We start from the raw sequence: 71046 nt of genomic DNA on the forward strand, positions 1-71046 counted from the left end.
CTTCTGACCTGAGACTTGGATCTCCAAATGACCACATGCAAAGGCTCCTTAACAGCTATGCATATATGGAGTGGCTTTACGCATAGAACGTATAACAGTTCATTTATTGGCCGCTTGAAGTTACAATGAAAAAATAGATTTGCGACTTTTTCACTTGAGCGTGGCAGCGTCGCTACAGACACATGATCAAAAGTTCAGACATTTGGCAACTATGACTCCATATTGATGAAGGCTGCAGTGTCCCGGGGTCATAGGATCACCTTTTGTGATCTAACAAAGTCAGTGGGGGAAGACAGATTCACGTAATGGGGTTCACTAAGTTAACTGCAGGGTTTCACTTAATTCGCAAGAAAAGTCGTACAATGGGATGAAACTTTCTTAAACGTCTCACTTAGCAACGGAAATTTGGGGCTCAATTGTAAGTCAAGGACTAACTAGAAGCTCCTTACAAAACGATGGAAATTTGTAAGCCTAGAGATCTTGGACGAGAGAGTAATAAGCCATTGGCTACACATTGAATGTAAGCTGCTGAATTGTCACTAGAGAAGTATAGAATTTCTGGTTGCTCAAAGTGAAGAGAGAACAGGCAACATAAAACCTTTGGAAAAGGTTGCAAAGGGTAGTACCGACGTTTGCAATGTCATCATCTTTACTCCTGCTTTCCCATTGCCAAATGTACTTTTTCCGTCTTAAGAAATCAAGAATGTGCCCTTTAAAATCAAAGACTGCAGTAATGAAGGCAAATATACGTTTCCCAGGATAATGTTGCAAGAATTGATCTTGGTTAGTCACTGAGACCAGAGGTTTAATCTTCCGAGCTTGTGAACTCATGCTTGAGCCCATCCTTGGGGAATTTCTCTCGCCAGAGAGGCTTCAGCACAAGTCCAAAAGCTCGGAAGACAAAACTTTTGGTCCCAGTGTCTTGACCCAGATTGGCTCTTGCAAAAACTGCAGTTTTCAAGATCAGATGTCCATCATTTTTCATTTGCCACGGTGGCGCCGTGGTTCCAATGCAGTACTGCAGGCTACTTCTGCTGCCTGCCGGCTGCCTGCAATTTGGCAGTTTAAATCTCACCAGGCTCAAGGCTGTCTCAGCCTTCCATCCTTCCGAGGTGGGTAAAATGAGGACTCAAAACTGTTGGGTAAAATAGGCTGACTGTAAAACTACTTGGAGAGCGCTGTGAAGCACAGTATTAAATACTATTGCTGTTTCTCTGCGCTCGCTGTGTGAAACATTTGGGTTACACAAAACGGTGCGCCTATTGCTTCTCCTGAAATCCAAGCTAATTTAAAAGTGTTGACTATTGCTTCTCCTGAAATCCAAGCTAATTTAAAAGTGTTGACGTGAGTGAGTGAAAAGGAAACCAAGGAGTGAAAGTGGCAGCTTGGTGCAAGAGTTTCCTCTTACGATGGGTGTGCTGGCCTGGAGAAACCAGAAAAGTTGGTTCAAGGATGAACACTGGTTGCAAAATCCGAAGCAATGTTGGTTTTGCGAACAGCCCTTGGCAACGTTATTAACCAGAGATCTTGGCAACAGAGCTTAAAATAGACCATTAATTTCACCTTGCTGCAAAACTTTCTCCCGTCCTTAAAAGGGCTTTATATTCCTTAAAATGTGTAATATGATCCCTTGTCATTCAGACATCTTAGTTTTTCATTGTTACCCGACAACTGGCAAAGAGATTTTGGAAACATCATCACCAAGTGATTATGTGCATCACTTAATCATCCAGCCAAACCTGATGACTTTCTCACAGGTGGTAGTTTAAAATAGCATCACCCACTCCTACGTGAAGACGAAACAGCGGCAGCAAGAACTGAGTATTTAGAAATACGAAATTCGTGTGTCTGTTTTGAAACACCTGGTGAGTTCAAGAATTTGCTTGGAGTCGGTTGTTTACGTTGTCTAATAAGATGGGGAGATGAAGAGATGCTATGGCTAGTTGGCAGTTCAGGTGTTCGAATCCCTAGTGCTGCCGCGTAATGGGGTGAGCTCCTGTGACTTGTCCCAGCTTCTGCCAACCTAACAGTTCGAAAGCACGTGAAAAATGTGAGTAGAAAAATAGGGACCACCTTTGGTGGGAAGGGAACAGCGTTCCGTGCGCCTTTGGCGTTTAGTCATGCCAGCCACATGACTACAGAGACTTCTTCAGACAGTGCTGGCTCTTCAGCTTTGAAACAGAGAAGAGCACCGCCCCCTAGAGTTGGGAACGACTAGCACATATGTGCAAGGGGAATCTTTACCTTTTTAAGATGGGGAGAGTGTAAAATGAGATAAAGGATGGATCTTTTATTTAATCCAGTAACCATTATTATATTTTTAGAATGTCAGTATGTTGGATAATTTGTTAATCATCTTCCTTATTAAACTTCCTTATTAAAATGTGTTTGCCAACGTTTTGTGAGCGCAGAGAAGAAGATAATTCAGCAATCAGGTCAAATAATCCTTCACAATTAAGTCTTAAGTGGAACATTGACAAACTGGAATTTATAAAACAAAAAAAAATTATAGAAGGCAACTGTTATGCAATCAAGGCCAATAAAGGCCTTCTTACCAAGTCAATATTGTAATGCCTTCTTAAGCAAGAAATCTACTCAGATAAGGCCTTTGCAAGCTCAAGGGCGCTTGAAAAAATTGCCATTTTGCAACCATTGCAAGCTCAAGTTCTCACGCCTAAACTATTTCAATCATTACAAGATCACTAGACCTCATGACATTTTTAGTGACTTTAGTCTAAGAGATCAGCATTCTTGCATCTTTTTAACCCTATTTTGGGGAGCGGGAATATTAAATGGCTGCTTTTTGAAAAAAAAGTTGGGTGTCTTGGCCAATCGTGCTTATGAGTAACAGGACAGATAAACACCCACAATGACCATCTTGTAAAAAAAATAATAATAATTACCAGACAAACCTAAGAAGGGGCCAAATCGGAAGGAGGATTAAAAAAAATTTCTTAGGTTTATAACTTTGCTTTATAAATGAAAATTCAAGAGCCAAACCAAGAAAGTGAATAATTAAATAGATATAAAGGACAGTTTTCCAATAATCTTTTAAAAGAGGCCATTAATATGGTCAATGTATGTATACCACTCTGGCTTTTTGACCACAGAGGCAGTTTGGATGAGGAATTTGATGCTTTTCCAAATTTATCACTTAAGGTTGCTCCCACATTTTGTCTTTTAACTGGACTGGCCCCAAAGAAAGTCACTTGCAAAATGGCTGAAGCCAGCAACGAAAGTTGTGTCCAGCTCTGAGGAAAGAATTTCTGCTACCGGTTTGCCTGAACCGGCGCGAACCGGCGCGAAGCAGCTGAATACCAGCTGCTGGTAACACGGTTGTTCAGTGAATCTGGCTTCCCCATTGACTTTGCTTGTCAGAAGGTCACAAATGCGGATCCCATGACCTTGGGGCTTTGCAACTGCCCTAACTTTGAGCCGGTTGCCAAGCTTCCGAATTTTGATCACATGATGACCACAGCGATGTCGCGACGGCCGTTAAGTGTGAAAAATGGTCATCATAAGTCACTTTTTTCAGTGCTGTTATCACTTCGAATGGTCACTAAATGAACGGTTGTAAGTCGAGAACTACCTGTAAGGAGCCAAAGATTTAAAGGCAGCCTCTGGAAGGCACATGCATGCTCTGAATTAGCGCGTGGCTCCTGAGCTTACCTCCAGCAAGGAAATTAAAAACTCCCTTGAAGGCAGCTGTTCTACCAATAGAAAGTTGGCATCGAAAGCTCTATTCAAGAGGGCTTAAAGTAGGGATTAGCCTCCGATACCATAGTTCACACTTCCCTGGTTAATCCTGCCTGCAGGAATGACATGGGACATTCCCTTCCCACATAACATTCCCTCAAATATTTCCCACAGGGGTGTGAGATGCAACCAGCCAATCAGCAACCCTACACCAAAATATCTCATCCGAATGGTGTTCTTTTAATCATCTCTTGCAGGTAATTTCTTAATAAAATAATAGCCCTGGCGTCTAGGGATCACTGTATGTAATATCTCTTTGTAATAAGTGTTGTTGTTGATCGTTTGCTGAGAATTTAATGGCCTTTACTTGGATAGTGTTCTCTCTTTTTTAATAGTTTTTTTATTATTATTATTAAAAGCATTTCCTAGAAGCATAGACCTACTGGAGTCAATTTAAACCAGGGATCTCCAACCTTGGTCCCTTTAAGACTTGTGGACTTCAACTCCCAGAGTCCCTCAGCCAGCAAAGCTTTGAAGTCCACAAGTCTTAAAGGGACCATGGTTGGAGACCCCTGGTTTAAAGGATCCCGCATCACCATCATGCGTTTGTTTTCCTTCTGGGAAGTTGTGAGGTTGCTGAAATCTGGCAGAAGGGGAAACCCCCAAAAGTGAAGGGCCAGTAGATAAAGCAACATGTCTGTGCATTTTTAAAGGTAAAGGTTCCCTTTGCACGTATGCTGGGACAGCCCTTCAAGCATTGGAAGGCAGTTTTCATGTCCCCTCCCTTTGGGACAATGGAATAGCTTGTCTCCCAGAGTTGTGGGGGCTCCATCACTGGAAGTTTTGAAAAACAGACCAAATATACTGGGATGGTATAAGGCAGGGGGTTGGACTAGAACAGCGGACACCAACTGGTAGCCTGCGAGAAAATTTTGGTGGTCCGCAGAAAAATTATTTACATTTTTTTATATTGCCCTAAATTGAGGGGTCCTCAAACTATGGCCCCTGGGCTGGATACGTGCAGTGAACGGTTGTGTTGCTGCAGAAAGTCTCCCCCTTTGGGGTCTTTTTGTGTGGGTCAGAGGGGGGCAGAAATTCCAATTTGGGGTCTGCTTCAGCCTCCTGGTGTGGGGCTTTGGGCGAAGGCTGGAGGGAAGTGCTGCTGGTGGCGAAGAGCCAGAGGGCCTTGTTCCAGTGGGACTGCATCATGGCCTGGAACTGGCTGACCATCTCAGCCCGCTGAGCCTCCAGGCACCTGTACCTGGCCTTGCACTCCCGCAGGTCTTCCCTCTGCTTGGAAATCCTATGCTCATAGTCCTCAGTGAGGTGTTTCTGCTGAGCCTCCTCCTCGATCAGTTCCAATTTGAACCGAGCTGTTTTGCCAACTTTTTCTCGTGGTAGCTGCTTAGCTCCAACAACTGCTTCCTGTTGGGGCACAAGAGTCCGGGCGGGCAGGTGAGGAGTGGTGGGGTACCCCTCGATGTTAGTGACATCGAGTTGACCACGCCCACCCAGTCACATGACCACATAGCCACACCCACCCAGCCAGTCATTAGGCAGATCGTATTAGTGGTCCGTGGGATTTAAATATATGAATTTAGCGGTCCCTGAGGTCCAAAAGGTTGGTGAACTTTGAACTAGAAGATCTTGCTGTTTACGACCAGAAGGCTTTGAATCTGACCATCTGCATTTCTTCCCATCATTGTGCTGAGCACATTATATTTGGCAGAAGGTGGTTACGGATTTAGGAAGTCAACTTGAATTAATAATGTGTGAGGCTAATAAAAATAAATAAACGTCTGATCCATTTCCTGGCAACCTCCCCAACTGTGAATTACATTGCCACTTCTTAATAGACCTTCTCCATGAACTTTTTATCCTGCATTGACGTGTCTCGTTCCTGGAGCCGTAAGAGACAATATAAGAGCCCAGGTGGCTCTTAGTGTTGCTCTACAGCAGTGGTTCTCAAACTTTATAGTGCTGCGACCCCTTTAATACAATTCCCCAAGATGTGGTGACCCCAACCGTAAAATTATTTTTTTTTAGGCAGCGATCTCAGCGCGCCCCAGCAGCCGCAAAAGGGGGGGGAAAGCGGCAAACTGGTTTTTTTGAATTTATCGCACCTGAAGCTGTATTGGCTAGCGATCTGAACTGCTTGCGATTGCCTTGAGGACGGAGGTATTAAAGCGGAGACTCCTCCCCTATTAAGTTTATCGCGCCTGGAGCCAGATTAGGCTAGCGATTGGGAGTGATTGCAGCTGGCTTGAGAGGGAGACATCAGAGCAAAGATTGCTCTCTTTCTTAATTCATCGCGCCTGAAGCCGAGAATTCGGCTAGCGATTTGAAGAGCCTGCAGCTGGCTTGTGGAGTCAACCATTGGAGCGCGATTCTTTGACTCGCAAGTATACTTCCCATATTTCCAATGGTCTTAGGCGACCCCCCTGGCAAATCGTCATTCGACCCCCAACGGGGTCGCAACCCACAGGTTGAGAACCGCTGTTCTACAGGATTGACTCCATCAGTCCTGATGTCCACTTTGGACAAAGGCCAACAGTGATGGAAGCCCATCATTGGCTCTCAAAGAACCAAAGAACAAGCTGCCCTTTGGAGCAGAGCTGGGTGCGTTGACTTTAGGTCAATGAGAGTTCATGGTCTAGCAAGGAATGGAGTATCCTTCCCCTGCCACGGCCACCAAGCCACACCCACACAACCGGTAGTAAAAAATTGAAACCGACCACTGATGGGGCTGTATGCAAATCTGAGCTACTCTAGCTTTAAACACCAGGTCTGATTTAAGCTGATATCAAACTCTATTTCTGCAGCTGACTCACACATCTGCCCTTCTGGAACCCTATCTAGCGAGACAGGCAGTGTTTTTATCTGTCCATCACCTGAACAGAGGCATCAATTAAAGAAGTGGAAACTGAATCATCGTTAAAGCCACCAGAGATTTCCTGCTGCCTCCTAAGTTAGGGATGTCCCCTGCTCGCAGAAGCAATTGCACAAACAAAACCTTTAGAGTAGTGTCTTTTTAGTAAACGCACAACAGGGTGTGCAGCACTGTCGAGCTAAAGGCAAAAAGTGTTTTGCTGTGCCCAGGGGTGCTCATGTCCCGCTTATCTGCAGCTCCTTAAAGCAGTTACATCTTTTTCTGGAATTGCCGGACCGGGTTGTGCTACAAGAACATCCCTGGAAACGGCTGTGTTTGGTTTCGAGAGTTTTGTCGTGTCCCACTCCTCCGCTGACGGCCGGGTCAGGGAAATCCAAATCAGGCGTGTCTCTGCAGCTCTGCCAAAGTCCTAGCAAAGTTCTCAAGGCAGGCAGGAGACCAGAAAGTGATTTCAGCAAGATAAGGTAGACTTTGCCTGACTCAGAGAATGCCAGAAAGCAGATCCTTTATATAGGCCATGGGGTGTGGCTCCATGACTCCGCACTTATCCAGGCCTGCCCCTCCCTTCCTTCTGTTGACGCCGCTTATCAATTCTCCTGAAGCGAGGGTCACTCCAATCTGCAGCTGTTGGTAATTGACCTTCCTCAGGCTCACATGCTGTGGGGGAGGGGGAGGGGTCTAGTTGCTCCGTTTGCCTGGGCATGGAGCCAGGGCGGGGGGCTGGAGGCGCTTCTTCTTCCTCAGCCTGTCTGGGCATGGAGCCAGGGCTGGGGCCGGGAGGCATGCTAGGACATTCCTCAACGTTCGGAAGCAGATAAGAAGGCCCCGGCTGTGGGGAAAGCGGACAAGGCACAACAAGTTTATTCAGTTCAGGGACTCTCGGCTGCTCCAGTGGAACTGACTCTAAACATCTTACAAAGGGTAGACAGAGCTGAATTTGGTCCCTCCATGTCTTTCAACATGCTTTTCTTAAAACTTTTGAATTCACTGTGCTAATACAGCCAGAACTAGGGTGAATATAAGAGCTAGATTGCTGGGATGCTGTCCAGTATTCCCTATTTCAAAATCTTTGAGATGAAAGAGTATTGCATTGCACGTTACAACATTGGTATCCTTTTTCGGGGTTTGCTCAACATGTTGAACCAGAAACTAACCCCGTGTTTACATAAGATACCAGGTCAACCCAAACCCCAGATTAAAACTAAGCAAGCTTTGCCTGTGATATGAATAAGAGGTTGCTAGTTTGCAATGGGGATGCGGTGGCTAAGACGCTGAGCTTGTCGATCGAACGGTCGGCAGTTCAGCGGTTCAAATCCCTAGTTCCATGTAACGGGGTGAGCTCCCGTTACTTATCCCAGCTTCTGCCAACCGAGCAGTTCAAAAGCACGTAAAAAATGCAAGGAGAAAAATAGGGACCACTTTTGGTGGGAAGGGAACAGCGTTTTGTGCGCCTTTGGCATTGAGTCATGCCGGCCACATGACCATGGAGACGTCTTTGGACAGCGCTGGCTCTTTGGCTTTGAAACGGAGATGAGCACCGCCCCCTAGAGTCGGGAATGACTAGCACATATGTGCGAGGGGAACCTTTACCTTTAGCTTGCAATGGATCCATCTAAGCATTCAGATAGTAGTCCTTAATTTACAACCATTCGTTTAGTCACTATTCGATGTTACAATTGTCAGCCCTGAAGCTGACCTGACCAAAGCCATTTTACCACTTCAGTCTTACCACACTGGAGCTGAGGGATAGGGAGGGGGGAATAGAGAGAGCTGGGGTTTTGTAGCCAAAACAAAATACTTTCTCTTGGGAACCAAGGACATTTTCACACCCGGTCTGAGGAAGGAGGAGTGATGTTACCTGGCAACCAGACCTCACCTGGATTGGACCATGTGACTAATTGTTTGGGGAAAGGGGAAAACTTTTAATTTGGTGAAAACTGCAGGAACCTTCAGAGTCGGCTTTTGCTATCTGTCAATATGATACAGGAGTGGCCAAAATTGTGGAAACCTTTTGGGAAAAGTGTATTTTCTAAAACTAGCTAATAAAACCACTTTTTTTTTTGAAGTAGTAGTACCATAAAATTATATATCAATGGAAAGATCATTTAATCAAGAATGTAATGCAATCACTTTGATGAAGGATTTGCTATTAGCATAGCAGTTACACTATAAAGAAGAAAAAGGAAACATGTCAAAAAACCCCGAGAGATACAGAAATTATCACCATAGTATTTGAGGGGCTGCCACAAAAAAGAGGGGGAGGTCAAGCTATTCTCCAAAGCATGAGAGGGCAGGACAAGAAGCAACAGATGGAAACTAACCAAGAAGAGAAGCAGTTAAGGAGAAAACTTCCTAACAGTGAGGACAATCAACCAGTGGAACAGTTTGCCTTCAGAAGTTGTGGGGTCTTTTAAGAAGAGCTTGGACAGCCGCTTGTCTGGAATGGCAGGGTCTCCTGCTTGAGCAGGGGGTTGGACTAGAAGACCTCCAAGGTCCCTTCCAGTTGATTGAAAATGGCAAACCAACGCTTCAACTGACTGGCCTCTTTCATTTGCTCCCATGAAGAGACTCGGTGCTGGAATGCATTTTTCCTTTCCTCTCCTTTCCTTTAGCAGTCTAATGTCTAATAAGTCTCACTTCGCAATGGAACGCCTGATCTCAACGGTGTTCATAACTCAAGGACTATCTGTGAAGCGTTCTTTCCAGCCTTACTCCTCATTCCTTTCTCTTCTTTCTTGTTCTCCCATTCCCTGCTTGGTTGTTCTCTCCCTCCTTCCCTCTCTTTCTCCTCCTCCCTCTCATCCCAACCAGCTGGGTTGGATTCCTGGTGCGCTTACCTTCCCCTTGTGTCCCTTGGGATGCTCTCAGGAGCTCCTGACGAATTCCAGCTGTTGACTCATCCTGATACTGGGTGGGTCTCTCTTCCAGAGCATCCACTGGGATGGCTGCTCACGTGTCAGAGGTGAAACTGCCCGTTCCCACTCGTGGAGACACAGAGGAGGATCTTAGCCCAAGACCAATGAAAACCCAAACAGGTATTTGGTTTTGGGCAGGTCCACATAGAAGGGAATGTTCAGCCAGGGATAATTTAGAAGCTCATGAGAAGCAGTGACAAGCAGCTGGCTACGTCCAGGGAGCAGGGTACAAAGCGGGGAAGTTAGAGGCATCTCAAGATGGCTAAGAACCTGCTAATGGTACTGCTACTCACCATCCTCAGCCAAGGTAAAACAAGACTGGGTACCTGGATGGACTCCTTTTTGCTGGCATTCAAGGACCAATCTGAACTCTGCTTCTGTTGAAATTATGAGAATAATTCTACTTTCCTTGGAAGTCCTGTAGCTCTTTTCCTGATGGAAGAATCTTTCATTTTGTTGTTTTTTATTTGTGCCTTAGGGGGAGAAAAGAAATGAGACGCCGCTTTCTTCTGGAGAACTTTCTCTTCATCACAACTCTCGTGGTCTTTCTTAGATTATGTTTTAACTGTTCTATGCTGTTTGTAGGAGCCTTAGAATCCATGTTGCGTTTTCACTGAAGTGAAATGTATTGATTTATTTATTTTATTTCTTCATTTGTCAAACATGTACAAGATAGCAGATATAGGTATAAACATAAACAAGGGAAGTAAGTACAGATAAATGGGAACAGTAGAACAGGGTCGGTAGGCACACTCAGTGGTGGGATTCAGCCGGTTCACACCACTTCGGGAGAACCGGTTGTTAACTTTCTGAGCAGTTTGGCAAACTGGCTGTTGGAAGAAATCATTAGGAAAGAGAACCGATTGTTAAATTACTTGAATCCCACCACTGAATGGGGTGAGGTCCACGGTAAACAGTTTAAGATTGAAGCTATGGGGGGAGGGATATAACAACAGAGTCGGGTAGAGCATTCCAAGTATTGACCACTCTGTTGCATATTTTCTGCAATCGAGTTTGGAGCAGTTTACTTTGAGTTTGTATCGATTGTTTGCCTATGTATTATTGTGGTTGAAGCTGAAGAAGTCGTTGATGGGGAAGATGTTGTAGCAGATAATTTTGTGTACTACGCTTAGATCGGACCGCAGGCAGCACAATTCCAGATTGTCCAAGCCCAGAATTTCAAGATTGGGAGCATAAGGGATTCTGTTGTAAGTAGAGGAGTGGAGGACTCTTCTCGTGAAATACCTCTGGACCCGCTCAATTGTGTTAATGTCCGATATACAGTGTGGATTCCAGGCAGATGAGCTGTATTCAAGAACTGATCTGGCAAACGTTTTGTATGACCTAGTTAGCAATACAATTTTATTAGCCATCTCTAATTTTCCCATCCATTCTGCTTTCTAATGCAGCATTTCTCAGTCTCAGCACCTTTAAGATGCATGGACTTCAACTCCCAGAATTCCCCAGCCAGCATGCTAGCTTGGGAATCCCTGGAACTTGAAATCCACACACGTTAAAGATGTCAGGGTTGAGAAACACCATTCTAACACATTCATAGTATTCAAAGTAAAGGTCTTGCTTCAGAAGGGACTTTACCTTCAAGCAACATAAGATTGTTTATATAGGTCCCCAAGGTGCTTTTTCAAAAGGCAACTGTGTTTTTCCTTGACGTTTCGCTTTTCATCCAAGAGGCATCTTCAGTTCTGTCTGAATGGTGGAGGATGGAAGGATTGATATTCCTTGCAGTCCTCTGGTCGTTAGCGCTCTTTCTGAGAGTCCTTGAGGCCACTTGGAGGTTTATCTGTGCCCACAGAGACACCTGAATAGTGCAAACGGGTGTGGAGCTTTCTTGGAACTGCTGAGGCGAAATGTCTTCCAGGAAAAAAACGAAGTCCAATTGCATGATGGAAAAGCACCTTTGGGGTCTCCAATCCTGGCAACTTTAAGCCTGGAGGACTTCAACTCCCAGAATTCCCCAGCCAGCTTTGCTTTGCTGGCTGGGGTATTCTGGGAGTCGAAGTCCTCCAGGCTTAAAGTCACCAAGGTTGGAGACCCCTGATCTGGATGACTGAGAATCTCTATAGACATTGATATAGGTCAGTGATGGCTAACCTTTATGCCATCGCGTGCCAAAAGTGTGGGGAGCAGAGGGGTGTGTCATGCACGCGCATGCCCACACCCATAATTCAATGTGCTGCACCCCGTCCTGCCCCCGCACATGCGCATGTGACTCCCCCCTGCACTGCCCCCGCTTTTGGCACGCGATGGCATGGTGGGCCGGGTAGGCCCGTTTTTCACGCTCCCCAGCTCCAGAGGCTTTTTTGGAGCCTGGGGAGGGCGAAAATAGCCTTTCCCACCCCCTTGGAGGCCCTCCAGAGATCGGAAACGGTCCATTTGCCAACTTCTGGTGAGACCTGAAGGCCTGTTTTTCGCTCTTCCCAAGCTCCAGAGGCTTTCTAGGAGCCTGGGGAGGGCAAAAATGGCCTTCCCCACTCCCTCAGAGGCCTCTGGAGGCCGGAAACAGCCTGTTTCCTGACTTCCAGTGGGCCCAGAAGGCCCAAAAATCAGCTGGCTGGCATGCACATGCGCACCAGAGCTGAACAAGGGCAATGCTCACATGCCCACCGATATAGCCAGTGGTGGGATTCAAGTAATTTAACAACCGGTTCTCTGCTCTAATGATTTATTCCAACAACCAGTTTGCCAAACTGCCCAGAAAGTTAACAACCAGTTCTCCCGAAGTGGTGCGAACTGGCTAAATCCCACTACTGGATATAGCTCCACGTGCCACCTGTGGCACGCATGCCATAGATTCGGCATCACGGATATAGGTCATTCTTAATAACCTCTATACGTAGATTTTAATTCACAGTGACAGCTGAGTTGGCTCTGGAATATTGAAGGCTGAAGTCTACTGTTGGAGAATATTTCAGTTGAAATACCTAATGTAGATCCCAAAGGTGCTTTTTCAAGAGGCAACTGGACTTCCTGGTTTTCCTTTCAAGACATTTCACTTCTCATCCAAGCTTCTTCAGCTCTGACTGGATGGTGGGGAATGGAAGGATTTACACTCTTTGCAGACAGCTGGTCATTTGGAGTCTTTTAGTGAGTTGTTAAGGCCACCTGGAGGTTTATCTGTGTCCTCAGGGTCACCTGAGTGGTGCAAATGGGTGTGGAGCCTTCTTAGGTCTGTTGAAAGGACTGTCTTGTAGACTGGACCATGATCTGGATGGCTGAGAATCTCCACAGACATCTAATGTAGATTGCAAAAACCTGAGAAGAGTTTATTGTGCAAAGAAAAATCAACCGGTTTGACGGATCGTTGCATCTTAATAATGATTCATAGCACTTAGGACTGTTCCATCACCCGTTGATGGTGGCCAACCCAAGACCTGTGGCCACTTGGAAGAAGCATGATAAACCTCAATGCATTGCTTGAATCCAGTTACAATAACAGGGCAATTATTGAGAACGTACAAACTGTAATAATCAGGCAAGAATATCTGCAACACGTTTGACAGGTTTGAAAGAAAACATATTATTATATAATAATGTTATCAATAGGGGCACGGTGGCCCAGTGGCTAAGATGCTGAACTTGTCGATCGAAAGGTCGGCAGTTCAGTGGTTCGAATCCCTAGTGCCGCGCAACGGGGTGAGCTCCCGTGACTTGTCCCAGCTTCTGCCAACTGAGCAGTTCGAAAGCAAGTAAAAAATGCAAGTAGAAAAATAGGGCCCACCTTTGGTGGGAAGGAAACAATGCTCGGTGCACCTTTGGCGTTTAGTCACGCTGGCCACATAACCACAGAGATGTCTTTGGACAGCGCTGGCTCTTCAGCTTTGAAATGGAGATGAGCACCACCCCTAGAGCTGGAAACGACTAGCATGTATGTGCGAGGGGACCCTTTACCTTTACCTTTAATATTATTAATATTAACAAGAATATTAAGCTTTGTCCTATCTAACAGTGGTCACACACTGTGTCCAGTCTGCAGTTAAAGAAAGCCTATCTTTATCTTTTAACAGGTGAAAAATAAATTTAGCTGCTTCCTCCCATCTATGTTGCAAAATGAACAAGTCATCTGGAAAGTGATTGAGAGAAGAGACAGTTATATTCCTTTATAAACAGTTTCCACGTGTTTTAGTTCAGGGTAGTTGTAATGTATACTGTAAGTAACTCGACATGTAAAATATTTAATTTTTTCAAAAGCCAGTGATCATTTTTTTTAAAAAAAATTAAATAGCTTCTAGAGTCAGTGGAGTTTCAGAATACTTAGTGCAGCTGGAATAAAAACAGGAAAACATTCTGATGCTACTCAAAATAATAGAATATACTGCTGGCTGTTCAGCCATCAAGGCGCAACGGGGATTATTTGTGTATATCAGATTTCAACCTCTGTTCACTAGCTTGTGACAATTGCCCACTGAATTCATACTGGGACATACTTGTGAGAAAACACACCTTACTTATAATGGAAATTTTTTAATTTAATTTAATTTGAATTTATATCCCGCCCTTCTCCGAAGACTCAGGACGGCTTACACTATGTCACTATGTCAAGCAATATGGGCTTTACTTATAAAGGTGTTTTCTTGCATTTACGTGCTAGCTGTCAATACTGGCAGCTGGATAGAATAGAATAGAATAGAATAGAATAGAATAGAATAGAATAGAATAGAATAGAATAGAATAGAATAGAATAGAATAGAATAGAATTATTTATTGGCCAAGTGTGATTGGACACAAAAGGAATTTGTCTTTGGTGCATATGTTCTCAGTGTACATAAAAAGACAAGATACATTTGTCAAGAATCATAAGGTACCAAACTTAATGATAGTCATAGGCTACAAATAAACAATCAAATCATATTAGGAAAGTCAATATAAATTGTAAGGATAAAAGCAACCAAGTTACAGTCATACAGTCATAAGTGGAAGGAGATGGATGATGGGAACGATGAGAAGATTAATAGTAGTGCAGACTTAGTAAGTAGTTTGACAGTGTTGAGGGAATTATTTATTTAGCAGAGTGATGGCGTTCGGGAAAAAACTGTCCTTGTGTCTAGTTGTTCTGGTGTGCAGTGCTCTATAGCGTCGTTTTCAGGGAAGGAGTTGAAACAGTTTATGTCCAGGATGTGAGGTATCTAAGTATTTTCACAGCCCTCTTTTTGACTCGTGCAGTATTCAGGTTCTCAATGGAAGGCAGGTTGGTAGTAATTGTTTTTTTAATAAAGTAATTGATAGGAAAATGGAATGCACATGGGAACTGTTACATCCAGGTCAGCCTCAGGAACTAACAAATATAGAAAGCAGCCAAGTCAAGATGAACTGAAAGTCAACAATGGGACTGGAAAAAAGAAAGTGACTTAACGACCGGTTTTTTTTTCATTCTTACAACTCTTGCCGCATCCCCAGGGTGGCATGATCGAAATTGGGATTCTTGGCAACTGATTCACATTTATGATGGTTACTGCATCCTGGGGTCACGTGATCCCCTTTTGCGATCTCCTGACGAGCAAAGTCAATGGGGAAAACTAGATCCACTTAACAACCGGGCTACTGACTTAAGAACTGCGGTGACTCACTTAACAACAGTGGCAAGAACGTAAGATGGGGCAAAACTCACTTAACAACTCTCATGCTTAGCAACGGAAATGTTGGGCTCAGTTGTGGTTGTAAGTCGAGGACTATCTGTATTGGCTGAGTTGCCCATTCAGCTGCGTTTTCCTGTGTTTTATTTGCTTGCGAACTGGGCAAATTCAGTGAGGTTTCCTCGTATTTTCTTCTCATCTCCTTCTCTTGCATTTAATAAAAAGATTAGAGTCACCTGTTGCAGTAATCTGGCTTTATTAGTTGGATTAATAGAATAGAATAGAATAGAATAGAATAGAATAGAATAGAATAGAATAGAATAGAATAGAATTTTTTATTGGCCAAGTGTGATCGGACACACAAGGAATTTGTCTTGGTGCATAGGCTCTCAGTGTACATAAAAGGAATAGAATAGAATAGAATAGAATAGAATAGAATAGAATAGAATAGAACAGAACAGAACAGAACAGAACAGAACAGAACAGAACAGAACAGAATAGAATTTTATTGGCCAAGTGTGATTGGACACACAAGGAATTTGTCTTGGTGCATATGCTCTCAGTGTACATAAAAGAAAAGATACGTTCATCAAGGTACAATATTTACAACACAATTGATGGTCAATATAGCAATCTAAATCATAAGGATTGCCAGCAACAAAGTTACATTCATACAGTCATAAGTGGAAAGAGATTGGTGATGGGAACTATGAGAAGATTAATAGTAGTGCAGATTTAGTAAATAGTTTGACAGTGTTGAGGGAATTATTTGTTTAGCAGAGTGATGGCCTTCGGGAAAAAACTGTTCTTGTGTCTATTTATATAAATTTATATTTATATTTATATTTATTTATATTTTATATTTATATTTTTATAAATTTTTATTTTTTATAAATATTTTTATTTTTATATTTATATATTTATATTTATACATTTGTATGTTCTTGTGTCATTTATATAATGCATTATATAAATCCAGGATTGCAGAAACTGGTTGCTGGCTTAGCAAGTTACTTACATTATGAGTTATTCAATAAACAACTCAATAGTTTATTGCAAAATGCAATCCAGTCTCGGATGTTTCCTGATCTATCCGAACAGGGATAGGTTTACTGGCAATAATATAATAGCCTAATAGTGAAGCTGAGGAGGCATGTTTCTACTTGCCTAAAGTAGATAAATAGCACAACACAACTCCACCCTTCAAACAGCCACCTTAGATTTTCACGTAAAGATCACTTACTTTCTTCCGAGCTCATGGAATTGAGAATAATTAGGCACAAAACCAGACTTTCTTCTTGGTTCCACATACCCCGCCTCCCCACAATTCTCTCAAAATGTTGGCTTCAAATTTAAAAATCTCTCAACAGGAAGTCTCTAGTCCTCAGTGTTCTCTGCCACGTAATCGCAGAGGCAGGATGATTAGCTACGGCGATGAATACGAAAGAGATTTTGAAAAGGCGAAAGTAAAGATGAACCCAGCTTCCCATTTCTGGCTCCTGAAACTGGGTGTTAAAAATCCTTTTCATAGCAATTGGGTTTTCCAAAACTCCTTTTGTTGCATGGTATATCGTGCATGCGAAACTGATCCCTTTAGGCATAGAAATTGTATTTATATTTAATATCATTTATTAAATATATGTGCCACCCATCTCACTGTCGAGCGACTCACAAGTTCACAGGGCACTGATTTTAAAATATATGGAACATTTTAAATATACTCTGCATTTATTGTTTTCTTTCTTATCCAATCCATGTTATTTCTTTCTTTGTAGCGTTAAATAAATGCATAGCAGGGGCTTCTAACCCTCCCTTCCCTTCAATTGCCTCGATGCCTGTGTTTAGTTAAGGATTTCGATATTGTCTCAGTTGGATGGGCTATAAAAACCTTAAGGCAGCTTTGGCAATCTCAAGACACGTGGACTTTAACTCCAGAGGTGGGTTTTAGCAGGTTCTGACCAGTTCTGGAGAACCAGTAGCGGAAATTTTGAGTAGTTCGGAGAACCGGTAGTAAAAATTCTGACTGGCCCCACCCCCATCTATTCTCTGCCTCCCAAGTCCCAGCTGATTGGGAGGAAATGAGGATTTTGCAGTATCCTTCCCCTGGAGTAGGGAGGGAGTGGAGATTTTACAGTATCCTTCCCCTGGATTGGGGTGGGAATGGAGATTTTATAATATCCTTCCCCTGCCACGTCCACCAAGCCACGCCCACAGAACCGGTAGTAAAAATTTTTGAAACCCACCACTGTTTAACTCCCAGAATTCCTCAGTTGGCTGGGGAATTCTGGGAGCTGAAGTCCACAGGTCTTAAGGGAAGAAAGTACTACAGTCTTAAAGGTGCCGTAACTAATTTTTCTCCTTTTTTCCCCCAGTGTTTTGCCTGCAGTGTAACACATGCCATGGAGAATACAGTTGTGTTGGAGAGAAGGTGGCCTGCGAAGATTCCTCAGCCAGCTGCAGAACATCAGTCCGAAAAGCACATGTCTGTAAGTGCCATTAGTCACAAGCATTGCTTAAAGTGTGTGGTCCCAAAAATCAAGATGGCCATGATGCAGGGGTAAAATCCAGCAGGTTCTGACAGGTTCTGGAGAACTGGTAGTGGAAATTTTGAGCAATTCAGAGAACCGGTGGTGGAAATTTTGAGTAGTTTGGAGAACCGGCAAATATCACCTCTGGCTAGCCCCAGATTGGGGAGGGGATGGAGATTTTGCAATATCCTTCCCCTGGAGTTGGGTGGGAATGGAGATTTTGCAGTACCCTTCCCCTGCCACGCCCACCAAGCCACACCACGCCCACCAAGCCACGCCCACAGAACCGGTAGTAAAAGAAATTTGGATTTCGCCACTGCCATGATGGTACGATCGAAGCTCCGCTCACTTTTCAAAACAGGCAGAGCTTCGGTCATACTGTTACGGCTACCTTCTTGACCTGACCAGCAGGTGCCCCTCTTCGTACAACAATTGTCTTGTCTTCTGCAAGGAAGTCAGAGCATAGGTGATTTGAACAGAGAGAAACAACGGGCAGCAACGTTGGAAAAGTCACTTTAGTGGGATCCATTGTTTGCAAATGCTGCAGTCAGTGGTGCAGAATACAGAATAACAGAGTTGGAAGGGACCTTGGAGGTCTTCTAGTCCAATCCCCTGCTCAAGCAGGAAACCCTCCACCATTTCACACAAATGGTTGTCCAATTTCTTCTTAGAAACCTCCAGTGATGGAGCATCCACAATTTCGGAAGGCAAACTGTTCCGCTGTTAGATTGCCTTCACTGTTAGGAAGTTTCTCCTTAGTTTTAGGTTGCTTCTCTCCTGGATTAGTTTCCATCCATTGCTTCCTGTCTTGCCTTGGAGAACAGGTTGACTTCCTCTTCCTTGTGACAGCCCCTGAGATACTGCTATCTCAGTGTGGAACACTGCTATCAAGTCATGTCATGTCACTGCTAACCCTAACCCTAACCCTAATCCTTCATTTCATTAAACTAGACATACCCAATTCCCTCAACCTTTCTTCATATTTTTAGTCTCCAGGCCCCTGATCATCTTTGTTGCTCTTCTCTGCACTCTTTCCAAAGTCTCAGCATCTTTTTCATAATGGGGCGACCAAAACTGGATGCAGTATTCCAGTTGTAGTCTGCTGTTTGCGGTTTGGGAAGCTGTAGCAACGTATTTATGATCTGAGAAATCCCTGAGCACTAACGATAGTACAGCCATCCCTGCTCTTTGGATTTCCTGGAGCGTGGACAGAGGAAGCGTAGAAACAAGGGAAGTCTAATAGTATGTGGGAAAGACCTTGAGAGACTGGGCAAGGAAAAGGGAAGAGAACGGTTAGATAAAAGACAGCATAGCCTTGCAGCTGTATAGTGGCTCAGAAGAAACCCTCCCTAGTTTCTTGAGCAGTACATGGGGTAAATTATATTTTCAGACTGGCAAGATTGATATTGGCATTCCAGGGTATACCAGACAGGAATTGCAACCTGATGAGCTAGTTCTACTTTATTGTAAAGTTATCTTGGCAGAATCTGTCAAGTCTGAAAGTACAATCCTCCACCCACGGCTTCCTTTACAGCCCTAGAATTAGGGAGGGTCTTCTGTGAGCCTCTTGCCCCACCCACTGTCCAGTTGTGGGCTATGCTGTCTCTTATCTGACAGCATTTCTTTGCCTGTCTCCCAAGGTCTTTCTCACATTCTATTACAGTACGGAACTCCAAACCTGGCTGTCAACTCGCAAAGCATCCCGGGCCTGCTCTTGAGTTGCCGTAGGCCAGGGGGGATGGGAAACTGTCAAAACTGCACAGCAGCCAAAAAACAGATGCACATTCCACGCTTATCTCCCTCTAGGCTGTATCCCAGGGATACCTACAGTATTCGAAGGGGAGTTGACCTCTACAACCCTCAAAATTGCTCCGTTGTCGAATGTGATTGATGACACACCCAGAGGGAGGTGGGGGGGAAGGATCATAAGAGGTGTGTAAATTATGTAGGGTCAGAGCTGGCTTCACTTGGGAACGTGCCAACATGAAGCTCCTAATAAATGACTGGATTTCTTCGGAAGCTTGGCTCAAGGCTCATGATTTAATTAGGGAATCCGTTGGAACCCTGACATTGGCAACTTGAAGACTTGTAGACTTCAACTCCCAGCTGGCTGGGGAATTCTGGGAGTTGAAGTCCACAAGTCTTCAAGTTTGGAGACCTCTGCCTCACAGGAAAGGATATTCAGTTTTCCAAAGCCAAATACAGGAAGAGATTAAAAAAAAAAAAAGATTTCTATTTGTCAAAATAAAACAAGGAAAACCAACTAATCCCATTCACATTGTGGGGAAGCAGAAGGAAGTACTGAAAAAAAAAAACCCCAGTATATCTAGAGAATATCTCCTCCACTCTTCCAAATTTTGTCCACCCGGACCGTGTCGTGGATTGTCCGGCCTAAAATAATATTTCCGTCTCCTACTTTTTCCTCAGCTTTTCTGGAATTCCAGACCGTGAGGAAAGGCTGCGCTCGACAGAGCTATCCATTTGAATCTTTTTCCATGACTTCGCATCTTGTGACTCTCTCGTACCAAGAAAACTTTTGTGCGGAGGATGGCTGTAACAACAAGACCTACTTCGGTGAGTCCTGAAGTGGGGGAGCCCTTCGAACTGGGGGCAGGGAAGGGTCCTATCCCTGAAATAAGAAATACACATTGTAGAAAATGTGGCTCTTCTGAAAGAGGCAACATTCCCAGGTGGAGGGGGGATTATAGAAGCTAATGTGACTTCAGAAATGTTTCTTACTTATTTATTCACTCATTTTTATTTATGGCCCACTTTATTACTTTTATAAATAACTCGACAAAGAATATATCTAATACTCCTTCCTTCTCCTATTTTCCCCACAACAACAACAACCCTTGAGGTAGGTTGAGATAAGAGAGAGGGACTGGGTTAAAGCCACCCAGTTGGCTTTCCTACCTAAAGTGGTACTAGAACTCACCACCTCCTGGTAATTGGCCCAAAGTCACCCAGTCGGTTCTCATGCTTAAGGTGGAACTAGAATTCACCACCTCCTGGTAATTGGCTTAAAGTCACCCAGTCGCCTCTCATGCTTAAGGTGGAACTAGAACTCACCACCTCCTGGTAATTGGCTTAAAGTCACCCAGTCGCCTCTCATGCTTAAGGTGGAACTAGAACTCACCACCTCCTGGTAATTGGCCCAAAGTCACCCAGTCGCCTCTCATGCTTAAGGTGAAACTAGAACTCACCACCTCCTGGTAATTGGCCCAAAGTCACCCAGTCAGCTCTCATGCCAAAGGTGGGACTAGAACTCACTGCCTCCTGGTGATTGGCCCAAAGTCACCCAGTCGGCTTTCATGTCTAAGGTGGGACTAGAATTCACAGTCTCCTTGTGATTGGCTCAAAGTCACCCAACCAGCTTTCATGCCTAAGGCAGAACTAGAACTCATCATCCTGGCGATTGGCCCAAAAGTCACCCAGCCTGTTTTCTAAGGCAGGACTAGAGCTCCCAGTCTCTTGATTTCTAGCCTGGTGCTTTTACCACTAGATCAAACTGATGTTTTGGACTAAAATACAACTTCCCAAATTTTCAGTGAGCTGCCTGGGAGTTCTGGGGATTGACGTTCAGGCACAAAAGAGCATTGAGTTGGGAAAGGCTGCCCAGGGATCTGGTATAAACCCCACTGAGGAAAAAAAACAACAACCTGTGTGGTGATGTTACAATCCAAATCTCCAGCTTTTTCACTTGCGTCTCAAGTATGTAAGTCAGATAGTTTGCAGAGTGATGTTGCAAGGCACTTATTTGTCCCCTCCTCCCCTCTAAAAGATGCCTATGAAAGTATGGTATGTGGGATATTTGGTATCTGCTCGTCCAGCTTTCCTTTTGTACAGCATTTATTCTTATTAGTTCGTTGCACACAGTTGGCCAGATATTTAGACTGGATTTGTCATTTTTGGTAAGGGACGCAGTGGCTCATTGACTATGACGCTGAGCTTGTCGATCGAAAGGTCGGCAGTTCAGCGGTTCAAATCCCTGATGCCGCGTAACGGGGTGAGCTCTTGTTACTTGTCCCAGCTTCTGCCAACCTAGCAGTTTCGAAAGCACGTAAAAATGCAAGAAGAAAAATAGGGACCGCCTTTGGTAGGAAGGTAACAGCGTTCCGTGCGCCTTTGGCGTTGAGTCATGCCGGCCACATCATCAGGGAGATGTCTTCGGACAGCGCTGGCTCTTTGGCTTTGAAATAGAGATGAGCACCGCTGCCTAGAGTCGGGAACGACTACCACATATGTGCGAGGGGAACCTTTACCTTTACCTGTCATTTTTATCATATCAAGTCCTTCCCGAGGACCTTTGATAGGCAAATGTGAATTGTTGGTATTTTTAGTATTATCTCAGTTTGCTCATCTCATCTAAGCAACTCTGGGCTCTATGCTCTTTTTTACCTAAAAACCTAATTCTATTCCCCTACTGTGACTTTAGGGATAGAAAGTATGAAAATGAGACATTAGTTTGAGTTGAGCTGGGCTGGGCTGGTATTCCATGGAGACTCTCTACCAGCTTGGAATCAGCTTCAGAGATTGGTGTTCCAGCTCTGTTTCCCCACAAGTGAAGAAAGAGAACTGAAGAAAGAGAACTGACTCACCTGCACTTTTACTTCGTTGCTAAGCGAGGATTTTTGTTTTTAAGAGGCTGTGGCTCCATTTCTCCATTAGAGGGAGCTCTTCCCCTTTGTCTTTTCAAACTTCTGCGTTTCAGGTCTTATAAGGGGAATGACGACTTCTTAGCTTTGCAGTTCCCTTTAGTAGTTTCTAGGGGGGGGAAAGCAAAAAGATGAAATTAACAAGAACCAGGTAATTAGCATTCCTTTCCTTTTCCTTTTTTTAAAACAATTGAATGGGGATGGAAAACAGTATTGTTGCAAGACTTGGGGCAGCTGAGTTGGAAGAAGAATTTGTTCCTGGCTTCTGAAAGTATTTCAGACTTTTTAATTGCTTGATCTATAAGGGCAGGTCCTTCCTTATTTCTTTCTCTGACCATCAAGCCACTGGGGGCTCCTCCGTCTTTTAACTGATTGTTTCCTCAGCTGCATTTCTTCTCCTTGTCTCCCCAAGATCATTCACACATTCCACTACAGAAACTAAGCAAGGTTGGGTCTGATTTGCACTTGGAAAGGAAACCACCTAGAACAGGAGCGTCAAACTCATGGCCCGCGGGCCGGATGCGTCACACTCTGGCCACGCCCACCCCCGGTTTAGCAAAGGGGGTGGGGAAGCCACGATACATCACGTGACAATGACAATGTGAGTTTGACACCCCTAACCTAGAAATATCAGGACTGTAGGCTTGACTGGAAAATTGAAAAAGATCCCAGAAAATATATTGGCAAGCTGTTTTTGAACATAAGTTAACCAAGAAACCACGTAGACCTATCTTTAACTTAATCACAACTGTACAACAGCTGGAACAGAGATTGGAGGTTAATTTCTACCAGTGGTGAAATCCTCCAAGGTCTGCCACCAGTTCGCTGCAGACACATGCGCACTGCAGCTGCTACTGCGCAGCGCGGAAAAAAGGAAGCTTAAGAAGATAAGTAGAACAGCAGAGGGGGAACAGCTGTACCACATTATTTAGATTCGCTAGAAAGCAGGATTTCCTGCTTTCTAGTGAATATAAATGGCGCGGCACAGCTGATCATCAAAAATACCAATTTGGACAAACCAGTAGCATTTTTTTTACTATTGATTCACCTGAACCGGTAGCTTTTATTACTACTGGTTCACCCGAACCGGTGCAAACTGGTAGCATTTCATCCCTGATTTCTACCCTTTTGTGCATCTCTCCCCAGTCTCTCATCCTGCCCCAACCAATCACATGCGCTGCCATACCTGTGCCTCCCAGGGAGCCTGGTGTCCTGAATCTTCTCGCACTCAGATCAGCTGTGTCGGGCATCAGGACCAATGTGTGGATCTTGACATCACCGGAAACTTGGGTAAGTAGCCGAGGAAAAATCTGGGAAAGAGAAAGAAAGAGGTAGGTTGACTGGAGATGGGGGTGAATGGCAGGATTAAGATGAATGGAAATATTGCACCCCTGTTCTTCATTTGATTATTTGAATAATTCTGGAGAAGCGTGTGTGCACATTGTACCAAACCATACCTAACCAAAAACCTGAATTGAGACAACATGCTAAGATCCCCAAAAATCAACTAAGGTTCAAATTAGTCATGATATACTTCTAAGTTCGTAACTGACCTGTGAAATGCCTTAGAGCAGGGCTGTCAAACTCCCAGCCCGGGGATCGGATATATCATGTGTTGGCCATACCCATGCCCAGTTTAGCGAATGGGGGGAAAAGTCCCGATACGTCATGTGACGATGCTGTGACCACATGAGTTTGATACCCCTGCCTTAGAGGAACACAGCTGATGAGAAGGGAACATATGGAAACCAGATTCAAAGAAGCAGACATAAGAATTGTGCTGTCGGTCCACAAAAAGATTTCTTACCATTGTTGTAGCCAAAGACCATCTCATAGATTTGGCTGTGAATGCAGCTTACATGTGTATGTGTATGGGGATGGCTTTCTTGGTTCTTGGGGTCTGGCAGTTCCCTTTATTGTTCCTCACCTGTCGACAGAATCTTGCCAAAGTAAAGCAACTATTTGCATCATTATAGATGTACTCTGGGAATTGCTAGGAAGGAGCCCTCTTAACGCTCTTTCTCCCAACCAAACTTTCCATGCTTTGCTGTCACTTTGCCGACTGGAATGCAACTTCTCCCTTTTGGAAATCCAGACTACATTCCGCTGCAGTGGGTAACTTTCACCACCACCCCAACACCCAACCTCCATCCCTGGATGACGCCTTAATTAGGATCGACGAGGAATGTGCAACTTTTGCTAAGTTCTCCAGAACTATTTCCATTCCATTCTCTCCAGAGCAGGGGTCTCCAACCTTGGTCCCTTTAAGACTTGTGGACTTCAACTTCAACTCCCAGTCAGCAAAGCTGGCTGAGGAACTCTGGGAGTTGAAGTCCACAAGTCTTAAAGGGACCAAGGTTGGAGACCTCTGCTCCAGAGAATGGGGACATTAAATAAAAGGGTGACCAAGCTGTGAGATCTGGCTAATCGTTCATAAAGCTGGCCTGAAAGGCCATCCACTTAGGACCTCCCGGTGCTGAGATATGCCTTACTCAACTGTTGTCCTCTGTCCTCTGTCTCTGTGGGGAAGATGACAAGAAAGGGGTGACACTCAGTGCTGTGGACATAATGGACCCACTCTATCAAACCTCCTTCTGAATAGGTCCGTATGCCAATCTCAAGCTGAAAGGATGCACCAATCTTCCCCGGTGTGAAGACAACTTGAGCTTTTACTCAGGAAGCCGAACCATCCATGCCACCTGCTGCAATACTCCGCTTTGCAATACCTTCACCCCAGGTAATCGTCCCCCTCAGTGGTGGGAGTTAAAAACTTTACTACCGGTTCTCTGGGTGTGGCTTGGTGGGTGTGGCTTGGTAGGTGTGGCAGGGGAAGGATAAAGTAAAATCTCCATTCCCACCCCACTCCAGGGGAAGGATACTGCACAATCCCCATTCCCACCCTACTCCAGGGGAAGGATACTGCACAATCCCCATTCCCACCCCACTCCAGGGGAAGGATACTGCACAATCCCCATTCCCACCCCACTCCAGGGGAAGGATACTGCACAATCCCCATTTCCTCTTGATCATCTGGGACTTGGGAGGCAGAGAATAGATGGGGGTGGGGCCAGTCATAATTTTTACTCCCAGTTCTCTGAACTACTCAAACTTTCCGCTACCGGTTCTCCAGAACTGGTCAGAATCTGCTGAAACCCACCTCTGCTCCCCCTTAATTGCACCTTGTATATATAGGACTGCATCATTTCAAAATCTGAGAGTCGCTTCAGGATGCATTGAGTTTGTTTGTTTGCTAGATACCTGTGACCCACTGGGTCGTTTCAGAGATTTAACAGATTTTTCAGTGCCCTCATCATGACGGACAAATGTTCATAGATGTTTCCTACTTTGTATCTCCACCTGCTTCAGACTTGCACCTGGAAAGCCAGGCACCAAACGGATTGGAGTGCTACAGCTGTGTGGATGGACAGGGCTCCGGTGGTGCGTGCTCCAACAAGACCATCTCCAAAGTGAAGTGTACTGGCGTTCGTAACATGTGCCTGGAAGGAATTGGCAACAGCCGTAAAGGTGAGTGTTTGATCTCAGAACTTTCCACTTTGACTTGTATCAGGGGTCTCCAAACTTGGCAACTTTAAGATTTGTGGACTTCAACACTCAGAATTTCTCAACCAGCCACTTTTAGACTTGTGGACTTCAACTCCCAGAATTCCCCTGTCAGCAACTTTAAGATTTGTGGACTTCAGCTCCCAGAATTCCCCAGCCAGCCATTTTAAGATTTGTGGACTGCAACACCCAGAATTCCCCAGTCAGCAACTTTAAGATTTGTGGATTTCAGCTCCCAGAATTCCCCAGCCAGCCATTTTAAGATTTGTGGACTGCAACACCCAGAATTCCCCAGTCAGCAACTTTAAGACTTGTGGACTTCAACTCCCACAATTCCCCAGCCAGCAAGTTTAAGATTTGTGGACTTCAACTCCCAGAACTCCCCAGCCAGCCATTTTAAGATTTGTGGACTTCAGTGCCCAGAATTTCCCAGTCAGCAAGTTTAAGATTTGTGGACTTCAGTGCCCAGAATTCCCCAGTCAGCAACTTTAAGACTTGTGAACTTCAACTCCCACAATTCCCCAGCCAGCATGGCTAGTTGGAGAATTGTGGTAATTGAAGTCCACAAGTCTTAAAGTTGCCAAGTTGCCACAAGTCTTAAAATGGCCTGGTTTATATAATCTGCTAAATATGGACTAATATAGCATCTTGGCTCATATAACATGTTTTGTCCAAACTGAAACCAAGAATGCCTGATTCAACATGCCCTGTTCATGTTCACTACTGCAATTAAGCACCAACTGTGCTTAAGGATCTAATGCAGTGGTTCTCAACCTTTATAGTGCTGCGACCCCTTTAATACAATTCCCCACGATGTGGCGACCCCTTTAATACAATTCCCCACGATGTGGCGACCCCAACCGTAAAATTATTTTTGTTTTGAATTTATCGCGCCTGAAGCCGTATTGACTAGCAATCTGAACTGCTTGCGATTGCCTTGAGGACGGAGGCATTAAAGCGGAGACTCCTCCCCTATTAAGTTTATTGCGCCTGAAGCCAGATTAGGCTAGCGATTGGGAGTGATTACAGCTGGCTTGAGAGGGAGACATCAGAGCAAGATGTCTCTCTCTTTTAATTCTTCGCGCCTGAAGCCAAATTCGGCTCGTGATTTGAAGAGCCTGCAGCTGGCTTGTGGAGTCAACCATTGGAGCGCGATTCTTTGACTCCCAAGTATACTTCCTATATTTCCGATGGTCTTAGGCGACCCCTGGCAAATCGTCATTCGACCCCCAACGGGGTCGCGACCCACAGGTTGAGAACCGCTGATCTAATGCTTCTATCCGACTGTGCTGAAGGAGCTAATGGTTGATGGCATCCAAAATTACCAAGAGGCCCAGGAGAATGAGAAAAACCATACACTTTCCACCCCCACCCAGTTCCCAGAAGAGGTCATCAATCAAAGTGATGAAAGTAGTTCCTCTTCTATATCTTGGCCAAAAGCCCAGCTAAACTGAGTCCAGCATGTTGTGCAAAAGAGAAGACTCAAAACCCGAACTCAAAGTGACAGTTTCAGTCTGGGAATCTGCTCACTGCTGGCTTCAGAAGGCAGCACAGCCTGGGAGAAATTCCCACTGCTTCTATAACTAGCAGTTGGTGGGACAGGACCTATTGCCTCCCTTGTAGTTAAGACTCAAGACAATTTACCCGCAGAATTACTGGGGACTGAGAGACAAGTCTAACCACAATTTTTGTACTCCCTCTTTTGCCTTGCTTAAAGAGCAACAGTAGAATAGGGAATCACAAAGGTTCTTCTTTGTTTGTTTGTTTGTTTGTTTATTCATTCATTTATTTATTTGTCAAGTATTAGATAATATAAGCATGAATTGAATACATAAAATAAATACAATTAAAAGGAACATTAGGACAGGGACGGTAGGCACGCTGGTGCTCTTACGCAGGCCCTTTACAGACCTCTTGGGAATGGGGTGAGGTCAACAGTAGCCAGTCTAAGGTTAAAATTTGGGGGGTTTGGGGTTGAAACCACAGAGTCTGGTAGTGCATTCCGGGCATTGACCACTCTGTTGCTGAAGTCATATTTTCTGCAATCGAGTTTGGAGCAGTTTACCTTGAGTTTGTATCTATTGTGTGCTCGTGTATTGTTGTCGTTAAAGCTGAAGTAGTCATTGACAGGTAGGACATTGTAGCAGATGATTTGATGAGCTCTGCTTAGGTCATACCGAAGGCGGCGTAGTTCTAAATTTTCTAAAAGTTTTAAATCTTTGTGGCAGCCCCTCAAATATGGGGATACTGCTATCGTGCCACCACTAGTCCTTCTATCTTCTTCTCTTCACCCCTAGTCCTTCTATATCCTTCTCTTCCATCTGTTTAGGTGGTCATAAGATGGACTAGAACAAGGCTCTCCAAACTTGGCAACTTTTAAGACTTGTGGACTTTAACTCCTGGCTGGGGAATTCTGGGAGCTGAAGTCCACAAGTCTTAATGTTACCACATTTGGAGACTCCTGTACTAGAATTTAGAGAGCTGGTGACTTTAAAACTTTAAGACCTGTGGACTTCAACTCCCAGAATTCCTCAGCCAGCCATGCTGGCTGGGGAATTCTGGGAGTTGACATCCACAAGTCCACAAGTCTTAATATTGCCAAGATTGGGAATCTCTGAACTAGAATTTAGACAACCGGCAACTGTCTCCAACCTTGGTCCCTTTAAGACCTGTGGACTTCAACTCCCAGAATTCCTCAGCCAGCCATGCTGGCTGGGGAATTCTGGGAGTTGAAATCCACAAGTCTTAATATTGCCAAGTTTGGAGACCCCTGGACTAGAACTTAGTCTGGAATGGAGACACATCCTATCTCCTGGGGAAGGGGGCTTATTCAATCTCTTCCAGATCTAATCAACTCTTGGGTTGATATTGTTGGTTACTCTCCTTTTCTCCTTTTCTCTCCTTGCAGCTGGGAAAGAGGAGACCTTGGTGACTTTCAAAGGCTGTGCTTCCCCTGCCATGTGCCAGAGCTCTCTCTTGGAATTGGTGCAGGAGCTGGACGACGCTGACATCATCTGTTGCCAAGGGAATCTCTGCAACAACCGCATTGTAGATGGTGTGATCATGGAATCTCGAGTCCCTGCTGACAGCCCCGAAAACATTGAGGATGTAGGATGTGTCACCTTCGACCCCAAGCCCCCTGAGCCCATACCCACGTCTGATTGCTTCTATTCAGATGAGGTGGAAGATGGTAACATGGTGGTGGTAGACTCACCTCGCGGTGAGGTCCCATCTCCTGGAAACCACACTGATAAGGAGACCGTCTACGTGATTGATGAAAAGAAAGCGAGTGAGAACTTGGTCAATGAGAGCAATGCCCGACCTTCATCCCATCATGACCACACCTTTGTAGGTGGAAAACCATATGAGGAGACTCTTTCTGGAAATTCTTCTGAAAGCAGAGAAACTTCTTCTTCTGCAGGTGATTCACACACGGAACGTGGTTCTTCAGGCAGTTCCTCGTCTACACCAAACCTGGGGAGAAGCAATGCAACATCTTCTGGTAACCACGGTGGTGTGGCTCTACTGATACCTTTCATCGTTTCCAAGAGAAACAGGACTACCGCTCCTACCACTTCCTCCCCCTTCGAGGCGAGTACCTCCAAAGAGGTTTTGTCAGATTCTAGCAATGATAAGGACGTAGCGAGCGATAAATGTGAGTCGGAAGAGAAGTGCCTCGCCGCTGGGGGACACTTCATAGCCACCAATGAGAAAGATCATGGAGGTTCTCCTTCCAGCCACCCTGCATCTACTTCTCACGGGAGCGGGACCCCAGTAAACACCTCCAGCTCTGCTGAAGACACTCCCAACACTGGTAACTTTCTCAGAGAAGGAAGCAACCAGGAATCGGAATCCTATTCCTCATCCACTGAAAACATACATAATGTTTCCGTTTTAGCCATAGAAGAACATGGACCTCCACATGCTCCTGCCACCAATACCTCAGGAAGCACCAACGTGGAGGGTGGCCATGGCACACCTGGAGTTGAAAACTTCATTGTTGATAATAGGATTCCTGTATCAACTCCTGCCAGTCGTAATGCAACTTCAGATGGCTTGGCCAGCAATGTTCTTCCTAGGCTTCCGATTGCCTCTCTAGATAACGGCTCTTTCATCGTAGAAGATGAGCCCGAAGCAAATGTTTCTGGAGCAGCAAACATCAATGTGTCCAACTCCATCCACAATCCCGGGATGGGCCTTGCAGTGGCACTTAGTACCTCCCGTCCCAAAACCAAGACTCCGTGCAGCCAGCCAGGGTGTGAAAACCCACATAGAGTGAACCTGATGACCTCGTCTGGAGAAGCGGCAGAAGAAGCTACGAGGAACGCTAGCGCCCCGTTATTCAGCGATCCTAAAAGTCCAGAACACAACATAGCAGAAAAAGAGCAAGCCAATAGTGGAGCTCTCGGCCTTACCACAAATTTGGGGCTTTTCTCCCTCGCTTTTTTGTTAGCTGCCCTTACTTAGTTTGCGTTCACTGGAAGGGTGAGCCAGGTGTCTGGATTTTATCCCAACCCGCTTCAAAAAAAAAAAGAAGAAGAAGAACATGGGAACTTGGTGGTTCGCGCATCCACAAAGTTTACAAAAGAGGAAGGATGAAATTTGCAAATGAGGAGCTAGATTAAAATTTGGCAAACTTCTGTTTTGTACGAGAGAATGTGTGCCTTTTTATATACGTGCAGGAGAGAATGTATCGTATAAAAAATGTATAAAGGAATGGTATTTTGCCCCCTGCTGTAAGGAACGGTATTGCTTCATAAGCCTTAAGTGCTGTGTAGAGTTGAGCATATATTCAGTTAGATTTGATTCAAAGGGATTAGAGAATTGGAATCTTGACTCTGGATTAATTCAATTTCAGATGTTTCGGTGGGAACCTGGATGTTCACTGAGCTTGCTTGTTTTCTTGCAGAGGTTTCATTACCGAACTAAGTAACGTCATCCATGCAGAGATTCTTCTGCACATGCAATGCACATTTCTGCATAGGCACTGAAACAGCTTTTTTACCCTTACCAAATAAACCCATCTATGAGCCACGGTGGCGCAGTGGTTAGAGTGCAGTACTGCAGGCTACTTCTGCTGACTGCTGGCTGACTGCAATTTGGTCAAGTTCGAATCTCACCAGGCTCAAGGTTGACTCTGCCTTCCCTCCCTCCAAGGTGGGTAAAATGAGGACCCAGATTGTTGGGGGCCATGGGCTGACTCTGTAAAACCACTTAGAGATTAAAGCACTGTAAAGCGGTATATAAGTCTAAGTGCTATTGCTATTTAGATGTTTCACTTTGGATAATGAAAATAGCGGCGTTTTCCAAATCGATTCAATTTTTTCCCAAATGGATGATTCAAATCTGATGTCAACACAATTTTTCACAAACCTACGGACCATAAAGGCAAGTCTTCTTATAGATCAGCTGGCACTGAGAAGACTTCAGATGAAACCCTGCTACTTTTTCTACTTTTTGAAATTCGGTGTTGGAGACAACTCTTGAGAATCCCATGGAAACAAACCAGTGCATCATGGAACATATCAGTCTAGAATTCTCACTCAAGTGGTCAGGCTCAAATGATTTACTTTGGACTTGTAGTTGGTTTCACTTACCTTCACTACCGGTTTGGAATTGTGAGCACATGCTCACGTGCGCTTGCTTCACGCGTGGGGCGCTTCTGCGGGTGGGTGGGCGGAGGCTCCGCCGCTACCAGTTCATCTGAACCAGGGCGAACCAGTAGAAACCTACCACTGCTTTGGACCCATCATGCAAAGGTCTGGCTCTCTTTTGAAGTCCATAATGCTGGGAAAGATGGAAGGAAACGGGAAGAGAGGACGATCAATTGCAAAGTGGATGGACTTGTTTACAGCTGTGATTGGAAGATCTGAAGGATCGGGTTGGAGATGGATCCTTCTGGAGACCCACCTGTGCGGTTACTAAGAATCCACACTAATTCGATAGCACATCATCAATACTGTTAATAAATAGCCACATAGCAGAAGGGCTATGGAGATTCTCAGTCGTTCAGGTCGTGGTTGTCCCAAAGGTACTTTTTAAAAAGGCAACTGGACTTCCTTGTTTCCCCCCCCCCCTTGAAAACATTTCGCTTCTCATCCAAGAAGCTTCTTCCGTTCAGTTCAGCTAGGGATGAGTAGCTTTGGAAAATAGCACCTTTGGGACACAAAGCAGAAGGTGTAGCTCGATTCTAAACCAACGTTGTCCAATCTTGGCAAATTTAAGGCTTGCAGACTTCAAATCCCAGAATTCCCCAGCCAGCTAATTCTGGGATTTGAAGTCTGCAAGTCTTAAAATTGCCAAAATTGGACATTCCAGCTCTCTAAACAGTGACAAGCATTATGATGTTCTCCATGCTTGGCAAATATGGAAGTTGTAGTCCAACGGGGGCAGGCCCCAAAAAGTTTGCCTGAGTTCTTCTCCATGATTGAATGAAAGCCTCGTATTTCTGACGTGCCTTGATTGCGCCATTCTCTTTGCTCATCCTCCGTTGACTTTTGACTGGTGTTGTGTAAAAAAAAAAAGGCGGCTCAGAGATTTTTGCTCATCAAAGCGCTTAACCAAATAAGGCCAACATAAATAAAGGGTTTTAGAAAGACAGAAATGGTTGCTTTGTTTTTGTTTTTCCCATTCTGTTTCCCTCAGACGGGACATTTCAAACTCGACGTATCTTCACAAAATGGTGCAATGATCCTACCGCATCACAAACATGACCCAGTCATCTAGTGTTTTGTTTTGTTTTTGTCTTGTCCCCATGAAATGACCTTCATCCAAGAGCAGCTCTAAGGTCAGAGATCCCAAAACGCTGGTGGGATGGGTGTGAGAAGGACATGACAAAATAAGTGGTGGGATTCAAATTTTTTTACCACCCGTTCTGTGGGCTTGTTGGACGTGGCATGGCCTGGCTTGGTGGGCATAGCTTGCTGGGCGTGGCAGGAGAAGGATACTGCAAAATCTCCATTCCCTCCCCACTCCAGGGGAAGGATATTCTATATTTACTATTCTTTCTATTTTAAAAACAAGCAGAAATGATTGAGGAACCGCATGCCCTATCTTGACTAAGCTATTTTTTTTTCCAATTCAGAACAGAACTGGAAGGGACCTTAGAGGTCTTCTAGTCCAGCCCCCTGCTCCAGCAGGATACCCTGTACCATTTCAGTCAAGTAGCTAGCTGTCCAGTCTCTTCTTAAAAACCTCTAGTGACTAAGCACCCACTATTTCTGGAGGCAAGCTGTTCCAGTGGTTCATTCTCCTCACTGTTAGGAAGTTTCTCCTTAATTCCAGGTTGCTTCTCTCCTTGGTTAGTTCCAAGGAGAAGTTTCCAAGAGTTTCAAGTAAGTTGGATAATTTTATCCAATTTAACTCCTTGCAGTCAGCCCCAGCTAGGAGGGAGAATTTGATTTTTTTAAAAATCCACTAATAGCAATGGCAATTCTTTGAATTCCTAATTTAGCGAAGAGGAGATGAAACATTTCTGCACACACCTGTATGATGGCCTGATTCCAAGGCACATACCTGGGATAATCCAACTCAACATCACAATCCATCTCAGTGACTTGAAGACTTGGAATGTGACTTGAAAACCTAAAAGGGCTGATTCAGAGAATCACCAAATTATGGAATCACAAGTGTTTTTTTTTGTTTTTTTTTGTTTACATTTATACCCCGCCCTTCTCCGAAGACTCAGGGCGGCTTACAATGTATAGGGCAATAGTCTCAGTAAAAGTTTGAAAGTAATTATTTCAGGCTATTGACTCCGAAATCCTGATGCTTGCAGGATTTCAAATCCAGCCATCTCCAAGGAATTGCTAGCCAGGTATACTGATCAGTGGTGGGTTTCAAAAATTTTTACTACCGGTTCTGTGGGTGTGGCTTGGTGGGTGTGGCATTGCATGGGAGGGGAAGGATACTGCAAAATCCCCATTCCTTCCCCACTCCTGGGTGAGGATATTGCAAAATCTCCATTCCCACCCCACTCAGGGGCCAGCCAGAGGTGGTATGTGCCAGTTCTCTGAACTACTCAAAATTTCCGCTACTGGTTCTCCAGAACCTGTCAGAACCTGCTGGATTTTCACCGCTGCCCCTGCTCTAACCTAACCATTCTCACTGTTCGAAGATATTTATTATTATTATTATTATTATTTATTGGATTTCTAGACCACCCTTCTCCCGAAGGACTCAGGGCGGTGTACAGCCAGGATAAAACATAAACAATGTACAATTAAAAACTAAATTAAGAAACTTATTATACAATTGGCCGAAAAATTAAAATATTTAAAATCTAAAAACCCCAATTTAAAACATAAATAGAATTTAGAATTTAAAAAATTTAAGCAGTTTAAGAAAAACTTAAGCCAGCCCCGCGCGAATAAACAAATGTGTTTTCAATTCGCGGCGAAAGGTCCGAAGGTCAGGTATTTGGCGTAAACCAAATCACAGTCCGTCTTAAAATATGGTGCCCAGAACCCAACATAATAATCAAGATTGAACATTGCCTGATTTAGAAACGATTTCTATTGATGGAGCCTGAAATTAAATTCGACAGTTATTTTTTTAAACTACAACACATTCCTGTCTCATATCCTGTGTGTAATCAATTACAGCTGCAGGACCTTTTATTCACTTCTGTTACTAAGATGTATTCTTTGTTCTGTTTTTCTGTGTTTGATCTCTTTCCTATTGCCAAACTTCCTCTCTTTTAAATTTCCTTCATTTGTTTTCAACCACAGAAAGTCATCTGGATTTTATTTCTGTTTTCTAACCCATATTAGCTAATATCACCTAACGTCACTTGCAAATTTGATAGTTTCCCCTACCTCTCATCTAACTGCTAACAAAACCTACCCAAATCTTTAATGTTTACAAGGCGGAGGGTTTTTTTTTTAGAGGGGAGAATGGTCATAACCAACGCCCGATTAATTTCCTGGCACTCAGTGGGATCGTGCAACGTCTCAAACCATCGTGGCTTATTTAATCAAAGTCTTTAAATAGTCTTCAGTTGACTCAACGTGTAAGTCAGAAACCATGGTTTGTCGAATATAGTCACTGGCTTCACAAATAACACTAAGCTTGTGCAATACGTACGTCTGTCTGTCTGTCTGTCTCTCCTTTCCTCCCTCCCTCTCTAGCTATATTGTCTATCTAGTTATCATCTATCTCTCGTTCATCTATGTCTGTCTGTCTGTCTGTCTGTCTGTCTATCTATCTATCTATCTATCTATCTATCTATCTATCTATCTATCATTTATCTATTGCTCAATCATCTATATTTATCTATATCTATCTATCTATCTCAATCATCTATATCATCTATCTATCTATCTATCTCTATCTCTCTCTCTCTCTCTCTATCTATCTATCATTTATCTCTCAATCATCTATATTTATCTATCTATATCTATCATTTATTGCTATCATCTATCTCTATCATCTCTCTCTCAAATATCTATCAATGAATCATCTATCTATCAAACATTTATATCTATCTATCAATCAATCATCTTTATTTATCTATCATCTATCACATGATCATCTATCTATCAAACTATATCTATCAATCAATCATCTATTTATCATCTATATCGATCTATGTATCAATCAATCAATCAATCAATCAATCATCTATATATTTATTTATCATCTATCACACGATCATCTATATCTATCTATCATTTCTCTATTGCTTGATCATCTATATCTATCTATATCTATCATCTCTCTCTCTCTCTTATATCTATCTATCTATCTATCTATCTATCTATCTATCTATCTATCTATCTATCTATCTATCTATCTATCTATCATCTAGATCTATTTTATTCTCAAGCAAGGGCCTCTTGATTCTTAGCTACCCAACACAGCCACACTAAATTCGTGTACAAAATAGACGCAAGGGAAGTACAGATGAAATTTAAATTCATTTCATTACATTATCAAGAGTTTTCTGGCTAAGGAGTGCCAGGGTGGCCTGTGTGACTCCTTCACCTCTCCCCGCACATTTCCTGTTCTCACAACAACTCTGAGAATGAGCAATGCTGAGATATTTATTTGGCTGGCTGGGGCCCTGGGGGATCCGATATGGATGGGCGGTTGTCCAGATCTCATTAAAATAGACCCGCCACACACACCATTGCTTCCCCAAAGCAAAGATGTTTTTAAAAACAAAAGGGGAAAAAGAAGAAAAAGATGAGATGAAGAATCGGCCATCAGTATAAATAAAGGTATGGGCATCCTTTGTAGGGTTGAATTGCTTTCTTTTCTTCCTTCCTTCCTCTCTCTCGTCCTCCCTCCCTCTCTCTCGTCCTCCCTCCCTCCCCCTCTTTCCTTCCTTCCTTCCTTCCTTCCTTCCTTCCTTCCTTCCTTCCTTCCTTCCTTCCTTCCTTTTCCTTCTCTTCCCTTCCATCCTTCCTCTTTTTCTCTTTTCCTCCCTCCCTCTTTTTATTTATTTATTTAGTTTCATCAAGCATGTATTTTATGACAGATACAAATGTAAACGTAATTATAAACACATGTAAAGGGCATGAATATGCTGGTACGCTTATGCATGCCCCTTATTTCCTCCCTCCCTCCCTCCTTTCCTTCCCTTCCATCCTTGCTCTTTTCCTCCCTCCCTCTTTTCCTTCCCTTCCATCCTTCCTTCCTTCCTTCCTTCCTTCCTTCCTTCCTTCCTTCCTTCCTTCCTTCCTCCCTCCCTTCTTCCCTTCCCTTCCATCCTTCCTCTTTTCCTCCCTCCCTCTTTTCCTTCCCTTCCATCCTTCCTTCCTTCCTCCCTCCCTTCTTCCCTTCCCTTCCATCCTTCCTCTTTTCCTCCCTCCCTCTTTTCCTCCCTCCCTTCCTTCCTTCCTCCCTCCCTCCCTTCTTCCCTTCCCTTCCATCCGTCCTCTTTTCCTCCCACCCTCTTTTCCTTCCTTCCTTCCTTCCTTCCTTCCCTCTTTCCTTCCTTCTTTCCTTCCTTCCTTCCTTTCCTTCCTCCCTCCCTCCTTCCCTCCCTCCCTTCCCATTGTTTTGCTGCTACAATACTACCAAGCTCTTCTGCCAGATATCTGGCTGGTGGCAAAGAGATTCTGCGGGCCCCATCCCTGATGAGGTCCATCTAAGCCAGACTGACTCAGCATGACTAAAATTCTGTGAAGAAAGAGGTGGGGAGGGGAAGGGAAGTGTTAACCAATTCAAGATGAAATAACTTTCTACTGTTTCCTCTTCTTTTCTGGCAAACCAAACGAAGCGAGCCCTTCCATTTATTCTTCTCCTGTAGGGATTTCATCTAACTTTGGTAGGAAGAGGAAGCATTAAAATGCGCTCGAAGGAAGGCAAGACGGAAACATGTCATGCTGGTTAGATTCCAACCAATTGCGTATATTTGATGGTTTTATTAATATATATGGATTTCGGGAATTTATGGCTTTCCAGAAGTTGCTAAATTACAGTTCCCAGCATTCTTCACCACCATTGGCTATAATGGCTGCAGATGGGAACTCTAGTTCTATAACTCTAGAGCAGGGGTCTCTAACCTTGGCAACTTTAAGCTGAGTTGAAGTCCTCCAGGCTTAAAGTTGCTAAGGTTGGAGACCACTGCTCTAGAGGGTCTCTTTCTCTCTCTCTCATTCTCTCTCTCATTTTCTCTCTCTTTCTTTCTGTCACACACACAGGGACAGAGACAGGCTGTCTGTCTCTCTCCCCCCACCCCCCACCAGATCCCTGTAGCCCAAACTCTAACAAGTAACCATTAGGCCCTACTTCCTATTGAGAATAAAAAGACGAGGATAGGGAAAACGACAAAGCAAACTTTGAAAACTCTGGAGCCAAACTCATTCGAGAGATCCGAAAAGTGATTTTCGTCTACAGCCTTTTTACCCAAAAGACAATACACAAAATCATTTGCGTCCCACCATCACCTGTTCCTCTTTTTAATTTCCTTCCTTCCTTCCTTCCTTCCCTTCCCTTCTCTCTTTCTCTCACGCTCTTTCTTTCTCTCTTTCTTTTTCTCTCTCTTTCTCTCTCTCTCTCTCATCCCCCCTCTCTCCTTCATTGTTTCTCTCTTTCTTTCTCTCTGTTTCTCTCTGTCTCTCTCTCACACACAGTCTCTCTCTCCCTCCCTCCCTCTTTCTGTCTCACAACACACACACACATACAGAGAGAGACAGAGAAACTCTCTGTCTGTCTGTCTCTTTCTGTGTCCCCCTCCCCATCTCTCTCTCTCTCTCTCTCTCTCTCTCTCTCCCCCCCCTTATCATTTAATTTTTAAAAAATGCTACTTTATATCAAGAACCTTAAAAGTTCATTATTAAATTTTACAAGAGATACAAGGACACCCTTATGCTTAGCAGTGCAATCCTCATCATTCTTTTCCACTGGATCGTCTGGTTAGGGTTGGTGAGCATCTGGACTCATCTGCTGGTGAGCATCTGCTGACTTCACACAATTTCCCACTCTAACCCTTTGGTCCTGGCTGCAAACGGGAATCTCTGAACTGCAAAAAGACATCTTTGGGCCTAGAAAGAAAGTCTTGAGAAAGTTCCTTTTTTCCCCCCCCCATTTTGCTCCCCACACAAATGTTTTCCTCAGATGGCTAGGTGGCTCAGTGGCTAAGTTGCTGAGCTTGTCGATCAGAAAGGCCAGAAGTTTGGCGATTTGAATCTCTAGTACAGGTCTCCTGCGTGAGCAGGGAATTGGACTAGATTAGGGGTCTCCAACCTTGTCAACTTTAAGACTTGTGGACTTCAACTCTGTATAATGTTGCATAATGTTCAGTGGCTTTACTGTTTTTTCATGCAACCTCTAGTGGTTATTGTTATTTTTTCCCCCTCCCATTATTATTTTTAATAATAAGAGACTCCATAAACCTCATGAGAAAAATCACTGGAACCAAAATATTAACAAAAAACATTGCATGCTATAAACAAATAAATATGTCTTGTGAAATATTGACGCAGAAGAAATGAAACAAAATGTTCGTCTCTGTTCCGTTATTGCTCTGCTAAACAAATAATTCCCTCAACACTGTCAAACTAGTTACTAAGTCCGCATTACTATTAATCTTCTCATCGTGCCCATCCCCCATCTCCTCCCACTTATGACTGTATGACAGTAACCTTGTTGCTGGTATCCTTAAGATTTATATTGACTGTTTCCTAATAGGATTTGATTGCTTATTTGCACCCTCTGACTATCATTAAGTGTTGTGCCTTAGGATTCTTGACAGATGTATCTTGTCTTTTTATGTACACTGAGAGTTTATGCACCAAAAACAAATTCCTTCTGTGTCCAATCACACTTGGCCAATAAAGAATTCTATTCTATTCTATTCTATTCTATTCTATTCTATTCTATTCTATTCTATTCTATTCTATTCTATTCTATTCTATTCCATTCTATTCTATTCTATTCTATTCGATTCGATTCTTTTTTTTGTCACAAACATTGTCATAAATAAAAAACAAGATATCATGAAAGAAATATATGTATATATAAGTAAAAACATGCAACAACTATGTTAATTTGATATAATGAAGGGAACAATAGGACAGAAACGGTAGGCAATTTGTGCTCTTATGCATGCCCCTTATATTATATTATTAATATTATTATAATATTATATTATAATTATAATATTATATTATAATTATATATTATATTATATTATATTATATTATTATATTATATTATATTATATTATATTATATTATATTATATTATATTATATTATAATATTATATATTATATATTATATTATAGAATATTCTATTATATTCTATTCTATTCTATAGATATGTGTGTGTGTGCGTGCATTGCAAATACAGCAATATATGAAAAATGCTTAGATCACTTCCCCCATTTTCAAGCCAATGGAGTTTGAATCACGGCTGACTAAGGGCTTCCTTTTAGCTAATTCCAAAATCTAACCACAGGTGCTAAGATTTAAACCAAAAATGTTCTTTGTGGACTTCAGGGAAAAAAAACACTGTATAACCCTCCCCTACTCCTTCCAAAAACAGCTTTTGCAAAATGCTGGATAAATAAGTAAATTTTGAGCCCCTCCTGAACGATAGTTGGGGTTACAGGCAATCCTCAATTAAACAATCATTCATTTAACAGCAATTCAAACTTAGGACATTGGGGGGGGGGAAAGCAACTTACGACCAATCCTCACACTTACAACATTCATGGCATCTTGACAGTCACATGATCAGAATTCAGACGCTTGGCAACCAGCATGTATTTAATGAACAGGTATTCCTTGAGTTACGACCACAAATGAGCCCCAAAATCTCTGTTGCTAAGTAAGACATTGGTTAAGTGAATTTTGCCCCGTTTTACGACTTTTCATGCCACAGTCGTTAAGCAAATCACTGCACCTGTTCAGTTGGTGACAAGGTTGTTAAGTGAATCAGGCTTTCTCACTGACTTTGTTTGAAAGAATGTCATGAAAGGATAACCCTGGGATAGTGAGACTGTCATAAATATGAGTCAATTGCCAAGGGTCTAAATTTGGATCACTTGACCATGGGGAATACTGCAACGGACGTAAATGAGAAAAATGGTCATGTCACTTCTTTCAGTGCCATTGTACCTTCGAACGATCACTAAATGAACTTGGCTTAACAACCATGTGATTCACTTAACAACTGTAAAGATTCACTTAACAACCCTGGCCAAAAAAGGTCATAAAAGCGAGAGCAACTCACTGAAACACCTTACTTAGCAACACATTCTGGCCCCATTCATAGTCGTAAGTTGAGGCAGGGGTGAAATGCTACTGGTTCGGGCCGGTTCGGGCAAACCGGTAGTAAAAAAATGTTTTTAAAAAGTTCCGACGATCACACATCGCTCAGCTGATCGTCGGAACTTATTTTTTTTTTAATTTTAAGCATTTTTTTTACTTCCAGTTTGGGTGAATAGGTAGTAAAAAAGGCTTAAAAAAATAATTAAAAAAAAAAAGGCTCGGATGATCGCGCGGGCACAGCTGTGATCACCCGAGCCTTTTTTTTTTTTTTTTTTACTTTTTTATGTTTTCCAAACTACTCAAAATTTCCACTATCGGTTCTCCACAACTGGTCAGAACCGGCTGAAACCCACCTCTGGCATGCAGAGAGCCACATCCCTCCATAAGTCCATTCATCATTTGGCATGAGAAAATACTGAAAGTACACAGGTTTCTGGACATTGATGTGCAAATAATAGATCATCTTACCAAGAGAATACAGAATACAGAGAAACGGAGGGAGGGAGGGAGGGACACACACACACACAGAAAGAGAGAGAGAGAGAGACTAATATAAAATAAGTGAGAAAAAAGTAAAAAGAAGACAAAGAAAAAGCTAAAAGTACCCACAAAAAAAAAAGAAAGAAAGAAAAAGAAACTCCACGCAGAAATAAGGAAAACAAAAAGAGAAAAGAGATTCAAAGACTCAAAAATTCCCTTTTGACAATCCTGTAATCCCTTCATTCAGGGTAGAGTTAAGATAACTAAATGGAGCTGAACATTTATTGGCCGGATGCCCTTCCTGAAGCCACATGGAATGCACAGAGGTTATTTTTTTCTTTGTGTGCTAGAAGAGAGCTACCTAGCTACCACAACCTAGGATTGAACTCTCTGAGATGGAGGCGAGAGTCTTCACCACTGGGCCACCACGCTGGTCAGATCCAAAGACTCAAAGAGATTCTGATATTCTTTACTGTAGTTACCACACACACACACACAATTATATATAAACTTTTTATTAAAATGTTTTAAAAGAAAGGTAAAAACGAATACAAGCTAATAAAAAGTATGGGAGAAAAACGAAAAAGAAAGAAAGCAAAAAGCTAATTAAAATGCAAAACATGTGATAAAATAGAAAAGAAAGGGGGGGGAAAATGAGCTTTCCTCTTTCCTGCAAACATCTGCCTTCAAGTATAAATTCCTGGCATGTCAAGAGGCTGAGTCAGCGGCTCTTTTGCCATGCCTGATTTAGAATCTGGGACAGCTCACCTTTTCTCAAGAAGACGGTGGGCCAGAAGGATGCTGTTATTAGTTTAAAACATTTATTTATTTAGAACTCAAACAACGTAGCTCTGGGTAGGGTACAACAGCACGAAATGAAATTTAAAAAAAACACGAAACCAACCAAATTAAAATAATATAAAATAAAATAAAAAACAAAATTTTTAAAAAAGGAAACTGCTTAGCATTAAAGGAAAAACCATGCAGGGCAGGTAAGATCTTTGCATCTCAGGTAAGGAGGGAGATCCTGCGTTTTGCACATGCTCTATGGAACCATGGGGCTGCTGACCATGGTTGTTCTATGCCATTTTTAGCATACTAAGGCAGTGTTTCTCAGGATAGGTGAACTTCAACTCCCAGAATTCCCCACCTAGGTTGTTGTATGTGTCAGGCCTGGAAACCATACTAGACTTTAGGGTTCCAGACGCTGCCACATTTTTCCCCTGAGGGGAAGAAGGGGGGTTGAGGGGTATGGTAACATTCTTCAAGCGGTCAAGGTCGGATGGTGTTCACATCTGCAGGAGGAGTGGCGAGAAGATATTCGAATGAACTGGGAGAACGTGGGACCATGTGACCAGCAAAGGGATTAGGGGGGTGGGACTCTTGGGCTTTGTATAACTGGGAAAAGAATCCGGAAGTTCGGTTTTGGAATAATGTCAAGGTTCCAGAAAAACCTCTTCTGCATAAAAAAAACTCAGAAGCCAGAACTCTGTCTTTCAGAGTTCTTTACTAGCATGAGGAAACTGGCACACGATGAGTGAAATTCCAAAACTGAACTTCCGGATTCTTTTCCCAGCTATACAAACCCCAAGAGTATGCAGGTTTCAGGATAGGGGAACTTCAACTCCCAGAATTCCCCACCCAGCACCTCCAGAACCCTAGGGAGGTATTTTGCCACCCGAGGAGTAGAGCCAACTTTCTAATGCACAAAAATTACCACACACACAAAATTTGTGGCCCCTCAACTTACCGCTCTACCATAAAATTAGCAACTTGGGCTGGTCAGCTGAGTTTTGCACGCTCTGCAAAAGAGCATTTGATGAGCTTGTAGTTCAATGCGTCATGTGAGCGCAGGCTTAGACAAGACCACAAGTGTGAACTTTGACAACCAACACTTCCACCATCTCTTTGAAGTGTACAAAGCAATATCGAGGGCCACAGAAAACCCTGCCCAGGGCCCAAGGCTAATCTTTCCTTTAAGATGTCCTTCAATATCCTTTTTTAAAAAGGCAATTGTGATCTCCCGAATGAGTTTTGCTCCGGAGCTTCCAAACCACTAGACCAGGAGTTTTCAAACTTGTAATTTTTAATTTTTAAGACTCCTAGCTGGGGAATTGTGGGAGTTGAAGTCCACAAGTCGTGAAGTTGTCAAGGTTGGAGACCCCTGCTTTAGATCAGGGGTCTCCAACCTTGGTAATTTTAAGCCTGGCGGACTTCAATTCCCAGAATTCCCCAGCCAGCTTTGCTGCAATTCTAGGAGTTGGAAGTCCTCCAGGCTTAAAGTTGCCAAGGTTGGAGGCCTCTGCTTTAGACCACAAAATCAGCTCCTTTGAGTCCTCCATTCATGATACCTGACGCAAATATTTAAGGAGTGAAACTTGCATCGTGCTGTTATGAGAGCCAGTTTGGTCTCTAATGCAAGGCTCTCCAAACTTAGCAACTTTTAAGACTTGTGGACTTCAACTCCCACAATTCTCCCTTACCTCTTCAACATTACAGATCTCAAATGCAAATTGATAAATGCAAGAAGCATTGTTAACAAATTACCTGAATTTATCCTCTTGTTAAACAGTGGTACATTTGATATCATATTTATTTGTGAAACATGGCTGAACTCATCCCTTCCTGACTCCATTGTTACAAACAAAGAATATCAGGTTTATCGATCAGATCGTGATAACCGAAGAGGTGGTGGAGTGGCCATCTTTTACAAAAAGTCACTGAATCTAAAAAACATTCAAAGTTGCACATAAACTCTCTCTTCCTGAAACTACTGTATGCGACCTATCCCTTAACACCACTCTTTGATTCTTACTATGCTACAGAGCCCCTGACTACGACATTACTCATGCAAATATGTTAACCTCATTGCTAACATGGGCTACCTCTTGCCCATATCCTCTCATCTTCCTGGGCAACCTAGATCTACCTCTCATTAACTGGATAACTAATGAATGTACAACTAATCCAATCCATACTACACTATACAACGCTGTTACAAACCTAGGTCTTGAACAACTTGTAACTAACAATACAAGACTCAATAATTGCCTTGACCTCATCTTCTGCAATAACCCAAACTCAATTCCCCAGCCAGGAGTTTGAAGTCCACAAGTCTTAAAAGTTGCCAAGTTTGGAGAACTCCTCTGTCTTGTGGTTAAGGCAGTAGGCTAGGAACCAGGAGACTGTGAGGTTTAATCCCCTGTTAGTCATCCCCTACTGGGTGGGTGACTTTATACAGATTATACAGATTAACAGAGTTGGAAGGGACCTTGTAGGTCATCTAGTCCAACCCTCCCCCCCACCCCGCAAGCAGGAGACCCTGCACCATTTCTGATAGATGGCAGTCCAGTCTCTTCTTGAAAGCTTCCAGGGATGAACGTATCTTTTCTTTTATGTACACTGAGAGCATATGCACCAAGACAAATTCCTTGTGTGTCCAATCACACTTGGCCAATAAAATTCTATTCTATTCTATTCTATTCTATTCTATTCTATTCTATGAAGCTCCCACAACTTTTGAAGGCAACTTCTGTTCCTTTGGTTGATGGTTCTCACTGTCGCAAAATTTCTCCTCATTTCCAGGTTGAATCTCTCCTTGCTCCATTTCCATCCATTTGGGCCAGTTCCTCGGTCTCTCAGCCCAGCCCATCTCACAGGGTGGTTGTTGTTGTTGTGGGGCAAATATGAGGAAGAATGAACATCAGTTATGTTTGCCACCTTGAGTTATTCCTAAAAAAAAAAAAAATAATAAAGGCAAGGGAATGAAAACACAAAGCGATCATCAACATCATGAAAGACACCCCAAATTTGCTGCCGACAGCTCTGTATTTTTAATACCCGCAGTGCAAAACACGTTACACAAACCAAGGTGCAAAAAAAATATTTGGCACCTGCTCTTAGAAGCTGCCAAGGTTGGGAAACACGACGCTGAGGACTAGCCGCTTCTGCAAGCAAGGACGTTTCCAGCGTCCGTCTACCCCGAAAGCTGATGAGACCGCGAAGCGAAGTTTTCATCACTTCCCCGTTCTTCCTGCCTCCTTCATTCCGCCGCTGCTGCGTCACTCGCCGAAACTTCTCTAAAAAAGAAGGACGTTTTTCTGCAAGTGATGCCCGGGGTGGAGCCAGGCCAGCTGGAAGAAGGGGGTGGATTTCAAACATAAGCAGAGCGCGAGAAGGAAGGAACCGCAGAGTCCTCCCCCTCGGGCTGCAAGAATTGCTCCAGGATCCACTCGCTTTGCGGATTACCAGCTGGCTCTTTACGCCGCCCTCGCCGCCGCCCCGGGTCCCGTTCAAGCATCCTGAATCCATGAATTGCTTCTGGACCGGCGTTTTGTTCTCCTTGATGGTGACGGACGGTAAAGAGCGAAAAAGAAATGTGGGAGGAGGGAGGGAGGGAGAGAGACACAGAGAGAGAGAGAGAGAAGGGGAGAGGGAGGGAGGGAGGGAGGGAGGGAGACAGAGACAGAGAGAAGGAAAGAGAGAAAGAAAGAGAGAAAGAGAAAGAGAGGGGGCAGAGGGGGAGGGGGGAGGGAGAGAGAGACACAGAGAGAGAGAGAAGGGGAGAGGGAGGGAGGGAGGGAGGGAGGGAGACAGAGACAGAGAGAAGGAAAGAGAGAAAGAAAGAGAGAAAGAAAGAGAGGCAGAGGGGAGGGAGGGAGAGAGAGACCCAGAGAGAGAGAGAAGGGGAGAGGGAGGGAGGGAGGGAGGGAGGGAGACAGAGACAGAGAGAAGGAAAGAGAGAAAGAAAGAGAGAAAGAGAAAGAGAGGGGGCAGAGGGGAGGGAGGAGAGAGAGACACAGAGAGAGAGAGAAGAGAGAGAAGGAGAGAGGGAGGAGACAGAGACAGAGAGAAGGAAAGAGAGAAAGAAAGAGAGAAAGAAAGAGAAAGAAAGAAAGAGAAAGAGAGGGGCAGAGGGGAGTGGGGAGGAGAGAGAGAGACACACACACACACAGAGAGAGAGAGAATGGGAGAGGGAGGGAGAGACAGAGACAGAGACAGAGAGAAGGAGAGAGAGAAAGAAAGAGATAGAGAAAGAAAGAAGGGGCAGAGGGGAGGGAGGGAGAGAGAGAGAGACAGAGAAGGAGAGAGGGAGAGAGAGACAGAGAGAAGGAGAGAGAGAGAGAGAAAGAGAAAGGGGCAGAGGGGAGGGAGGGAGAGAGAGAGACACACACACACACAGAGAGAGAGAGAATGGGAGAGGAGGAGAGACAGAGACAGAGACAGAGAGAAGAGAGAGAAGAGAAAGAGATAGAGAAAGAAAGAAGGGGCAGAGGGGAGGGAGAGAGGAGAGAGAGACAGAGAAGGGAGAGAGGAGAGAGAGAGAGACAGAGAGAAGGAGAGAGAGAGAGAGAGAAAGAGAAAGAAGAGAGAGGGAGGAGGAGAGAGAGAGAGAGAGACACACACACACACAGAGAGAAAGAGCGAGAAAGAGAGAGAGACAGAGAGACAGAGAGAAAGAGAGAAAGAGAGAGAGAGAAGAGAGGGGCAGAGGGGAGTGGGGAGGAGAGAGAGAGAGACACACACACACAGAGAGAGAGAGAATGGGAGAGGGAGGAGACAGAGACAGAGACAGAGAGAAGAGAAAGAAAGAGAAAGAAAGAAAGAAGAAGGGGCAGAGGGAGGGAGGAGAGAGAGAGAGACAGAGAAGGAGAGAGGGAGAGAGAGAGACAGAGAGAAGGAGAGAGAGAGAGAGAAAGAGAAAGGGGCAGAGGGAGGGAGGAGAGAGAGAGACACACACACACACACAGAGAGAGAGAATGGGAGAGGAGGAGAGACAGAGACAGAGACAGAGAGAAGGAGAGAGAGAAAGAAAGAGAGAAAGAAAGAAGGGGCAGAGGGGAGGGAGGGAGGGAGAGAGAGAGAGAAGGGGAGAGGGAGGGAGAGAGAGAGACAGAGAGAAGGAGAGAGAGAGAGAGAAAGAGAAAGGGGGCAGAGAGGGAGGGGGAGGGAGGGAGAGAGAGAGACACACACACACAGAGAAAGAGAGAATGGGAGAGGAGGAGAGACAGAGACAGAGACAGAGAGAAGGAGAGAGAGAAAGAAAGAGAAAGAAGAAGGGGCAGAGGGAGGGAGGGAGGAGAGAGAGAGAAGGGAGAGGAGGAGAGAGAGACAGAGAGAAGGAGAGAGAGAGAAGAGGGAGGGAGGGAGAGAGAGAGACACACACACACAGAGAAAGAGAGAATGGGAGAGGGAGAGAGAGACAGAGAGAGACAGAGAACAGGAGAGAGGGAGAAAGAGAGAGAGAGAGAGAGAAGAGAAAGAGAAAGGGGCAGAGGAGAAGGGGAAGGAGGAGAGAGAAAACAGATGAGGGAGAGAGGGGATGAGAGAGAGACACAGAGAGAGAGGGAGGAGGAAACAGAGACAGAGAGAAGAAGAGAGAAAGAAAGAAAGAGAGAAAGAAAGAAAGAGTGGGCAGAGAGGGAGGGAGAGAGAGAAAAACAGATGAGGGAGAGAGGGGGATGAGAGAGAGAGAGAGAGAGAGAAAAGGAGAGAGAAAGAAAGGGAAAGAAAGAAAGAAAGAAAGAAAGAAAGAAAGAAAGAAAGAAAGAAAATTAAAAAGCAGAACGGATGACGATGGGACGCAAATGATTTTGTGTATTGTTTTTTGTATAAAAAGGCAATAGATGAAAGTCGCTCTTCAGATCTCTCAAATGAGTTTCACTCCAGAGTTTTCGAAGTTTGCTTTTATGATGGGGGGTGGGAATCCATCTGGCTGATTTCAGAGCATTTGGTAAGCAGGAGTGAAAGCAGCAGAACTGTAGTTTTCCCTCTCCTCTTCTTTTTATTCTCAATAGGAAGTAGGGCCTAATGGTTACTTGTTGGAATTTGGGCTGCAAAAATGCAGATGACCACCAGAGGGCAGTCCAGAACTGGCACCTTTGAGTCTTGTGGCTGCCCCCTAGTGCCTGTTGAGATTATGGCAGGCAAAAGAAAGGTTTTGTTTTCTAAGCTTGAGATCTAGAGGTCTTCACCAGAGGCATGTTGGGGGATTAACAAGCAAGACTCTAAGCCTGAAATTTTAGTCTGTTATAAGATATCTAATTTATTTATTTATTTTTAAAACGATGAACACCCCGAGGGCAAATCAAGCATGGTTCAGTTTGCTTGTTTAGGGACAATGCAAAAAGTAAAAATTAGCAGCTAAAAATAATGGGTTGCTTACTTTTTCCCTTTCCCTTGCAATTTTTTTTCAAATAGAATATTTGAAACCTTGACAACTTTAAGAGATATGGGTGGACTCAACTCTCAGCCAGCATGGCTGAAAACAAAACTCTGATCTGGAGCATGCCCCAAATTGGAAAATATTTATGAATTTTGATCTGTCCGAGACTTTTTTCAGATAATCCCAAATATAAGGAATGCAGTTACGGCCTCGTGCAATGGTACCAAAAAAATTGGTCCCAGCCTCCTGAATTCCTTTTGCAGAACTAGAGGCCCGCAAAGCAGTAGGGCCAAATATTTTTGCGCTTCTCTATATTTTGTAATGGGACGCAGTGGCTCAGGGGCTAGGATGTTGAGCTTGTCGATCGAAAGGTCAGCAGTTCAGCGGTTCGAATCCCTAGTGCTGCCGTGTAATGGGGTGAGCTCCCGTGACTTGTCTCAGCTTCTGCCAACCTAGCAGTTCGAAAGCACGTAAAAAATGCAAGTAGAAAAATAGGGACCACCTTTAGTGGGAAGGGAACAGCGTTCGGTGCGCCTTTGGCGTTGAGTCATACCGGTCACATGACCACGGAGACGTCTTCGGACAGCGCTGGCTCTTTGGCTTTGAAACAGAGATGAGCACCACCCCCTAGAGTCGGCAACGACTAGCACGTATGTGCGAGGGGAACCTTTACCTTTTACTATATTTTGTTTTGTTTGTTTTATGTGGTTGGCACGGTGGGCAGTAAGTGTCCAGGCTTCTCAGTAACAAGTTGGCATTTCTTCAAGATAATGGAACTTGCAAGTCCACAAGTCTTAAAGGGACCAAAGTTGGAGACCCAGGTTTTAAAACACCCATTTCATCCCTACCCCCACATACATTCATTTTGGACCTGCCCACCTTTGCAACGTGGTTCTCAATAGACCGTACAAAGCTTAGAAGAATTCCTGGCTTAGTGTGTTTCACCAATTATGATTTTCTGAACAGGCCACAGTTAAACAAAACTCATGGCTTACATACATCTGAGGAAGATGGGCAGTTAAGAATGGGCAATTAAGAAGTATGAAAAATAAAAGGAAGGGAAGGGAAGGGAAGGGAAGGAGGGAGGGGGGAGGGAGGAAGGAAGGAAGGAAGGAAGGAAGGAAAGAGAAAAGAAAGAAAGGAGGAAGGAAGGAAAAGGAAAAAGAAGGAAGGAAGGAATGGAGGAAAGAAAAAAGGAAAGAAGGAGGAAGGAAAGGGGAAAAGAAGGAAGGAAGGAAGAAAAGGGAAAAGACAAAAGGAAGGAAGGAGGAAGGAAAAGAGAAAAGGAAGGAAAGGGAAAAGAAGGAAGGAGGAAGGAAAAGGGAAAAGAAGAAAGAAAGGAAGAGGGAAAGGGGAAAAGAAGGAAGGCAGGAAGAAAAGGGAAACGACAGAAGGATGGATGGAAGGAAGGAAGGAAGGAAGGAAGGAAGGAAGGAAGGAAGGAAGGAAGGAAGGATGGAAGGAAATCGTCCCCGAAGAGAAGGCTGTTCCCAATATCCCTCTTTTACAGAGGGCTCCTACTGGTAGAGATTGACTTACAGAAATTTGTTAGCAACCATTTGAAGTTACAATGCCACTGGGAAAAAAAATGGCTTACAATTGTCCTCACATTTACGGCCATTGCAACTTCTCCCAGTCCCGTGGTCAAAATGTGGCCGTTTGGTTTGCAGGGTCAGGGCTGCATCAGATGAGCGTCATTGGTGACTTTCCCAACCCCGTCCCAAGCCGAAACCAATAGGGCAAGCAGGATCATCTTAACGGGCCCCGTGTTTCACTTCACAATTTCAGTGATCCCAATCGTAGCCGTCAGCCGAGGACTACCCGTTGCACCCAGCTTTACTAATGACCTCCCTTTCATCTTCTTCTAATAGTTGCTGCCCTTCAGTGCTACTCCTGTAACGGGAACAGCGACTGCCGGGATACGGAGACATGTAAAGAACACCAGCAGATGTGCAAAACCACCATCATGACCATAATAAGCCGTAAGTTTTGGGGAGGGACAAAAAGGGAGGGCCTGACAGGGAAAAGAGGGTGGGAGAGAAAGAGTGAATGGCTCACGGCTGAGCCAGGCTGTATAGATTAACAGAATAAAAGAAGAGACCTTGGAGGTCATCTAGTCCAGGGGTCTCCGACCTTGGCAACTTTAAGACTTGTGGACTTCAACTCCCAGAGTTCCTCAGCCAGCTTTGCAAAACTGGCTGAGGAATTCTGGGAGTTGAAGTCCACAAGTCTTAAAGTTGCCAAGGTTGGAGACCCCTGTTAAATCTAGTCCAACCCACTGTTCAAGCTGGAAGCTCTATACCAGGGGTGTCAAATTCAAGGCCTGGGGGGCCTGATCCAGCCTGCAGTGTGTTTAGATCTGGCCTGCAGGCCTGCCCTGGAAACAGCGAAGAACCGGCCCATGGAGCCTCTGCCAGCAAAAACGGAGCTAATGAGTGTGAGGTCATTGACACATTTCATCATCAGTAGCGACTCCTCCAAGACATTCTTATCGCAGTCTTTAAGAAGGTTGCCAACTTTAGAAAATAGAATGGAAGGGAAGAGAAGGGAAGGGAAGAATGGACTGGACGGGACGGGACGGGACGGGACGGGACGGGAAGGGAAGGGAAGGGAAGGGAAGAATAGAATAGAATAGAATAGAATAGAATAGAATAGAATAGAATAGAATAGAATAGAATAGAATAGAATAGAATAGAGTTGAATTCAATTGAATTCAATTCAATTGAATTCTTTATTAGCCAAGTGTGATTAGACGCACAAGGAATTATTTCCGGTTTGTAAGCTCTCAATGTACATGCAACAATAGTGATAAGCAATACAGTTATAGTCCTACAAAGATAGGGAATAGGGAATATGAGAATAAATGATGGGAATACTGCCTTTTTTAGATGTTTTACAGTGTTTTGGGAATTAATTGTTTAGCAGAGTGACGGCACAGGGGGGAAAAAAAACTGTCCTTGTGTCTAGTTGTTCTGACGTGCAGTGCCCTATGGCGTCGTTTTTCACGTTGCCAAGTGACGGATGGGAAGAATCCACATTAAAAACAGAGAGTCGATTTGTACGTACGAGCTCAGGAGTTTGCCCTGACTACCGCTGTGTCTCTGCCTTTCTCTTCCGCCATTGTCTTGCAGGACCCAAGATCTCCACCTACTTCCTCAAGGGCTGTGATGTCAGTGGAAAGCCTAATAATTCCATCTCACACCTTCTGGGCCATCGGGTGGTGTTTTTGGCAGAAGAACATTGTGAAACCGATCTGTGCAACAGTGATGTACCCAAGGAAGTACCCAGAGGTACATATTTGAGCACGTAGGAGTTTTGTTCAGGGACTGATAGATGAAACTGAAATACTTTGGCCACCTAATGAGAAGAAAGGACTCACTGGAGAAGAGCCTAATGCTGCGAAAGATTGAGGGCAAAAGAAGAAGGGGATGACAGAGAACGAGGTGGCTGGATGGAGTCATTGAAGCAGTAGGCGTGAGCTTCAATGGTCTCCAGAGGATGGTAGAGGACAGGGAGGCCTGGAGGAATGTTGTCCATGGGGTCGCGATGGGTCGGACACTACTTCGCAACTAACAACAACAATACCTACAGTAGTGGCCCAAATTGTGGAAACCTTCTGAGAAAAGTGTATTTTCTAAAACTAGCTAATAACACCACTTTTTTTGTGGGGGAGTAGTAGTACCATAAAATTATATGTCAATGGAAAGATAATTTAATCAAGAATGTGAGCCAGTGTGCTCACACACACAAAAACGACAATAAAAACTATCTATCTTATCTATAATAATATCGATTTAATGTATGCAAGCATATACAAAGACTCGTTCGCTGTTTCAATGGTTTGCTGTGTTTCTCCTCGACAGTGAGGGATATGATCCGTGTCCGAGGCCATAATGAAAACCTCCTGAATTGCTACTCTTGTACAGCTGCTGATAACACCTGTAACAACCCCAGTCTCACACAGATGCGTTGCTTCTGGCCCCAGGACAAGTGCATAGATATCACCTCCTTGACAGATCCAGGAGGTGAGTCCCTGCCTTCTTCTGATGTACAACTTTCTTGGTCGCTTCTTCCCTCCGATGTCTTCGTTTCAGACAGGAAATGATGCATTTAACCTCCGTTTCAAATCTTAACCCCAGAGCTCGCCGGGGTAATTCAAGCACCGCGTGTTTGCATATTAAACGTGTCTACAGATTTAACGAAATCTCTCGGTCTAAAAGAGGGATCGGAGGGGAGCCATTTTAAACCAGTCCAATCCATATAGATTTAATACATAAATAAAATACACAGGTAGCCCTTTGGTTATAATCACAACGAAGCCCAATTTTTTTGTTGCTAAGCAAAACGGTTGTTAAGTGGATTTCACCCCATTTTACAACCTTTCTTCAAGGGTGGGCTTCAAAAATTTTAGCAAGGAGTTCTTTGCTTGGTTGCTGGGTGGGTGTGGCCATGGTAGCTTTGTCAATCCATTTATTTCAGCATATACGACAGAAATGTTGAGATCAACATAAGAGGAATGGCTTTAGATCCAGGAACTAATAAATAAATAACTATACACTTTTTTTAATTTATCAAAATATTTTTGTATTCAGTATATCTGATGTTTATTTATTCATTGCGTTTATATAGCTGCCTATCTCACTTTTAGATGACTCTAGTCTAGGCGGATTAAATAAAAGAAATAAAATGCACAATATAAAAAATTAAAATAAAATACCTAGCCGTCGGCATTATCCAATCATGCATCTATATCAGGGGTGGGTTTCTAGTAGCGAAGGCAAGTGAAATCCGCTACTGATCCACCTAGCCAGCTTTCTACAAGACATAATAGTGTTATTGTCTAAATCAGGGGTCTGCAACCTTGGCAACTTTAAGACTTGTGGACTTCAACTCCCAGAATTCCTCAGCCAGCGTTGCTTAAGTCTTAACGTTGCCAAGATTGGAGACCCCTGGTCTAAATCAATGTTTCTCAACCTCAGCTCTTGGCTGGGGGATTATGGGAACTGAAGTTCACGCATCTTCCAGGGGCCAGTGTTGAGAAATGCTGGTCCAAACACAGACGATACAAAGTATATTTAAGCAGGATTCACCTTACCCAGAAAACTACAAAACTGACCAAACTTAAAAGTAACCAAGCCTTTGCATATTTGTAAGTGGAGTTGTTGTAATTAACCAAATTAAAGGAATGGGCAAATATAGCTCAGGCAAAAATGTATTTTAGGGATTTTTGTGATGCTCCAATTTGTAGTAACCCTTAGAAAATTTCAGATTTCCAGTAGTTTAAAAGATGGCAAATGGTGCAGCATTCACCCCCCACCCACCCACTCACCCCACCAAATAAATATACTGTATATAATTAGCATTTAACTCCCCCGTTCTCAGAATTGTGTGATGTCTACTAAGATGATGAAATAGCTCACAGCCAGCACTATTGTGCTGAATAATAAAGTCATTTTTTTTGCCCTCTGTATGTGGGGATTAAAAATTAGCATTTTTCACTCCCCCGTTCTCAGAACTGTGGTGTTTTGTTTGGACTGGATGGGTTCTGGTAAGTATATATATATCAATCAAGATGCCACCACACAGCCCACCAACCCGCTCACAGCAACACTCCCCACTTCCCCACCAGTATTTATAGAGAGACGGCAGCTCCGACCATCCTTTGCTCGCACAAGCACGAAGCCGAAAGCACCAGCCTGAAGATGATGAGTGAGACCTCGTCAAAACGTTGCCAAGATACTCTCAACCTTACACAGGAAAAGACCTGAATATGCCAAGACCTACATATACATATACATATACATATACATATACATATACATATACATATACATATACATATACATATACATATACATATACATATACATATACATATATATGTAGGTCTTTGGTTATTCGGGTTTTCTCCCGCGTAAACTTGGAAGTGTCTTGGCAACGTTTCGACGAAGTCTCATTCGTCATCTTCAGGCTTCAGCTTCGTGCTTCTGGGACCCGAATAACCAAAGACCTACATACAAACACCCGCGAAAACCTCAGAAAACAAATATATATATCACATACATACATACATATATACACACACACACGCACATATATATATATTCATAGGTTTTCACGGGTATAGGTATATAGGTCTTGGCGTATTCGGGTCTTTTCCCATGTAAGGTTGGGAGCGTCTTGGCGACGTTTCGACGAGGTCTCACTCGTCATCTTCAGGCTGGTGCTTTTGACTTCGTGCTTGTGCTCATGGTTGGCGAACCAGCCCGAACTGGTAGAATTTCACTCCTGGTTTTTAAGAAGAGATTAGACAACTATTTGTCTGAAATGGTATCCTGTTTGAGCCAGGGTTTGGACTAGAAGACCTCCAAGGTCCCTCCCAACTCTGTTATTCTGTTAGGGAATCTCAAGTCATGGAACAGGATGCCCCTGGAGGCCAAAAACACATTTACACTATTGTTTTTCCATCCCCACTGGTAGAATTACCCAAGGATCAAGAACGTATCAAAGGCTGTGGCCAGCTTTCCTACTGCCAGGATGCTCTGGGCTTCCAAAACCACAAGAGCTTCTACATGGTCAAGTGTTGTAACTCCAGCTTGTGTAACAATGATGTGCAAGGTAGGTCAAGCACAACATTGTTTTAGAACGGTAAAAAGAGGCCTGCACAATGGTGAAATCCAAATTTTTATTACTACCGGTTCTGTGGGCATGACTTGGTGGGCATGGCTTGTGGCTTGGTGGGCGTGGCTTGGTGGGCATGGCGGAGGAAGGATACTGCAAAATCTCCATTCCCACCCCACTCCAGAGGAAGGATACTGCATAATCCCCATTCCCTCCCCATTCCAGAGAGAGGATACTGCAAAATCTCCATTCCCACCCCACTCTGGGGCCAGCCAGAGGTGGTATTTGCCGGTTCTCTGAACTACTCAAAATTTCCGCTACCGGTTCTCCAGAACCTGTTAGAACCTGCTGGATTTCACCCCTGGGCCTGGAGAAAACGAAGGAGTAGCACGTATATAATTAACCAATCAGTTAAAACCAAAGAAGCTTCTTGGATGAGAATCAAAATCTTTTCAAAGGAAAAAACAAAACAAAACAAGGAAATCCAGTTGTCCTTTGGAAAAGCACCTTTGGGACAGGGTGTGTTGTGCCTACCCAAACAATTGTGTATATCCCATTATCGTAGGCAGCAACCCTTTGCTTAATGCAGTAAGGAAACCAATTCACAGAGCTTGCTTCTCTTTGCAGATTACAAGCGGGCTCCCTTGCCCTTGAACGGGGTTACGTGCCACAGCTGCGAAGGAAACACCACTCACGGTTGTGCCCCGGATAACATCACAACGGTCCAATGCCGAGGCCCTATGGCTAAGTGCCTAGAAGCCTCAGGAATCCACGGTGAGTCACTTGTGGCAAATTCCTCTTGCACACACTCTCTCTCTCTCTCTCTCTAACGTGGTTGAGCGTTAATCTGCAGAGTGAGAGCAAGGTGTTCTAACCTAGGCCTCCCAAGAGCATGAAGCAGACTCCTCGCCCCGATAAAACCTCTTCTATTGAGCTTAAAGGGACTTCCTCTCCAGCAAACTGTCTTTCATGGGATTTCACAACTCCAGACCTTTATCAGGCTTGGAGAGCTGCCAGGCCGATATCTTCCAAACTAGCCATGCTGTAGCAGCAGCAATTACTTGGCAAGAAGTCAGGAACAGATCTTCACGCTCATGAATTGAACTAACTTGTCTCCTGCAAACTTCCCTCCCCTTCGCTCCTCTTTAGTCCCCATGGGAGGAGCCATTCATAGTCCACCTGTGCCTTTACTCCTCAGTTGGCCCTTGTTCCTTAGTTGTTCCTAAGCTAAGGGGGGGGCGGGGATTCAGCCAGTTTGGACCGGTTCGGGCAAACTGGATGCTAATTTTACATCTGGTTTGCCAAACCGGTAGTTGCAAGGCCTGGCTGGCTCCACGCACCCCTCCCTACCTCACCCAGGAGTCTCCACATGGCCTGTTTTGGATGCCAGGTAAGTGTAGCACCCGCACGGAAGCTCTGGGAGGGTGAAAAACGGGCCTCCTGGAAGTTCAAAAAGTCTGGAAACGGGCCCGTTTCTGGCCTCCAGAGGGCCCCCAGACCCCGGGGGAGACCATTTTCGCCCTCCTGGAGGCTCAAAGAAAGCCTCTGGAACCTGGGAAGGGTGAAAAACGGGCCTTCTGGAAGTTCCAAAAGTCCAGAAATGGGCCTGTTTCCTGCCTTGGGAGAACCTCCAGAGCCCGGGGAAGGCCATTTTAGCCCTCCCGAAGGCTCAAGGAAAGCCTCCGGAGCATGGGGAGTGTGAAAACGCCCCCTCCCCGGTCATGGTGCAAGAGGCCAAGTAGGCCACACCCACCATGGCCACGCCCACCCAGCAACTGGACAGAGAACCGGTTGCTAAAATTGTTGAATCTCACCCCTGCATGGTACGGTCCAATTGGGAAAGGAAGACTCAGTTTCTCTCTCTCTTTCTCCCTCAATCCAGGCATCTCTGGCAACTATTCCGTGGTCAAAGGTTGTGCATCCCCTTCGTGGTGCGACGGTCCCTACACCTCCATCTACAAAAACCTGGGCAGCGTAGAAACCCACTGCTGCACTGGGGATCTGTGCAACCGCCTGATCGTCGATGGACAGCTAAAGCCATCTCCAAGGAGCCAAGCCAACCACCTCACTTTGGCCCATCACACTATTATGTCATCGGGTCTCCTGCTTTTAATCGTTTTTCTCCTTTCTTGAAGACGGGATGCTTACTCCAGATCTGGACCAAGTAGAACTTAGAACTAGGACCTTTTCTATTCTCCCCAATATTTAATGCAGCTGGGAATAAGCAGGGAATTCCTGCCGAGAGCCCCTCCTTATGCAGGATGTACACCTCACCCCCTTAAAGAGACCACCATATGTACAAAACCAGGGGTGAAGAAGAGACCGTTTTCGGGGACCAGAGTATGTGTTGCAAGCGCTCATGAGCCTCTGAAACTTCTCCCTCCCTTTTTCAAAACGGCCATTTAGCCAAGCTATCCGTGCTTCCTTGAGAATAGTTATTTTTCTTGCGCAGGTAGTCCTCCACTTACGACCGCAACTGAGGCCAACGTTTGGTGCGAAGCGAGACACTTGTTCAGTGAGTTTTGCCCCGTTTTACGACTTTTCTTGCCACAGTTGTGAAGTCGATCGCCACAGTTCTTAAGTTAGCAACACGGTGGTTAAGTCCATCTGGCTTCCCCAGTGATTTTGTTTGCCAGAAGTTTGCCAAGTGGGGATCACATGACTCCCCCCGGGTTGCCAAGTGTTCTGAATTGGATCATATGACCACAGGGATGCTACAACAGTTGCAAATATGAAAAAATACCAATAGCAACGGCACTTAGACTTATATACCGCTTCACAGTGCTTTTACAGCCCCCTCTAAGCGGTTTACAGAGTCAGCATAGTTGCCCCCAATAATTTTGGGTCCTCATTTTACCCATCTTGGAAGGATAAATGATCGTAAATCACTTTTTTCAATACCGTTGTAACTTCAAACAGTCACTAAATGAACTGTTTTAAGTCGAGGACTACCTGCAAGATGACCAGCAGCCAGATCAGTATGGATAGCTTGGTGAAAATTAAGTTACGTGTTGTAAAAGAAGGGCTAGAGGCTAGGAAGGCTCGTGCTTCGTGATATCTTGGGTTTCTGCTCAACAGGGTAGAATAGAATAACAGAGTTGGAAGGGACCTTGGAGGTCTTCTAGTCCAACCCCCTGCTTAGGCAGGAAACCCTACACCACTTCAGACAAATGGTTATCCAATCTCTTCTTAAAAACTTCCAGTGTTGGATCAATGAATGTAAGTCACGACTGCTGAATTATAGCAAAGGTGCTGGACACGCCTCTTGTGGGAAAAATCCTTATTTTTCATAGCCGGCTGAATAGGACAGCATGAAATTTCTCATTCCTTTTATTTATACCTCCTCGATGCTGTGAAGGACTCTTTTTAGCTGTTTCAACTCGTGAAGGTTGATCCTTGTGGTCTTTTAAAATCTGGGCGAGGCACTCAAGAGCCGTCCTTGCCTTACCTGCAAAGTTTGACTCATCATTGACACGAGGAGCTTAAACAAGGAGCAGCTATTTTCCTCTTTTAGAAGTTTGTTAGCAGCGTGGAATGGTTTCTTCCTGTTATTTTATTATTTTATATATCTATTTATGGTAATAAAATATTTTTGTAACGTTCTTGTGGGCTTACTGTATTTTAATCCAATTAACACTACAGACTGGTGTTCCTTCTAGATGGAAGATAGGAAAGAGATTTAGATGCCAAAGAGAATATAAAGGAGAATATTTGTAAATTAGGGTTGAAATGAAGTCCTTGCTGCACTCTGAGCTTGGTTGTTTTCATACAGACATTTTATGACCCAACTATATAACATCATCAGTGCCAGATGGGGGAAGAGGAGGTGTGGACTTCAACTCCCAGAATGCTCAGAATGGCTGGGGAATTCTGGGAGTTGAAGTCCATACAGCTTATCTACGGGACCGTCTACTGCCGGCCTCTATCTCCCAGCGTCCGGTTCCCACAGAGAGGGACTCCTCAGGGTGCCGTCAGCCAAACAGTGTCGACTGGCGGCCCCCAGGGGGAGGGCCTTCTCTCTGGGGGCTCCGACCCTGTGGAACGAACTTCCCCCCCGGGCTTCGAGAAGTACCTGACCTTAGGACCTTTCGCCGCGAACTTAAAACCTATTTATTTCGGATGGCTGGACTAGCTTGATTTTTATCTGTAATTTTAATTGAATGTGATGGGTTTTTAAATTTTTGTAATTTTATGGGGGTGTTTATTATTTTAATTTTTGGGCTAATTTAAATCAGTTTTTTAAGGGTTGTTTTAATTATTGTGTATGTCTGTATTTTATCTGCCTGTTCACCGCCCTGAGTCCTTCGGGAGAAGGGCGGTATACAAATTAAAATATTATTATTATTATTATATTGTTATTAAAGTCACTGAAGTTGAGAAAAACGGAGGTAAGCAAAACTCTTAAAATTAGCCCATCTCATTGGAGGTGGCATTTTTCACACATTCAGATCGAAGGGATTAAAAAGCAAAAGTAGGTTTAATAATGTGAGAGAGTCGCTTTTCAGCGTAATGAATACATCGTTAAATAAAGCAAGGAGCTACCTGTGCTTGCTTTTTAAAACGGGCCTGCTTGCTGTGGCTTCTTTTATTTCCTCTTAACACCAGATCAAAATTCGGATACTTGGCAACTTTTTACATTTATACCCCGCCCTTCTCCAAAGACTCAGGGCAGCTTACAGTGTGTAAGGCAATAGTCTCATTCTATTTGTATATTTACAAAGTCAACTTATTGCCCCCCCCAACAATCTGGGTCCTCATTTTACCTACCTTATAAAGGATGGAAGGCTGAGTCAACCTCGGGCCTGGTGGGACTCGAACCTGCAGTAATTGCAGGCAGCTGTGTTTTTAATAACAGGCTTCTTACAGCCTGAGCCACACCGCGGCCCTGGTTCGGAACTGGTTCGTATTGATGACGGTTGCAGTGTCCCGGGGTCATGTGATCATTCTGCGACCACCTGACAAGTAAAATCAACGAGGAAGCCAAATTCACTTAACAACAGCAGCGATTCTGTCAATGTCCCCGTCGGAGTCTGAATCCAAAGAGGAAGAGGAACGGCTGACAGAGAATGAGAGAGTGGCTTCGTTGGCCAAAGAGGTTGTAGAAAAAATGCTTTTAAAAAGTAAAAAAAAAAAAATAACAGCAGCAAGACTATTGATTGGACAATATTGGAAGAAAGAAGAGATACCTACAATAGAAGAATGGATATTGAAAGTTATTAATTTGGCTGAGATGGCTAAAATCTCAGCGTTTTTAAAAGACAATATGCAGGAAAGATATTTAAATGAATGGAAAAAATGGATTGATTATCTACAAAACAGATATCAGATTAAGAAATATCAGATTGCCTTTGAATAATTAGAAAGTTATTTTATGTAATGGGAAGGGGGTTGGGAGACGAAAAGCTTTGGATGTGGTTATTTGGATTGGAAGGGAAAATTTTATTCTATGTTTGGTTTATGTATAACTTTACCTTGTGATTGACCAAGCCGGGGGTGGGGAGGAGGGGTGTTTTGTTTTTTTGTTTTTTTTTTTGGGAGGGAGGGGGAAAAAAGGGGGAAAAATGTTTTTGTTTTTTTAAAACTCTTTCAATAAAAAAAAAAAAAGTAAAAAAAAAAATTGGCCACACCCACCCAGTCGCATTACCCCTCCCACCAAGCCACGCCCACAGAACCAGTAAGTAACAAATTTTACATTTCACCACTGATCTACCTCCTTCAGGCGGAGCCATAGTAGGAATTGCCCAAAGCCCTTTCATTACATCATCACCCAGCAAGGCGCAACCAAGCCTGGGACTCAAAACACAACCTACAAAGTTACCCCTGCATGGCCCCATGGGAGTCTGACAACCAATCAGAATACAAGTGGTGCGCTCGCATTTGCGAACCGGTAGCGAAGGTAAGTGAATCCTTAGTACAGGTCTCCTGCGTGAGCAGGGGGTTGGGCTAGATGACCTCCAAGGTCCCTTCCAACTCTGTTACTGTTACTGTTAATACCACCCCTGGTCTGAATGTTTTGACCATTTAACCACGGTGGGGAGGCTGCGATGGTCGTAAGCGTGAAAAACGGTCATAACTCACTTTCTCAGTGCCTTTGTAATTTCAGATGGTTACTAAATGAACCGTTATAAGTCAAGGACCACCTGTAGAGGTAATCCTCGACTTCCAATAGTTTGTTTAGTGACCGTTCAAAGTTACAACGGCCCTGAGACTTATGACCGTTTTTCACGCTTACGACCTTTGCCGCATCCCCATGGTCACGTGATCAGAATTCAGATGCTTGGCATTCGATTCGCATTTATGACGGTCGCAGCATCCCGGGGTCACGTGATCCCGCTTTTGCGACCTTCTGACAAGCAAAGTCAATGAGGAAGCCCAGATTCACTTAACAACCTTGTTACTAACTAATCAATTGCAGTGATTCACCGAACCACTGTGGCAAGGGACGTCTTAAAAGTGGAGCAAAACTCCCTTCACAAATGTCTCGTTTAACAACAGAGATGTTGGGCTCAATTGTGATCGCAAGTCAAGGACCACCTGTGCTTATCTGGGAAACTTAAATGAGCGCAATGCTGCCATTAAGCCACTAGAGGGCAGACGTCTCATGTGACTAGCTGTTCCAAAAATATATTTAGGTTAGTATTTGAACCTACTGGTAAGTATCTTTTTAACGTTTATATTTTATTTTGTTTAATCAAGATGAAATGTTAATATATATTGCCGGTTCATGTATGATATGCCATACATTAAATAAATAAATTTAGGTTATCCTTTTATCGTTTTATTTTATTTTATTTTATTTTATTTGCATTTATATCCCGCCCTTCTCCGAAGACTCAGGGCGGTTTACACTATGTTAGCAATAGTCTTCATTCTATTTGTATATTTATATATAAAGTCAACTTATTGCCCCCAACAATCTGGGTCCTCATTTTACCTACCTTATAAAGGATGGAAGGCTGAGTCAACCTTGGGCCTGGTGGGACTTGAACCTGCAGTAATTGCAGGCAGCTGCTGTTAATAACAGACTGCATTATGAATGAATGAATGAATATTTTAATTTGTATACCACCCTTCTCCCGAAGGACTCAGGGCGGTGAACAGGCAGATAAAATACAAATATACATAATAGTTAAAACATCCCTTAAAAAACTGATTTAAATTTGCCCAAATATTAAAATAACATACACTCCCATAAAATTACAAAACTTTAAAAACCCATCAAATTCAATTAAAATTTAAAGGCAAAAATCAAGCTAGTCCAGCCATACGAAATAAATAAGTTTTAAGTTCGCGGCGAAAGGTCCTAAGGTCAGGTAATTGTCGAAGTCCGAGGGGAAGTTCGTTCCACAGGGTCGGAGCCCCCACAGAGAAGGCCCTCCCCCTGGGGGCCGCCAGTCAACACTGTTTGGCTGACGGCACCCTGAGGAGTCCCTCTCTGTGGGAACGCACCGGACGCTGGGAGATAGAGGCCGGCAGTAGACGGTCCCGTAGATAGCCCGGTCCTAAGCCATGGAGCGCTTTAAAGGTGGTAACCAATACCTTGAAGCGCACCCGGAAAACAACAGGTAGCCAGTGCAGTCTGCGCAGGATAGGTGTTACGTGGGAGCTCCGAACCGCTCCCTCAATAACCCGCGCAGCAGAGTTATTGAGGCCCAGTATTGTTGTTGTTGTTAGTGGCGAAGTCGTGTCCGACCCATCGCGACCCCACGGACAATGTTCCTTGCAGACTTTTTACTACGCGCCTAGGCAGAATCACCAGCGCAAGCGAGAGTGGTTCAGTGGTGGGTTTCAAATCCCGGCGCTACCAGTTTGCTATCGGGAGTGCACGAGCTCGCTTGCTTGGCAACCGCTGGTGTGGTTGGCTGCACACAGACCTTTAGAAATCAACCCATCTATACCCTATTCGAAAGAGACAATACAGTAAATAACAAAGCCAGTGTCGTGTCCCACTCCTCCGCTGACGGCTGGGTCAGGGAAATCCGAATCAGGCTTGCCTCTGCAGCTCTGCCCAAAGTCCTAGCAAAGTCCTCAGAGCAGGTAGGAGACCAGAAAGTGACTTCAGCAAGATAAGTTCGACTTTTGCCTGACTCAGAGACTGCCAGAAAGTAGATCCTTTATATAGGCCATGGGGTGTGGCTCCATGACTCAGCACTCATTAAGGCCTGCCCCTCCCTTCCTTCTGTTGCCTCCGCCTCTCCAATCTTCTGATGCGAGGGTCACTCCAATCAGCAGCTGTTGTAAATAAACCCTCCTCAGGCTCACATGCTGTGGAGGAGGGGGAGGGGTCTAGCTGCTCCGTTTGCCTGGGCATGGAGTCAGGGCTGGGGCCGGGAGATTCTCCTTCTTCTGCAGTTTGTGTGGGCATGGAGCCAGGACTTGGGCCGGGAGGCATACATTCCTCAGTGTTCGGGAGCAGGTAAAAAGACCCTGGCTGCTCTGAGGGCGGGCAAGACACAACAGCCAGGAAGGAAAGACAAAAGAATAGAATAGAATAGAATTCTATTGGCCAAGTGTGATTGGACACACAAGGAACTTGTCCTGGTACACATGCCCCCAGTGTACACAAAAGAAAAGACACGTCCATCAAGGTACAACACTTACAACACAATTGATGGTCAATATATCAATATAAATCATAAGGATCGCCAGCAAAAAGCTATAGTCATACAGTCATAAGTGGAAAGAGATTGGTGATGGGAACCATGAAACGATTAATAGTAGTGCAGATTTAGTAAATAGTTTGACAGTGTTGAGGGAATTATTTGTTTAGCAGAGTGATGGCCTTCGGGAAAAAACTGTTCTTGTGTCTAGTTGTTCTGGTGTGCAGTGCTCTATAGCGTCGTTTTGAGGGTAGGAGTTGAAACAGTTTATGTCCAGGATGTGAGGGATCTGCAAATATTTTCACGGCCCTCTTCTTGATTCGTGCAGTATACAGGTCCTCAATGGAAGGCAGGTTGGTAGCAATTGTTTTTTCTGCAGTTCTAATTATCCTCTGAAGTCTGTGTCTTTCTTGTTGGGTTAGACGAGAACAAAATGACCACCTTCTCTCGAGCAGCCAACACCTAAAATAAGTAACAGGGATTAACCCTAGGCAAATATTACCCTAATTAAAGAATTACCAAGGAGAAAAAAATTACACCTCCACCAACAGTTGCAGGGCAAGCTACTGAATATAAACAAGTAGCAAATGCCACCCTCATTAGCACTGATGATATTACCTACTCAGGTAATGAAAGGTCTGCAGGCAATCAATGCTCAGGGAGCACCCAGGACTCCACAGTTCAAGCCTGAAGGTAAAGAGATTCTCTTCTATCTGTAGAATCTGTACATCTGTAGTCATGAAAACCTTTGAAAGGCTAGTGCTTTCCTACTTGAAAACCATCACGGATCCGCTGTTAGACCCCTTGCAATTTGCATACCGAGCAAATAGATCAACAGATGATGCTGTTAATATGGATCTGCACTACATCCTACAACATCTTGAGTCTCCAAAGACCTATGCAAGGGTCCTTTTTGTAGACTTTAGTTCAGCATTCAATACCATCATTCCAGACATTCTTCTAACTAAGCTAAACCAGCTACAGGTACCGGAACAGACTTGTAAGTGGATCACAAGCTTCCTAACAAACAGGAATTCGTCATTCGAGACAATGACGAATCCGCATATAGACGAGAGGTCGAACGACTAGCCTTGTGGTGCAACCAAAACAATCTGGAACTGAACACACTCAAAACTGTAGAAATGGTAATAGACTTTAGGAGAAACCCTTCCATACTTCCACCTCTCACAATACTAGACAACACAGTATCAACAGTAGAAACCTTTAAATTTCTAGGTTCTATCATATCGCAAGATCTAAAATGGACAGCTAACATCAAAAACATCATCAACAAAGGACAACAAAGAATGTTCTTTTTGCGCCAACTCAGTAAGCTCAAACTGCCCAAGGAGCTGCTGATTCAGTTCTACAGAGGAATTATTGAGTCTGTCATTTGCACCTCTATAACTGTCTGGTTCGGTTCTGCAACCCAACAAGAAAGACACAGACTTCAGAGGATAATTAGAACTGCAGAAAAAATAATTGCTACCAACCTGCCTTCCATTGAGGACCTGTATGCTGCACGAATCAAGAAGAGGGCCGTGAAAATATTTACAGATCCCTCGCATCCTGGACATAAACTGTTTTAACTCCTACCCTCAAAACGACGCTATAGAGCACTGCACACCAGAACACCCGAAGGCCATCACTCTGCTAAACAAATAATTCCATCAACACTGTCAAACTATTTACTAAATCTGCACTACTATTAATCTTCTCATCGTTCCCATCACCAATCTCTTTCCACTTATGACTGTATGACTATAACTTTGTTGCTGGCAATCCTTACGATTTATATTGATATATTGACCATCATTTGTGTTGTAAGTGTTGTACCTTGATGAACGTATCTTTTCTTTTATGTACACTGAGAGCATATGCACCAAGACAAATTCCTTGTGTGTCCAATCACACTTGGCCAATAAAATTCTATTCTATTCTATTGGTTTAGAGAACGACTGTGTTGCGAAAGAGGTCCCATAGGTGGCCTATGTGTTCCTTTTGCTGCCACCTAGTACTTCAACAATTATGCAAATTACCAGCTGTCTGCAAGGAATATAAATCCTTCCATTCCCCAATAACCTGTCAGAGCTGAAAAAGCTTCTTGGATAAGAAGCTAAATGTCTTCAAAAGAAAAAACAATCTTTGGGACTGCCACTTAGTGGTTACCTGGAGTTTGGCAGCGCAGATTATGTATGTAAAGGTAAAGGTAAAGGTTCCCCTCGTTGTTCCCGACTCTAGGGGTGCTAGAACTGTCTGCGTTTCAAGAAGAGCCAGCACTGTCCGAAAACGTCTCCGTAGTCATGTGGTCGGCCCCAGCATGACTACACATCAAAGGCGCATGGAGTGCTGTTCCCTTCCCACCAAAGGTGGTCCCTATTTTTTCTACTTGCATTTTTTACCTGCTTTTGAACTGCTAGGTTGGCAGAAGCTGGGACAAGTCACGGGAGCTCACCCCGTTATGTGGCACTAGGGATTCGAACTGCTGAACTGCCGACCTTTCGATCGACAAGCTCAGCATCTTAGCCACTGAGTCACCACGTCCCCATTATGTACGTAAAGGTGGGCTTTCTTAATCCATCTCACCCTACCGGACAAGGTAGGCTTTGCAATGCTCTGAGAATGAAATGCTTGAAGAGTTAAAGGCTATTGTGGCATGAATGCCTTCCTGAGATTATCAGAGAAAAGTGTTATGTATCTTTAAATGTTTTGGCGGGAAACAAGCATGTTGCTGATTGGTTGAAGCCGCCGGTTAAACAGTATATAAGGAGAGGTTTTTCCCCAGCCACGTTGCTGGGTTCACCCTATAGAGCTGTTGTCACTACCCTGGTCTCCAGCCTCGTTACTTCCCGAACTTAACACTGGCGACGAGGGTGGGATTTCGAGGCTAAGGAGCACCAGAACCGAGCTGAAGCACAGAAGAACCGAACCCAGCAAACCCAGGGCAGAAACGCGGAGATGGCCAGTTACACTCCGCCCGCGCCGTTTGACCCAGCCAGAGAGAAATGGGGAACGTACATGACCCGTTTCGAAAGCTTCCTAGAAGCAAACGAACTGCAAGGAGTTCCAGACAACCGCAAAAGGGCATACTTCTTGAGCCACTGCGGTCCCGAGGTCATCGACATCGCGGAAGCCCTGGCAGAGCCAACGCCGGTACAATCGGTATCGTGGCAAACTCTGCAAACCCTGCTTAAAAACCATTTCGCGCCAACGCCGTCCAAATACGTGCGGCGTTTTGAATTTGGAGAGCGCCGACAGCTAGAGGGAGAATCCATAGGCGACTACATGGCCGCCCTGCGGAAAGCCTCCAAAGACTGTGGGTACCGAGACCTGGACGAGGCGCTGCTGGAGCAACTCATCCGTGGGGTCAGAGACATGCGTTTGCGGAGGCGGCTGCTATCGAAAAGCAATCTAACGCTGGCAAACGCCCTGGACGAAGCCAGAGCGCATGAAATGTCCACCCAAGCGGCGGAGACCCTGCAACAGCCACTCACACCGAAGGCGAGCACAAAATCAACCCCGGTACACCACACCAAGAAGAGGTCCAGACCGAATCCGACGGTGAGGATGAGGAAGGGGTTTGTCGAACCGAGAAACGCGGCAAAGAAGACCGGGACGAATGCGGAAGTTGCGGAGGTCAACACCAGCGTCAACACTGCAAATTCAAGGACGCTACATGTCGGCGGTGCGAGAAGAAGGGGCACCTAGCTCAAGTCTGTCGAGCTCCCCAACCTTCCCGCCGAAAATTCAAATCGGCCAATCAAAGCGCGGGATCGGCAAGGCGACCCGTGATTGGCTCAAACAAAAAAGGCGCGAACTCGAATCAAACGACGGTGATCATAGGCCGCGCCACAACCCGGGTGGAGAAGAAGATCTTCACCAAGCCAAAAATAGAAGGAGTGCCGTGCAGACTAGAAGTGGACACCGGGTCAGCGATCACCATCATGTCCTGGGACACTTTGGCGAAAGCGTTGCCATCAGTCGCAAAGCGCCATCTGCAAACACAACGGCTACGAGTCCACGACTACCAAGGGAATCGCATCCCTGTTCAAGGGACCACCTCTGTCCGAGTCGAGTACGGACCACACAAGAAGACCCTGCCCATCACGATCGTCGAAGGGACCCTGCCTAGTTTGTTGGGACTAGACTGGTTCCGTGCATTGGGCATGGGAGTGACTGGCATCTACAGAAGTGACTGTAACCTGAAAGACACACTCATGAACGCGTTCGAAGATGTCTTCAAGGACTGCCTGGGCAAGTACAAGGGGAACCCTATTTCCTTCAACTTAGACCCCCAGGTAGCCCCCATTAGGTTAAAGGCAAGGAGAGTCCCTTTTGCCCTTAAACCTAAGATTGACAAGGAGATAGATAAGCTCATAAATCAGGGGATTCTGGTGCCAGTCGATCACGCAAAGTGGGAGACACCAATCGTCACCCCAGTAAAACCAGATGGGTCAGTTAGAATCTGCGCTGACTACAAGGCGACGTTAAACAAAGCCTTACAGAAAAGCGCCTACCGGTTCCGTGGTGCAACACTTGCTGCACTCGTTGGGGCAAGGGCAAGTCTTTGCAAAGTTAGACTTGGCTCAAGCCTATCAACAACTGCCCGTAGACGCCAACACAGCGAAGCCCAAACGATTGTAACACACAGAGGTGCTTTCAAGTGTACCCGATTACAATTTGGGGTGAGTGTGGCACCGGGGCTGTTCCAAAATTTAATGGAACGACTTCTGCAAGGGCTCCCAGGGTAGTTCCTACTGATGATGTATTGATATCAGCGAAAATTTAGAGGAATTGGGGAGCGTTTGAGAAAAGTTCTGGGCATTTTCCGTCAGCGGACTAAAGGTTAAAGTGAACAAATGCCAGATAGGGGTAGAATCCGTCGAGTTCTTGGGCTACAGAATAGACAAGAAAGGAATTCACCCACTGAGAGCAAGTCAAGGCAATAAGAAAGGCTCCAGCGCCAAAACAAAACAGAGCTACAGGCATTCCTGGGGCTAGTGAATTTTTACGCGGTTTTTTTAAAAAACAAGGCGACCGTTGCTGAGCCGCTGCATAAGCTTCTGGGAAAGAATACTGTTTGGTCTTGGGGAAAGTCGGAAGCTAGGGCTTTCGAAGCAGTAAAAAACCTACTCTCGAGCGATAGCCTACTGATCCAGTATCATAGCTCATTGCCATTATTACTGGTTTGCGATGCCTCCCCTTACGGGGTGGGGGCTGTGCTCAGCCACAGACTTCCAAACGGCACAGAAGCCCCAATAGCCTTCTACTCCAGAACGATGTCCTCGACAGAGAGGAACTATAGCCAGTTGGATAAGGAAGCGCTAGCAATTGTGTCAGGGGTAAAAAAGTTTCATGAATACGTTTTTGGTAGAGACTTTGAAATTGTTACTGACCATAGACCACTGTTAGGGATACTGGCTGGCGACCACCCAACGCCTGTGGCACTTTCGCCACGATTGACCCGATGGACTATCTTCTTAGCCGCCTATTCCTACAAGCTGCAGCATCGACCCGGAAAAGAAGTGGGGCATGCGGACGCTTTAAGCAGATGCCCACTACCAGGGGCGATCGAAGACCCCACTCCGGGGACGCCCATCCTGCTAATTGACTCTTGACTCTGGCCCAGTCACATCTAAGGAGGTGGCTCGGCATCATACCGGGACATTATTTTGAGGACTGTACCGGTTGGGTACAAGAGGGTGGCCGCTGCGCCGGGCAAGCGTTTTAAGGAATTTGTAAAAAAACGTGGGGAACTGTCGGCTCAAGGGGGGTGCCTGCTATGGGGAGATCGAGTGGTGATTCCGGAGAAACTGAGGGAAAAGGTATTGGACCTTCTCCATGAGGGTCACCCAGGGATCGTAAGGATGAAGGGGCTAGTGAGAAGCTATGTGTGGTGGCCACCATGGACTCAGAAATTGCTGAGAGGGTAGGAAATGCCAGGCTTGCCAAGAGTCCAGACCTCTACCCCAACGGCCCCAGTCAGGAATGGGAAAACCCCAAGGGCCCTGGTCGAGAATCCACATTGATTTTGCTGGCCCTTCCACGGCCAAACCTTCCTAGTGGTAGTCGACGCTTCTAAATGGCTGGAAATCATTCTCATGAGATCCATGACAGCCGAGGCAGTAATCGCAGCCCCACGGCACCTATTTGCAACCCACGGGTTGCCTGACACGCTAGTATCCGATAACGCCCGCACCACGGCAACCCAGTTTGAGGAATACTTGGCAGATGAGGGCATCCGACATGCCCTCTCTGCGCCTTTCCACCCTGCGCCGAATGGTTTTGCAGAGCGTTCCGTCCGGAGCGCTAAAGAGGCATTGTCCAGACTCAAGCCAGGCGACTGGCAAACAAAGATAGATTTCTTTCTGGCCGTTCAGCATAGAACCCCCAGCACTGCAACAGGCAGAAGCCCAGCCGAATTATTGATGGGACGGAAGCTCCGGTGCCCACTCGACCGTTTGAACCCCCACTACACACCAGAGGGTTACAAGGGGGAACTGGAGAAAACCAGAGAAATGGGCATAGGCGACCGAGTGTGGGCCCGCAACTATGGGGACGGCCCAAGTTGGCTAGCAGGGCAAATCATAAAAGCAACCGGTCCAAAGTCATACTTAGTTGAGTTACAAGACAACAGAGTATGGAGGCGCCACATAGATCAGATAAGAAACGAATAGCGAACAATCCGAGCTAAATGAAACAGACCATGACCACATTATTTGAACCCACAGCTGACGAAACCCGGGAGGCACAAGACTTAGCTGAGTCCCAGGAGGTCCAGCGACGCCATCAGGTTCCCTTGAAACAGCAGGGACGACTCTGCAGTAATCCAAGGCCGGATGGCCTAGAAAAAGAGTCTGCAGTAATCCAGGGCCGGATGGCTAGCAAAAGAGCTGGGAGGAGCAACAGCCTCCGACCAGCTCAACCCACTCCCAAGGACTGAACCGCGCAGGTCCGAAAGAATCAGGAGACGCCCAGGTTATTTGCGTGACTACGTCGAAAAATAACATGTAAATAATATGTAAATATAGGTAAAGTGTTTTCTGGGAGGGGAGGAGTGTTATGTATCTTTAAATGTTTTGGCGGGAAACAAGCACGTTGCTGATTGGTTGAAGCCGCCGGTTAAACAGTATATAAGGAGAGGTTTTTCCCCAGCCACGTTGCTGGGTTCACCCTATATTAAAGAGCTGTTGTCACTACCCTGGTCTCCAGCCTCGTTACTTCCCGAACTTAACAAAAAGGTTCCATATAAATGTGGCAGGTGTGCTAAACAGTTTTAGAAAACTGTATGTTCTGCCACCAATAGCCTCCCATCGTCCGGTGCGCTCTCACAGGGAGGGTCTCCTTAGAGTGCCATTGGCCAAATAATGTCGGCTGGCAGCCCCCAGGGGAAGAGCGTTCTCTGTGGGGGCTCCCGCCCTGTGGAATGAACTACCTGTGAAGCTACGCCTTCTCCCTGATCTTCGGACCTTTAAGCGTGAGCTCAAAACTTTCTTCTTTCAACAAGCAGGGCTGGCCTAACGATTTTATTGAGGGTTTTTTAGTGGGGTTTTTAAGGGGTCTGACTCATTTTTAGAATTTTACATATTCATTTTAATTACTTAGCGTATTGAATTAGA

At 44.6% G+C, this 71046-nt stretch overlaps 2 protein-coding genes and 1 long non-coding RNA gene across 3 annotated transcripts; 2 read left to right on the forward strand and 1 right to left on the reverse strand.

The window, feature by feature from the left end:
- The first annotated feature begins 9649 nt into the window (after positions 1 to 9649).
- Positions 9650 to 32443, forward strand: LOC131204846 (uncharacterized). Its single transcript, XM_058196467.1, has 7 exons — positions 9650 to 9808; positions 17465 to 17578; positions 20048 to 20194; positions 23425 to 23568; positions 24881 to 25015; positions 25645 to 25803; positions 28748 to 32443. The coding sequence occupies exons 1-7, from the start codon at positions 9760 to 9762 to the stop codon at positions 30304 to 30306; spliced, it is 2307 nt and encodes a 768-aa protein (XP_058052450.1). The 5' UTR covers positions 9650 to 9759; the 3' UTR covers positions 30307 to 32443.
- Positions 32444 to 41553: 9110 nt separating this feature from the next.
- On the reverse strand, positions 41554 to 45424 carry LOC131204850 (uncharacterized). Its single transcript, XR_009156651.1, has 3 exons — positions 45290 to 45424; positions 44935 to 45120; positions 41554 to 44773 (listed from the first exon to the last, which is right to left on the reverse strand). It is a non-coding gene; the product is annotated as an uncharacterized LOC131204850 (long non-coding RNA).
- LOC131204848 (urokinase plasminogen activator surface receptor-like) lies at positions 44940 to 59257 on the forward strand. Its single transcript, XM_058196470.1, has 7 exons — positions 44940 to 45399; positions 50078 to 50188; positions 51338 to 51496; positions 52070 to 52231; positions 54687 to 54824; positions 55455 to 55601; positions 56710 to 59257. Exons 1-7 carry the CDS (start codon positions 45033 to 45035, stop codon positions 56958 to 56960), a joined length of 1335 nt encoding a protein of 444 aa, XP_058052453.1. The 5' UTR covers positions 44940 to 45032; the 3' UTR covers positions 56961 to 59257.
- The last annotated feature ends 11789 nt before the right edge of the window (positions 59258 to 71046 follow it).

The sequence above is a fragment of the Ahaetulla prasina genome, chromosome 10, assembly GCF_028640845.1.
Source record: "Ahaetulla prasina isolate Xishuangbanna chromosome 10, ASM2864084v1, whole genome shotgun sequence".
NCBI lineage: Eukaryota > Metazoa > Chordata > Lepidosauria > Squamata > Colubridae > Ahaetulla > Ahaetulla prasina.

What these genes read in the sequence shown, in the direction of transcription:
- LOC131204846 (XM_058196467.1), top strand. Translation starts at nt 9,760, where the DNA reads ATGGCTAAGAACCTGCTAATGGTACTGCTACTCACCATCCTCAGCCAA. An exon ending in TAACAACAAGACCTACTTCG is followed by an intron (nt 20,195 to 23,424) that starts GTGAGTCCTGAA and finishes ATCTCTCCCCAG; the next exon opens with TCTCTCATCCTGCCCCAACC. An exon ending in TTGCAATACCTTCACCCCAG is followed by an intron (nt 25,016 to 25,644) that starts GTAATCGTCCCC and finishes CACCTGCTTCAG; the next exon opens with ACTTGCACCTGGAAAGCCAG.
- LOC131204848 (XM_058196470.1), top strand. Translation starts at nt 45,033, where the DNA reads ATGAGACCGCGAAGCGAAGTTTTCATCACTTCCCCGTTCTTCCTGCCT. An exon ending in ACCCAAGGAAGTACCCAGAG is followed by an intron (nt 51,497 to 52,069) that starts GTACATATTTGA and finishes TCTCCTCGACAG; the next exon opens with TGAGGGATATGATCCGTGTC. An exon ending in AGAAGCCTCAGGAATCCACG is followed by an intron (nt 55,602 to 56,709) that starts GTGAGTCACTTG and finishes CCCTCAATCCAG; the next exon opens with GCATCTCTGGCAACTATTCC.